This window comes from Stomoxys calcitrans, chromosome 1, assembly GCF_963082655.1.
Source record: "Stomoxys calcitrans chromosome 1, idStoCalc2.1, whole genome shotgun sequence".
Lineage (NCBI taxonomy): Eukaryota > Metazoa > Arthropoda > Insecta > Diptera > Muscidae > Stomoxys > Stomoxys calcitrans.
The window spans coordinates 5253759-5325847 of record NC_081552.1 but is presented as its reverse complement, the minus strand read 5'-3'; the positions used below and the strand labels follow the sequence as shown (position 1 = coordinate 5325847).

At 39.6% G+C, this 72089-nt stretch overlaps 2 protein-coding genes across 3 annotated transcripts; both read left to right on the top strand.

Moving 5' to 3' along the window:
- Positions 1-35315: 35315 nt before the first annotated feature.
- LOC106087066 (chitin deacetylase 1) lies at positions 35316-43167 on the top strand. 2 transcript variants are annotated; one of them, XM_013251959.2, is made up of 6 exons: positions 35316-35411; positions 35527-35623; positions 37042-37162; positions 40818-40930; positions 41436-41585; positions 41646-43167. In XM_013251959.2, exons 2-6 carry the CDS (start codon positions 35572-35574, stop codon positions 42794-42796), a joined length of 1587 nt encoding a protein of 528 aa, XP_013107413.1. In that variant the 5' UTR covers positions 35316-35411; positions 35527-35571; the 3' UTR covers positions 42797-43167. The 2 variants fall into 2 exon arrangements, with proteins under 2 accessions (XP_013107413.1, XP_013107412.1); XM_013251958.2 differs by lacking the exon at positions 40818-40930 and adding an exon at positions 39715-39845.
- Positions 43168-47051: 3884 nt separating this feature from the next.
- Positions 47052-56468, top strand: LOC106087072 (guanine nucleotide-binding protein subunit beta-2). The gene is made up of 7 exons (XM_013251976.2): positions 47052-47272; positions 55068-55283; positions 55352-55581; positions 55650-55851; positions 55912-56041; positions 56101-56187; positions 56245-56468. The coding sequence occupies exons 1-7, from the start codon at positions 47204-47206 to the stop codon at positions 56349-56351; spliced, it is 1041 nt and encodes a 346-aa protein (XP_013107430.1). The 5' UTR covers positions 47052-47203; the 3' UTR covers positions 56352-56468.
- The last annotated feature ends 15621 nt before the right edge of the window (positions 56469-72089 follow it).

Here is a 72089-nt window from a genome sequence, read left to right as displayed (position 1 = left end):
ACTGCTAAAACAACTTGCGTTGACAAAATTATAAACATGTGCTATCTACATTTAATAAGGACACTTCGGGTTTCAAACAGAAAACTGCAAAATTAGAAAAAGGAAGGCAAGTTTTCAGTTACAATTACAGCAAAATTGTGTTCCAACAGCTTTTTAGTAACTTTATGCTTATCGTTTGTGCTTAATAAGGGCTTGGATCACCCTAGGCATAGAGTTGGTTCAGTTCTGGCGAACCAAAACTGGTATAGTTACCTATGGAACTGATATGGTTAACCAAAATTCATCTCAACTGGACTGACGTATTCCCCTTATTCGAGTTTTAATGATTATCCAAAAATCTTCAGTCGAATTTAGATTCGGAGACTTTGGACCCACCCCAGCACAGATATTTTATTGCTTCTATACCAAGATTGTCTGTATTAAGAAGTGGGCTTAAAGCTCTTGTCCAGTTGGAAAATCAAACTGATTAGCTTTTAATTAACAGATAATGTAAGAATGCAATTACGTAGAATTTTAACATTATTTGTAAAATTTATGATGCCCTCTATGCTATAGACGCGGCTCACTCCATTGGAATGAAACATTCCCTAAACTCTGATATTTCCACCGACATGTTTGATGATTTATACGGTCTACTGGTGGTTCGCTGTGGCTTTAGGCGATTTCATTACACCATCTCTCCCCTATTTGGGCTATTAAAAATACTTTTTAATTTTCAGACCAAAGAATATTGCGCCGTATTTCTTTTAGCCAGATGACAATACCCAATTTGACTATATTTAATATATTAAACATTGTTGAAATATCTGCTTTGAGAACGCAGACATCGTTTTTATACATAAACTTTCAAGAATTAAGGTTTTTCGAAGTATTCAAGTTACAACTTTAGTATGTACCAAATTTTTTTTATTTAGACGCTTCGTCTCAAAATTTTCGGTTCTTCACAAAGGTTTCTGGCTTGGATATGCATTTTGCAGCATTTTCCATCAGAATTTCGAAACTGTAAGCAATTCAGTCACTTTCAGATGATAATTTGAGATGTTTAGCATATATTTTCTTGTTACAGGGTTACAGTTCCTCGATCTGCCTAGGATACAAGTAGAAAAACTTAAATTAAAAAAAAAAATATATATTTGACCCAAACTCTTGTTTTTAAATTTGTACGAAGAAATAACCGCTTTTTATTTACTTTGAGTAACAGCTTTAAATGAATTTTCTACACTTTTTAAACGAAGTGCCTTATTGTCCCTATTATTTTGCACAACCTAAAATTGGACTTTTGATAGCAATAGTGCTTTCTTGTGAAATATCAGTGCATGTTTGATATATTCGTAAGGGTAGTTGTTTTTGCAGTCTACATTCATTAAAAAAATGCTATAAAGCATCGATGTAGCTCTTATTTTACTTGCTTTACAATCCTTGAATTGTCCGTCTATCCGCTGTCTCTATTTTTTTCCACATAACTGTATATGTATAGATTATTAAAATTTTAAGATTTTCCTGGATATCGGTCTTTATCAGTTGTGATGTTCAAAGGACCAAAACTACTCTCAACTCCAAAGTTTGTCTCTATCGGCTAACACAAGAGGCTCTTATGAGTTCATGGCCTTAGATCGGGAGATCAACCTATATGATAGGTATGCGCAGATTTAAGTTTAAGTTGAATAGGTAGCCCACCCCGAACGTTGAGTTCACTCGGAGGACACATTCTTGCAAGAAGAAAAGAAAAAGTGCAGACATGGTGAAAAATCATCATGATGAGATAAACAATCTATGCACTGGTGACATTCTTGTTGACTCAAGCTTGACGCGGGTTTTTTTGTTTGTGGTATTGTAAATACGAGCATTATTTCAAATAAATACAATCGCGAACTCTCCAATACTGACTTCTGGCAGACTGGACTTTAGCCAATGAAAAAATCAACAAGTCAATGTTCAATTATGTATAACAAAATATTGGTGTTTTTAGTAGCTATATCTAAAAATAAACCGATCTGAACCATATGTCGAAAGGCCTAACATAAGTCAATGTGTCAAATTCCAAGACTTTAAATTGAGATATCGGTCTATATTGCATCTAAATATCAAATTTCAGCAAAATCGGGTAATAAAAGTGACTTTTGTGGGCCTAAGACCCTAAATCGGAGGATCGGTCTATGTGGCAGCTGTATCCAAATCTGGACCGCTCTGGGCCAAATTGACGAAGGATGTCGAGGGGCCTAACATAACTCACTGTCCCAAAATTCAGCAAAATCGGATAATAAATGTGACTTTTGTGGGCCTAAGACCCTAAATCGGAGGATCGGTCTATATGGCAGCTATATCCAAATCTGGACCGATCTGAGCCAAATTGACGAAGGATGTCGAAGGGCCTAACACAACTTACTGCCACAAATTTCAGCAAAATCGCATAATAAATGTGACTTTTGTGGGCCTAAGACCCTAAATCGAAGGATCGGTCTGTATGACAGCTGTATCCAAATCTCGACCGCTCTGGGCCAAATTGACGAAAGATGTCGAGGGGCCTAACACAACTCACTGTCCCAAAATTCAGCAAAATCGGATAATAAATGTGACTTTTGTGGGCCTAAGACCCTAAATCGGAGGATTGGTCTATATGGCAGCTATATCCAAATCTGGACCGATCTCAGCCAAATTGACGAAGGATGTCGAAGGGCCTAACACAACTCACTGCCACAAATTTCAACAAAATCGCATAATAAATGTGGCCTTTATGGGCTTAAGACCCTAAATCGGCGGATCGGTCTATATGGCAGCTATATCCAAATCTGGATCGATTAGCTTTGTCCGTCTGTCTGTCCTTCTGTCCATGTTAACTTGTGTACAAACTACAGGTCGCAATTTTCAACCAATCGTCTTCAAATTTTGTATGGCCATGTTTTTTGGCCTAGGGACGTAGCCTATTGAAATTGGGAAAAATTGGATCAGATTTGGATATAGCTCTCATATATTTGTTCGCCCGATTTGCAGTAATAATGCAATAAAATCGTCATTTGTTACCCATTTGTTTGTTATGGAAATCGGTTCAGATTTAGATATAGCTCTCATATAAATATATCGCCCGATTTTCATTGCTAGAGCCACTGCAAGCAACGCTTTCCGCGACGACTTCAACAATGTCTATAAGGTTTGCTCGAAATCGGTTCAGATTTAGACACAGCTCTCATATATATATATTCTCGTCCGATGCCCACGAACATTCCACTAAGGAACAGGGGCAATCTTCTCACATATCAATGATAAGGGACCTTCTTTTTATAGCCGAGTCCGAACGGCTTGCCGCTGTGCGACATAACAAAGTAACTTACAAATTCGCCAGCATTAGGAGGTGAAAACCACCGCTGAAAATATTTTCTGATGTTCTCACCAGGGTTCGAACCCAGAGAGCTATATGTAAATCTGGAAAGATTTTGATGAAATTTTGCACACATATTACTATTGCTAAATTTCCCCAGAACACTCCATTATGGAACAGGAGATCTCTTATATCAAAGAGTGAAGTCGGATTAAAGTTTAAGCTCAATGATAAGGGGCCTCCTTTTGAATGCCGAGTCCGAACGGTGTGCCGCATAGTGACACCACTTGGTAGAGAAGTTTTAACATGGCAGGATACCTAACAAATGCAGCCAGCATTAGTAAGGGAATAACCAGCACTGAAAAAATTTGTTTTTGATGTTCACGCCGGGATTTGAACCCAGGTGTTCGGGATCATGAGCGGACATGCTAACCTCTGCGCCACGAAGGCTTTCTCACATATTTAACGCCGAATAAAATACCCCATGCTGAATTTTCTGAAGATTGCACCGAAATTGTGCCTACAACAGCCTTAAAAGCCCATATAAACCGATGTTGATGGAATTTTGCACACATATTGAGAGGCCAAAGCAAACACCTCATGCTAAATTTTGTGAAGATCGAAACAAAATTGTGGCTTATACAGCTTCTAAAGGCCATTTCACATATGGGAACTATATCTAAAATCTGGACCGACTTTAATGAAATCTTGCACACGTATTGGGACTTAAAGTAAAATATCTCATGCAAAATTTTGTAGAGATCTGATTAAAATTGTGCCTACTAAAGGGTGATTTTTTTGAGGTTAGGATTTTCATGCATTAGTATTTGACAGATCACGTGGGATTTCAGACATGGTGTCAAAGAGAAAGATGCTCAGTATGCTTTGACATTTCATCATGAATAGACTTACTAACGAGCAACGCTTGCAAATCATTGAATTTTATTACCAAAATCAGTGTTCGGTTCGAAATGTGTTCAAATTTTGACAAATTTTGTTCAGCGATGAGGCTCATTTCTGGTTGAATGGCTACGTAAATAAGCAAAATTGCTGCATTTGGAGTGAAGAGCAACCAGAAGCCGTTCAAGAACTGCCCATGCATCCCGAAAAATGCACTGTTTGGTGTGGTTTGTACGCTGGTGGAATCATTGGACCGTATTTTTTCAAAGATGCTGTTGGACGCAACGTTACGGTGAATGAACACATTTCGAACCGAACACTGATTTTGGTAATAAAATTCAATGATTTGCAAGCGTTGCTCGTTAGTAAGTCTATTCATGATGAAATGTCAAAGCATACTGAGCATCTTTCTCTTTGACACCATGTCTGAAATCCCACGTGATCTGTCAAATACTAATGCATGAAAATCCTAACCTCAAAAAAATCACCCTTTACAATCTTAAAAGTCCATATCGGCTGAAAGATATATGTATTTCTAAATCTGGAGCCATTTTTTCAAATCAAACAGCGTTTGTCGTTGGGCCAAAAACCTGGCATGAGCAAAATTTAATGATAATCGGACAACAAATGCGACTTGTGCTTTGATTACAAGGATACATGGACAGATAGACAGAGAGACGGACATAGCTAAATCGAATCAGGAAGTAATTCTGAGCCGATCGGTAGAATTAACAATGGGTCTGGCTCGCCCCATTCTTAGCTTAGCAAACAAATGCACCACAACTGTGGTAAAAAAATCCCAATGTTTCATATATATTATCTTATTTAAGGGAATTTTGGGAATTTCGACCAATATTTTGGGAATTCAAAATAAATATTGCGGCATCGTTATTCGTTGATGTTAATAAATAATCCCTTAATGTACTCGAATATAAAAGTAACTGACATTTTTTATTTAAAATGCTATTTTCCATCCGCCAACTAAGAGCTTAACACACTTTTTTAACATATTGTACGGTAAGCCCCAAAGTTTCTTAAAATAGTTTTCAAGTTTTTTTTTCCCAAAATTCGTTGGTGGTTAAAATACGTTTCACATATGGTTTGGCTTGGCTTGGCTTGGCTTGGCTTTACATATGTAATTTTGGTTGTAAGGTTGTTGTTTATGACACACACAACTAAAATCGAAAAAAGAAACATTTTCACTTGAAAAAATGTCAGGGAACCAGTTTTGTTTTGGGGATTCAATATTGAACTAAATACCAATAGCAACTGCAGTCACCACCGCCACCTCCGCCGCCGCTGCGGCACTCAGTTAGGGAATAAATGCAAGAGTTAATGACGCGTGCTGTTGCCGCTGATGGTGGAGGCTGCTGCTGATGCTGTTGATGGTGTAGCTTACAACGTTATATCACTTTTGGGCTTTAGCTATGAAGCCGTTTTGGCTGATACAGCCTATATTTTGTTGTTGTTGCTGTTGTTTTTGTTTTCTTCTTCTCTGTCTTAACCTGAAATACTTTTTCTCTGTTTTTGGGGGGATTTTGTTTCTGTTTCCTTCACTATATAATTATGCAACTTAAAATTTTATTATTTTTTACCAAAATCCGTAAATTACAAATCAATACAGTTCACCGTAAAACGGCCAAAAATGGATGAAAGGCGAGCGAGCGAAAAAAAACACAAGCAAGCAAATTTTAGTGTACCAGTATGCAAAATTTTCATTAACTGCAACCTCAAACTTAAGTTAAGCCCAACAGACGTGTAAACATTTGCCACGGATATCTACGAAGTATGGACCATCACCATCATCATCATCATCGTGATCAGTGGACAATAATAAGCTGTAGTGTTAAGTGAATGGTGGATGATGATGATGCGGTGATGCGGTGATGCGATGATGATGCTGATAACATTATTGACAATGGGGGCTACTGCCAACAAAAGAAAGGCAGGCAGTCGTTGACGTTGTGTTAGCTGTAATTCATGGCAAAATGCATGGCATCTTTTTTCACCTCCTTAATTAATCTGCCAAAGTCAAAAGTTACATAACCACCATCCGCAAAAGGTATACAAAAGTAGTTTCGCTTGATTGGATGCAATGCAGCCATGCGCCATGCTTCGTTGATTGGCCATTTGATGGGATCCATGTGAAATGTGTTGTCTTGGAGAGCCAAATGATGAAAAATTAACGCCATACCTTCACACCACACCCCAATGTAGGGAACTAATAAAATGCCATATGAAATGTGTTTCTCTTTTTATTTAAATTACCACACAATTCAGGTGTAATCTCATATGAGTACCACACACGAGTACATCCGCGCCTGGCCATAGTGGGAGTGAAGAGATGATCTACAAGTGTTACACTTGTAAATAAATTTATTTATGCCAATAGTTAAATTTGGTAGACAACAAAAATCCATTTGTTGTAGATATGAGTCGTAGTCATTAAAACAAAATTTGTAATTATGGTGGGATGCTTAGCTGTAAAGCCACAAAGTCAAAACTATTGAAAAAAACACACACACACACAAAATCATTAGTCTGAGGCCAATTAAGGAAATAAAAACTATAAACATGTATATATTTTTTTTTTCGTTTTCAAATCATCAAGCAAACGAACTAAGTTAACAGTTTAAAATAATAATGGGATTACATGAACAGGTAAAAGCGCGTTAAGTTCGGCCGGGCCGTATCTTATAAACCCTGCACTATGGATCGCATGGTGTTGGTTGTTTGAAACTTATCCCATAAGCTTGCATATAATTGCAATTGTGTGATCGTGTAGACTGGTGTAGACATATTCTCACCCATAACATGTTTTCCTTTTATGTTTTTGGCTGAGCAAAAAGCCGCCTAAGTACAAACAAGTAAAAATGCATTGAGATCGACCAGGCCGAACTATGGATATCCACCATCTCGGGTATATATGTAAACCCCCTTTCGTCACAATCCGATAAAAATTGTATAGCTTATGCACCCGAATTCGGCACGGACATATGTCTTTAAAATTTCAACAAAATCGGGAATAAATAAAGCTTTTATGAGCATCAGACCCTTAACTGGCATATCGGTCTATATGACAGCTATATCTAAATATAGTCCGATCTGAACCATATTTGGGTCGGATGGCGGGTGGCCTAAAACTACTCACTGTTTTAAATTTCAATGAAATTGGGTAATAATTAAAGCTTTTATGGGCTTCAGACCCTTTATCGGGAGATCGGTCTATATGGCAGCTATATCTAAATATAGATCGATCTGAACCATATTTGAGTCCTATGTTAGAAGGTCTAAGACTATCCACTGCTTCAAATTTCAGTGAAATTGGATAACAAATATTGCTTTTATGGGCTTTGGACCCTTTATCGGGAGATCGGTCTATATGGCAGCTATATCTAAATATAGTCCGATCTGAACCATATTTAGGTTCAAAGTTGAGAGGCCGTAAACTACTCACGGTTTCAAATTTCAGCGAAATGGGTAAAAAAATAAAGCTTTTATGGGCTATATCTAAATATAGTCCGATCTGAACCATACCTAGGTCAGATGTCGGGAGGCTTAAAATAACCCATAGTTGTTAATTTCAGCGAAATTGGGCAATAAATAAAGCTTTTATGGGCTTCAGACCCTTTATCGGCAGATCGGTCTATATGGCAGCTATATATAAATATAGGCCGATCTGAACCATATTTGGGTCAGATGTTGCCTAAAACTACTTAAATTTCAGCAAAATCGGATGAACAATTTAGTTTTTATGGGCATTAGACCCTTTATCGGAAAATCGATCTATATAGCAGATATATCCAAATATGGTCCGATTTAGCCCGTTCAAAAACTTAACCAGCGTACATCAAAAAGACGTATCTGTGCCAAATTTCAGCTCAATATCTCAACTTTTGAAGCCTGTAGAGTGATAACAACAGAGGGACAAACAGAGGAATAGACGAACAGACACACGGACATCGTTAAATTGTCTTAGAATTTTACGAAGATCCGAAATATATATACCTTATAGGTTCGAAAATTGATATTTCGATGTGTGTTGCAAACGGAATGACTAAATGAATATACCCCCTATCCTACGGTGGTGGGTATAAAAAGGTGGGACGTCCAATGACAAAAATCATTAGAGCAACGGACAATTTGCTGCCAGGTAAACAAAAAAACAACAAGCATTTCAAAAGCGATGAAAATATCCATCCCACAGTAGTTATGTAAATGTGCGAAAACAACAACTCTTATAAATAATAATAATCTGCTCCATGCTACTATAGACATACACCTACAGCCAATAATCAGCTTGTGGTGCGCTCTAACAACTAAAAAATAACCTCGAAAAAGAAAATCTATTTTAGGAATTCCGTGCTACTAACAAAATTCTTAATGCCGCGCCGCTAAGTTGGCGTGGCAGACATGAGTATTGTGGGGACACAATACTCATGTCTGGTATTGTGTCCCCACCTAAGTGCAAACTTCTCACATATCAATGAGAGCAGTACTATTCAATTTTAAGCTCAATAATAAGGGGCCTCCTCTTTATAACCGAGTCCGAACGACGTGCCGCAGTGCGACACCTCTTTGGAGAGAGCTTTTACATAGCATAGTACCTCCCAAATGTCGGGAAAACTACCGATGAAAATTTTTTCTGCTGCTCTCGCCAGGATTCGAACCCAGGCGTTCAGCGTCATAGGCGGACATGCTAACCTCTGCGCTACGGTGGCCTCGGTGCTATCACTTGCTGCACCGATTTTACACAAATGAGCTCGTATTTCTTTGGGTCCCGTTATGATGCCGATAGCTATACTGACCTCCTTACTTTCATTCAGTAATAGCAACGTCTTCTCACGATCTGGATCCCCCCATAGGATTCGCCGTCCTGCCGACCGTTTCGCTGTTCCACAGGGTTGCGTGCACATTCGTCGCCCACGCTTTTAACTCGGGCTGCGTCAACCCGAAAGGTCTCGGGTTAACCAAGTTTATTAACGGCAGTCCTCTGGCCTCAGAACTGGTTGGTCTAAAGAAGGACTGCAGAAAACTCTTCAGTATAGCAAAAACCACAAGAGCACCACACGATTGGGACATCTATAAGACTGAGGCAAGAAAATATAAGGGCGAGCTTAGAAAGGCTCAGAACAAATCATGGGTAGAATTCTGCAGCTTCGTGGAGGATACATCTGAGGCCTCTAGGCTAAAGAAGATTCTGTCCTCGAGACCTATTACGGTGGGGTATATCCAGAAGCCAGAGAATGTATGGACAATGTCTAGTGCGGAACTAGAACTACTTGTTGATACGTATTTTCCAGGAAAATTCTGCAACGGACAACGTGGCGCCAGAAGAGGTTGTCACTGATATGCATTCGTCGGAGGCCATTAGGGAAATTGTGTCTGAGCCGAAAATCCTTAGGGCGATAAGAAGTTTCCACTCCTTTAAGCCGCCAGGCCCTGATGATGTATCACCGATTGAATTACAAGCTGTGTCTGATAGACTGGTTCCCTGGCTGAGGGAGATATACTCTGATTGTATCAGAATGTCATATATACCTGTGGGATGGAGGGATACGAAGGTCATTTTCATTCCGAAAGCAGGAAAACCCTACCACACGAAGGCGAAAGATTTTCGTCCTATTAGTCTGTCATCCTTTATGCTGATGACTCTTGAGAGGTCGATAGAAACATATCTTAGGGCAAAGATCCCTGGAGAACGCCTGTCGCGGCAGCAGCATGCATATAGTAAAGGCAAATCCACTGAAACGAAGCTCTACGTGCAACAGCAAAGTGGGCTACCGAAAGAAGTCTGGGTATAAATCCATGCAAGACAGAAGTAGTTCTTTTCAGCAGGAGATACAAGTTGCCAACAGTGAAACCTGTCTCCTTGGGTGGAGAGCTTAAAATACCTGGGTGTTTTGCTGGGTAGGAAATTGAACTTCAAATTCAACATTTTGGAAAGGACAAGAAAGGCCACTCTTGCCCTATTCACCTGCAAGAGATCCATTGGCAAAAGTTGGGGATTTAGTCCGCGTGTCATGCATTGGGTATATACTGCTGTTGTCAGACCTATTATGATATATGGTGTTGTGGTCTGGTGGACGGAGCTTCAAAAATCCACCTACTGCTCAATATTTAACCGGAGGACACCATCTGATGTACTGAATTTAATGCTACATCTTATGCCTCTGGACATTGTGGCTACCCAAATTGCAGCGACCACTGCCGTGAGGTCAAGGGAGCTTTCTCATTGGTCATGTGGCGGCTACGGACACTGTGTTATCCTTGATACAATATCCGATTTTCCAGGCAGTGTGGATAACACCCTACCTGAGCCGCATTTTATAAAAACTACTGTACCACTATTCCTGATAGAACCGATTGGAACTACTATATCCCTGGTAACAGAAGTTACATAGACTTCTATACGGATGGTTCCAAACTAAATGACCAGGTGGGCTTTAGGGTGTACTTTAAAGATCTAGAACTGGTCATATCGAAGAGGTTAGCCAACCACTGCAGTGTGTATCAAACATAGATCCTTGCAATTAAGGAAATGGTGGAATGTCTAAGATATAATGTCATTACGACGATTGGCATAAAGATCTTCTCAGGCAGCCATTAAATCCCAGAAGAACGTATTTCTGAAACCAAAAACCACAGAGATATCCCAGGGAATTTTAAAGCGAACGAGCTTGCGAGACTAGGAACTACCTTACACACCCCAGGGACACTGGAAGCTGTGGGTATGCCTCTAGCGATATATAAGCTAAGTTTTCAGGACCAGGCCCGTAGGGCAACGAATGATAGATGGTCCCAAAGAGGGGGCTGTGAGCATTCCAAAACGATGTGGCCTCATCTAGACTTGAAGAGGGTACTGCTTTGCTGTCATTGACTAGAACAGATGTCTCAGTCATTGTGTCCGTCATGATAGATCACTGTCTAATCGGAAAACATGCTGACAGACTGAAGGTTGCCAGCAACGACTTTTGCAGAAGCTGTGAGGACATCGAAGAAGAAGAGACTTTAGAACACCTTCTGTGTGTGTGTCCCGCATTAGCAGTCAGAAGGAGTTCCACTTTAGGTTCTCATTTCTCTGAGAACCTGTCCGATTTAGCGAATGTAAACATTCGCAATTTACTGGGCTTTTTAAAGCGATCTGGATAGTTCAACGGTAGGAACTAGAAGGCATCTTCCTTTTTCTGTTCATGTGGTATCACAATGGTCGAAAACGTCTAAGTGAGTCTGATGGCAGACTGCCACTTAAACCTGACCTAATAAATGGCTCAATAAAATTCGATTATAAAAAAAATTAGAAACACTTTTAAAAGTTTTTTTAAAACGAAATACATATTTTTAAGCCGAATTTTCTAAGAATTTTCTTCAAAAGATCCCAATTATTATTAATAACCATTCCCAAATATTTGAAGTGTTGTACACGTTAAATTTTCCCAGCAAAAACTCTCATTACCAAATAACCAGAAAGGTAAGCTCATTCAAAAACTAATAACTACTTATTTTTAGGCATTGTTTCTAATTACTTTTACATGGCGATGTCCTAAGAAGAAGGTCCTTCCGCACAAGCATGCCAATAGTTCAAAAATAGGTACTTATGCATAAAAGCATACAAGATGTCAAAAAATAATGACATATTATCTTAGTTGAACGTTGCTAAAAAATATATGAATAATTCAAATTATAAATGAAATTAAAACCTTACCTTCATCTCAGCCGAGAGTTAAACCAAGAACCTTTCGTTTTCAAAGCAGACGCTCTACGCATTCATCCACATTACTGTTGCTTGAATAATACACTATTTCCTCCTTACAATATTAGTTAACAACACAAAAGCAAACCTTTGGGTTTATGTTTGACATATTCTACTTATAGACACAATATTCTAAAACATGAGAGTGATTTTAGTAGTTTTGTGACACAGAGCGTACATCAGAAGATTTACAATACAAAGGTCTTGAGTTCGAACCTCGGAACAGCAAAATGATTTTTAAATTTTTTATTTCTTTAAAATTGCGCCCACAGCATGCGGAACAATCAACGGATTTGTGGGGAGGTATTTCCCTTCTAGTGCTACTAAGTGGTGTCGCTTTGCGGCAAGCCATTCGTACTCGCCAATAAATGAAGGTCCCTTTGCATTGAGCTTAACCTTGTAACGCAGTTTCTTTATAGCATTTTTATCAATACCAAGGTTATAATAATGATTTTGTTTCTATTAGTACAAATAAGTGTTTATTCTTGAGCTTCATCGAATGTTGTGTGTAATGACATTTGTACTACCGGTAACACAGATGGTATTCCTATTGATAACTCGTTATATTTTAGCAGCTAGTATATCTAAGGATAATGAGTTATCCATTATTTTACATGCCAAAAATAATGACAAGTACTTACCAAGTTTTTTGCTGGGTCTGTGTTATTAATATTCAAAGTTACGTTGTTGTGGGAGTAGTGTTTACATATGACAATGTGATGTTAAAACACCAACGTAACGACAGACCAAAAGCTTTGATGGGAATCGGATCCGAGTTCCGTACAAACAAATCTAACCGGGCGATTAATAATTTTAGAATGGTTTTGCAATTTCCAAATTAGAATTAATTCAACTTTTTACCTTACTTATGTAACGTGTCTTCCGTGCTTTTAGTCCCTCTTTTATGACCATCTTCGTTTTTCGTTATAAAAATTTGTAAACTCCTCCAACATTATGTGTATACTATAATCATTCTACATAAGTCTACGCACAATCGCACATTGAGAGAGGTTGCAGAGGTACAAGGCTATATAAAACAAATTGTCCCCTCCGGGCGACAATTAGAAAAATCCAAATAATTTAAATGTGAGTTTAGCTACAAAATACTCCCAGTATTCCACTTGTACCATTAAAATAAAATAAAAAACAGTAAGGAAAGGCAAAAGTCGGGCGGGTCGACTATATAATACCCTACACCACCTAGTATACGTGCTACTTTTAATATATAACCGAATTGTATGAAATTTTGGGAACATATGTGGACATCAAACACCCCATGGAAAATATTGGATTTAAATTGTGGCTTCTACAGCCTGAAAATTCCATATCGAATGAAAGATATATATGGGAGCTATATCTAAATCTGGACAAATTTTGACGAAATTTTTCACACATATGACAACATCAAACACAACACCTCGTACTAAATTTTTTTAACATCGGACCAAAATTGTAGCTTCTTCAGGCTTAAAACTCCATATCGGAGGAAAGATATCTATGGGGGCTATATTTTAATCTGGATCGATTTTTATGAAATTGTGTACACATATGTAGATGTCGAATAAAACACCCCATGCCAAAATTTGTACAGATCGGAGAAAAATGATGGCTTTTACAGCCCTGAAAGGCCATATCGGATGAAAGATATATATGGGAGCTATATCTAAATTTGGACCTATTTTTATAAGTTTTCGCACACATATGTAGACCTTAAATAAAACACTCCGTGCCAAATGTTGTAAAGATCGGAACAAAATTATGGCTTCTACAGCCTTAAAAAGCCATATCGGATGAAAGATATATATGGGAGCTATATCTAAACCTGAACCGATCAAAATCAATAACGTTCGTCATTGGACCAAAGAAATGACATGTGCAACATTTCAAGACAATCAAACAATAAATGCGACCTGTACCTTGGTCACAAGAATACATGGACAGACGGACAGGCGGACAGACAGACAGACAGACGGACATAGCTAAATCGAATCAGGTAGTGATTCTAAGCCTAACAATATACTTATCCAGGTCTAGGTCTAGCTCTTCTCCTTCTTAGCGTTGCAAACAAATGAACAAACTTATAATACAATGTAGCACAGTGGTGGCGTAGGGTATAAAACTTAACAATCACTACACATATACCTCCAACATTGTTGAACCCAAGCTTTGTATACTCAAGCAAATGTCCTGAGTCATGATTCCCATAGTTCATGTTAGCAATAATGATGTTGACGGTGATGCTAAAGTGTAGGAAGACTTCATAAACTTGACGCAATCAACGCCTCTTGATGAAAGATTATGATAATTGTTTGCAATGTATTTTTGAATAAAAATTAGAAACATTGAAAGAAATGCCCTCCCTCAAGGCATAAATTGTATACCTTATTTTTTAAGCTCCCACACAACTTCCGAGATAAGGTAAAAATAGTTAAGTAAAGTCATAAGAATGAATCAATCATTCACATGTCAAAGGCGGTAAGTATAGAGAAGTACAGAAAAAATTGGACGAATGTGGCACTAGACTATGTACCATTACATACATCAAGATTATCTTATATATAAAAATCAATTTGTGTGTGTTTGTAGGTTTGTTTGTTTGTGTGTACCTCATAGATTCAGAAACTGCTGAACCGATTTTCTCGAAATTTTCACAGATGGTGCATAATGACCCCGTGGTGAAAATAGGGTGCTACATTTTTTGATATCTGAAGGGAGGCGGACCCTCCCCCTTACCCTAATGTTCAGAAACGCCAGATCTCGGAGATGGGTGGTGCGGATTTTGTGTGCTCTCATATAGCACCCTAAAAATAAAAATTTGGTATCAAAATTTCGGATGGGGTACCTAGGGGGGCTGCCCCACCCTAAAACCCATATATTTAGACCAATCACTACAATATGGGACTTAAATGAAAGGTATTTAGGATAAGAAAACGTATCTGATATCCAATTGCCGGACCATGTGCTAGGGGGACCACCCCAACCCCCAAAACACCCCTAAATCGGACATATTTACCGACCATGGCAATATGGGACTCAAATGAAAGGTATTTGCGAGTAGAATACGAATCTGATATCCAAATGTGGGACCACGTTTCTGGGGGTCCACCCCTTCCCCAAAACACCCCCCAAACAGGACTTATTTACTGACCATGGGAATATTAGGCTTAAATAAAAGGTATTTGAATGTAGAATATGAATTTGATATCATAATATGGGACCAAGTATTTGGGGGCCGCCTTTCACCAAAAACATCCCCCAAAGGGGACAATTTTACGACCATAGCAATATGGGGCTCAAATGAAAGGTCTTTGGGAGTAAAGCACGAATTTGATATCAATATTCGGAAAAATTGTCTATGGGGCCACCTCACCCCCATAACATCACCCAAATAGTAAGTATTTGCTGACCATTGCAATATGAGGCTCAAATAAGAGGGTTTTTAGAGTACAATAGAACACGAATCCGATATATATTTTCAAGGCCAACTCACTGAGTGGCCGGCCATTCCCAAAACCACCTCCCAAGCCGGTCATGTGTGCCGACTATGGAAATATGGGGCTCAAATTAAAGGTATGTGGGAGTAGACCACGTATCTGATATCAACATTAGGGGTCAACTGTCTAGCGGACGTCCCACCACCATAACAACTCCCAAATAGGATGTATTTGCTCACCAAGACAATTTGGGTCTTAAAGAGAGTGGAACTAAATGTATAAAGTTCTTAGGGCCAATACCCCAAATTGGACACATTTGCTGACTTTTGCAATAAGAAGAATTTGATATCCAATTTTAAGGCCAATGGCCATATGGGGTTCAAATAAATGATATATAGTTATATGAGAATAGAGCACGTTGCTGATATATTTTCAGGGCTTAGTGATTGGGGGACCACCCCATTCCGGCTTTGTGATTGGGGGACCACCCCATTCCTCAAAACACTTAAATGGGGCTTAAATGAAAGGAACTTCGGGACCAATTTTCTGGGGGTCTACCCCTTTCCCAAAATACCCCGCAAAGAGCAATTTTTTACTGACCATGACAATATGTGGCTCAAACGAAAGGTATTTGAGATTAGAAAACAAATTTGATAACCTATTTCGGGGCCATGTATTTGGGGGACGCCTTATCGTGCAAACTCCCGTAAACCAATGGCAATATGGGGTTTAAATAAATGGTATTTGAAAGAAGAAGGTGTCTGGGGGACCACCTCACCCCCGAAAACACCCCTAACTCAGATATCATGAGAATATCGGGCTGAAATAAAGTATTTAAAGAATGGGGAACACCTTACATTAAATTCGTAGAGCAATATCATATGGAATTTAGATAGAGGCACTTATATTGTTAAACTGTTTGTCAAGCGATATACTATTTTTGTAGCATGGTATTTCACTAAAAGCTCTTTAATCGCTCGGAGGGTTTATGGTCATTTAAGTTTAGATGTTAAAGATGTTTGGTTGTTAAGTTAGCTTAAAAGACTTTATTGGAGCCCGGTATTCTCATATGGATTTTGGTAGTGGGAAGTGCCCCAGGGTGGTGATGGGTGGGTTAAGGGGGTGGAGTGGACCCCCTGAAACGTGGTCCCGTAAGTGGGTATGAATTTCGTACCCTACTCCCAAATACCTTTCATTTGAGCCCCAAATTGCCAAGATCGGTAGATATGTATGTCCAATTTAGGTATGTTTTGTGGGGTGAGGTGGTCCCCCAGACACTTAGCCCTGAAAATATATTAGCATTACATAAGTGAGCTCGTAGTCATACAAATAGCTGTACGGACTTCATCTTTTCACGATCTGGTTCCCCCTATAGGTTTTTCGCCGTCCTACCGACCTTTTCGCTGTTCCACAGAGTTGCGTGCCCATTCGTCGCTCACGCTCTTAACTCGGACTGACGGGTTAACTAAGATTATTGACGGCAGTCCTCTGGCCTTCACCGCCAAATCATCTGCCCTTTTTATGGCCCGGCACCCAATCGATGCGAATTTTGACATCCTTAGAGAAGGCGTTAATCTGCTTCTTACACTGCAAGTCTGTTCGTGACATTACCGTCCTGGTTGTTATTGCCACCATGGCCATTTTACTGTTCGTAAAGATGTTCACACTCGACGTCCTAGCGTTAGCACCACACCATCTCACGCATTTCGTGATCGCCCGAATCTCCGCCTGCAGGACAGTATTATGGTCGCCTGAGTCTAAAATAGATCTCAGTCCCTGGGTTATCAATGTAGACCTCCAGGCCCACTCTGTCCCCTAGTTTTGATCCGTTCGTATAACATGACCTTGCAGATGGGAATACTAGGGTTTCGTCAGTCCAAGACTGTGCTGCCGGTAACAGTCTTTCGCACTCGACCTCAAGATTCACCTCAGGTTTTCGATCGGAAACCTCTTCCCTTCCTTCCAGGTTCCCTATCGTCGTCTCGATTATACCGCGATGGTATGAGCTACTCCCATCCTCAATCCATTCTCCCATCGTCTTAAGTAAGTCTCATAGCCGCAGTGGCTGCCTCACACTTAAGCTGTATGTCAATGGGTCAGATATCTAGAATATCTGACCAGTGCCCCAGTGGGCGTGGTTCTCATCGCTCCGCCTTTGCCATGGTCCTTATGTTGCACTTTTTCTCCACAGCAGTCCACCAGAATACTGAGGCGTAAGTAAGTATTGGTCTAATCACGCTCCTGTGGAGCCAGTGGACTATCCTCGGATTCAGGCCCCATTTCGAACCTACGGCATGTCTACACAGTATCCAACATCTGTGAGCCTTTTCAGTACGCTCCTGAATGTGATACTTCCAATTAAGTTTCCTATCCAAGATCACACCTAAGTATTTGACCTTGTCAGATATCGAAATCTTCTTATTGAGGAAACGTCGTGCATCAAATTGGCCCACCTTCGTCTTCCTCGTGAACAGGCATATTTCAATCTTCTCTGGGTTAACATTGAGACCTCTGGGTCTAGCCCAGTCATATGCCATATGCAAGACCCTTTCGGCCCTTCTGCATAGCTCGTTCGGATCCTTACCCCTTAGAAGTATTATAACATCAAATCCCTCCTCAGTCTGCATCCGTAATAGATCATTTATGGTGGTAGGAGTGCCCTGTGCTACTTTCTCCCTTATATTTATAGGGCATTTATGGTGGTCACCTATAGGAATGGTGATAAAATGCCCTCCTGTGACGTGCCCTGTGCCACTTTCTCCCTTATATTTATGCCATGGGACACAAAATTTATCCACCTATACCTTAGCATATGGTTTATCCAGTCTCTAAAGAACGGGTCCACCCGGTACTGGTCTAAAGATTGGATCAGTGTGTCGGTCCGCACATTGTTAAAAGCCCCCTCGATGTCAATGCATACCGCCAGGGTGTACGTTTTGGCATCGATGGATTCTTCTATTTTATGCACAACCTCGTGCAGGGCAGTCTCCACCGACCTTCCCTTGACATAGGCATGCTGTTTGAGCAGTTCGCTGGATGTCCTACTCTTTATCATGGTGTCCACAATACGTTCCATGGTTTTGAGTAGAAAGGACGTAAGCTTTGGTGTGCCATAACTTGCCTCGCCGGGCTTGGGCATAAATACCACCCATGCCTCCTGCCAGGCTTTCTGAGTATATGCAAGTCCTAGGCGCGCTGTGGTGCCAGATGTGGCACCAGAAAGTCTGCCTCTTTCTGTAGTAACGCCGGAGATATTCCATCAGGTCCGGGTGACTTAATAGATAGGTGAAGGGTGTATAATACGGTCGGCACCGCCCGACTTTTGCCTTGTCTCTCTGGTTTCAATATAAATTAGTAACATATAGCCATTACATACATGTAAATGTTCGCCAAATCACTGATGCGTAAACGCAACACCTGTCTAAAATGGATTAGGCATTTTTGGGCAAATCGCCAAATCACTGATGCGAAAACGCAACACCTGTCTAAAATGGGTTAGGCATTTTTGGGCAAGTATTGAGGGATAGCCTCACCTACAAAACGCTCTAAACACAGTTTAACGTTTCGGGTCAGAGATAGTTTGTTTAAAAAACTAAAATTTCGACAATAATTACGAAAAAATATCAAAATTTCTTCAATTCTTTTCGTTAAATATCACATTTCCACAACTTATTTTTATAAAATACCAAATTTAGTTCCATTATATACTGCAAAAATCAAATTTCATAAAGTTTTCTAAAAACTCAAAAATTTTAAGAATTTATTTTTCATACAACAAGTTGGTTAAATTTGCTAAATGACTTCGTCACAGTTTGTATAAAAAAAAGTGAAAGCGTGCTAAGTTCGGCCGGCCGAATCTTAAATACCCTCCACCATGAATCGCATTTTTCGAGTTCTTTTCCCGGCATCTCTTCTTAGGCAAAAAAGGAGAAAAGAAAAGATTTACTCTGCTATTAGAGCGATATCTACATATGGTCCGGTTCGGACCACAGTTAAATTATATGTTGGAGACCTGTGTCGAATAAGAATTGCGCCCTTGGGGGCTCAATAAGTAAAATAGAGAGATCGATTTATATGGGAGCTGTATCAGGCTATAGACCGATTCAGACCATAACAAACACGTATGTTAATGGTCTTGCGAGGATCCGCCGTACAAAATTTCAGGCAAATCGGATAATAATTGCGACCTCTAGAGGCTCAAGAAGTCAAGTCCCAGATCGGTTTATATGGCAGCTATATCAGGTTATGAACCGATTTGAACCTTATCTGTCACAATTATTGAAAGTCATAATAAAATACGTCATGCAAAATTTCAGCCAAATCGGATAGGAATTGCGCCCTCTAGGAGCTCAAAATTTTATTCCATTCGATTAAGAATTGCGCCCTATAGAGGCTCAAGAAATCAAGACCCAAGATCGATTTATATGGCAGCTATATCAAAATATGGACCGATATGGCCCATTTACAATCCCAACCGAGTTACACTAATAGGAAGTATTTGTGCAAAATTTCAAGCGGCTAGCTTTACTGCTTCGAAAGTTAGCGTGCTTTCGACAGACAGGCGGACAGACGGACGGACGGACAGACGGACGGACGGACAGACGGACGGACGGACAGACGGACGGACGGACAGACGGACGGACGGACGGACAGACGGACGGACGAACAGACGGACGGACGGACAGACGAACGGACGGACAGACGAACGGACAGACGGACGGACGAACAGACGGACGGACGGACAGACGGACGGACGGACGGACAGACGGACGGACGGACAGACGGACGAACGTCGACATAAAATGTCACGACGATCAAGAATATACATACTTTATGGGGTCTCAGACGAATATTTCGAGTATTTACAAACAGAATGACGAAATTAGTATACCCCCATCCTATGGCGGAGGGTATAAAAATATTGAACAAATTTGATTGGTATCATGTAATATGTCTGCTTAAGTTAAGGCTTTAATTCATAAAAAAGCAAACAAATCATCTTTCGGCAGAAATGAAAAGGCAAAAAAAACTGAATCCAATCAGAACAACAGACATATGTATTTAAAAAAAACTGTTGTGAGTATTGATTAAAATTATTACCAAATTGAGTTCTATTTTTTTTCTTTTCATGACTACTAGTTGGTTATGGTGGTAACACCACCCAATAATATTCTTAGAATGCCAGCCTGAACTCGTACATTTAAATACCACACAGTTACCAAACTCACGTTTGGATTTGAGATTTCTTCTTTTTTCCAGTTGATTTGAATATTTTTGTTTTTGAAACCTGTCTCTAAGGGAAAACAAGATTTTATTGATGTGTTTGCTATTGCAAAATGAAGAGAAATAGAAATAGAATAGACAGAATTAACCGCAATATTTCTTCTGTGAGTAGAAGCCAAGTTAGGCAGGTTATGAAGGCCCATAGAGATACGCCTTTGATAACCATGAAGGGGAAGAAACACAAAATTCATTAAATTATTGATAAATAAATCGGTGCAGAGCAACGTGATACTATAACATGATCAAATTCTACGATAGCAATAACAACGACATGGCGTTATTTATGGCAAATTTAATTAAGAGCAAAATAAAACAAAAGACTGACTTTGTTGTTGTTCAATGCATGGAATTACATCACACCATGGCCATAGAATAATGCAAAATCAGGAAGAATTAATGATAATAGTCCACAAATTAGTCGAGACAAAAACCAGTTTGAAATTGAATCGAAACTAACGGTTCACTTAGAAAAATTATAAGGAATGCAAACATTTGACCGTTAATGAGGCAACTGAAATGGTTTACGATTGTTCCCTCATATTGTAAGTGAAACGGTGTGTGATTTAGAAATATTTGCTCATTTTAAATAACAAAAAATATATTCTTGTTTATTTTTTTTTTTTTTTTTTCATTTATTTATATCGTCCTTGAGATGGAAGACGTCAACGAAAACACCCCAAACATTCATGAAGACCGATTGTGAGAGTATAGTTCAACTAGCTGTGATCACATAGGCTGAAACTCTGAGCTTCGGCTTGTGTAGTGTCAATCTAATGGTAGCCGGTTGTACGTAACGCATTGACTATTTATAAGGAATGCTCTCAGAAACAAAAGAATAGTAAAAACAAATTACCCTAATGTAGACAACCCACGCACCTGGAATGCCCGGACTCTTTATTGAGAAGGTTTGTTAGCAAAAACAGCTAAAATGTTTGCTGTAACAGCAGAAAGTCTTCTGAAAATGGGACAGCAATAATTTGTTGCTAAAACAGCAAACAGTTTTTTCTATTTTCCAATTTTGAAAAGTTTTAGCTTCAACTTAAAGCTCAAAAACTTCAAAACTATTTAAAAAATTTTTATATTTCATCACATCTTTTAATTTTTTCAAGCAAAAAACATATTTTTTTTTTTAAATTTTCTACAACTTGCTAATTTTTTAACGAATTTAAATAAAAGAAGATAAAATAACTACTACTTGTACATATATGCTTTTACACAAGAAATTGGGAATTTTTATACCCTCCACCATAGAATGGGGGTTATACTAATTTCGTCATTCCGTTTGTGAAACATCGAAATATGTGTCTAAGACCCCATAAAGTATATATGTGATCGTCATGACATGCCATGTCTGTCCGTCCGTCTGTCGTAAACACGCTAACTTTCGAAGGAGTAAAGATAGCCGCTTGAAAATTTGCACAAATACTTGTTAATAATGTAGGTCGGTTGGGATTATGAATTGGGCATATCGGTCCATGTTTTGATATAGCTGCCATATATATATATATATATATATATATATATATATATTTGTGCTTCTAGAGGGCGCAATTTATCTCCGATTTGGTTGAAATTTTGTTTTGGGGTGTTCCGTTACGATTTCTAACAACCGTGCCAAGTATGGTCAAAATTGGTTTATAACCTAATATAGCTGCCATATAAACCGATCTCGGATCTTGATCTCTTAATCCTCTAGAGTGCACAATTCGAATAGAATATGGCTGACATTTTACACGAAGTGTTTTATTTTGACTGCCAACAATTGTGCCAAGTATGGCCTGAATCAGTCTATATCCTGATATAACCGCCATATAAACCGATCTCCCGATTAGACTTCTAGGGATTCTACAGGGCGCAATTCTTATCCAATATAGTTCAAATTTTGCATATATCGTTTTGTATGACTTACAAAAACTGTTCCAAGTGGGGTCTTGACTTCTTGAGCCTCTAGAGGTCGCAATTATTATCCGATTTGCGCGAAATTTTGTACGACGGATTCTCTCATGACCATCAACATTTATTATGGTCTGAATCGGTCTATAGCCCGATACAACTCCCATATAAATCGATATATCCTGCAATGGAATCTCAATACGATTTTAAGACCAAAAAAAGAAGGTGCAAACAGACAAAAGAAAAAACTAATATTAGGAAATGGAAATGGAAGGAATGGAGGCCACCGTAGCGCAGTCCGCCTATGACGTTGAACGCCAGGGTTCGAATCCCGGCGGAACCATCAGAAAAAAACAATTTTCAGCGGTTGTTTTCCCCTCCTAATGCTGGCAACATTTGTGAGGTACTATGCCATGTAAAACTTCTCTCCAAAGAGGTGTCGCACTGCGGCACGCCGTTCGGACTCGGCTATAAAAAGGAGGCCCCTTATCGAGCTTAAACTTCAATCGGACTGCACCCATTGATATGAGAGATGTTTGCCCCTGTTCCTTAGTGGAATGTTCATGGACAAAATTTGCAATTTGCAATTTTAGGAAATTTATCCTATGAATTGTAACAACAATTATTTCATGATTTTAAGTATCTCAGGATAGAAAGATAGAAAAGTTTCCTAATTGCTATTCTCTTTGCTGTAAAAAATTTCAAATTCTTTAATTTTTACAGCACATACTTGCTCACAATACGATGGTTGGGAGAAGCAAGAAATTATTTCCTAAGTTACAATGTCCGCATTTGGGGTGAAATAAGCGCGGATGAGGGTGTGCATGAGGCGATGGCTTGTTTTGAAACAGAAAAGATTTATTGTTTCATATATGCGAAAAACCATGAAGACCTGTTACCAACGGGGCCACCACTACCTCAATCTACAACTTCTCTTGCAAGCAATCACAAAAACAACAATGTTTTATTTGAGGGGGCAAAAGCAGGGCAGCCTCCTGCTTTATCTCCTCCCCAGCCTATTCCTCTGGGTTAAATGTTTTCTAGTTTCTTGTTATTTTTGCTTTTTCTTTCCTAATATCAAACTATTTGCCAGTATCTATTGATGTCTATTTGTTTTTGCAATTTCAACTGAGTTTTTCCACATCTTGCATAGCAAAAATTTCAAAGTACAACAACGGAGCGGTGGAGCATGCTGGTGGCATGGGCTGGGGCTGGGGCCGAGATACCGTCCGTGTCGTGGTGTCGTGCACTCTGCAGTTTAGTCCAGACTCGTTTCTCGTAGAGTTGTATTGCCAAGCCGCTCACCTTGAGCGGTGATAAAAGTTATTCAGACACAAGCAGACCTACCTACAAACTCACTTGCGAACATACATACCTACATTCAGATGAGTGTGCGATTGCGCGGCGTACCAACCGACATTTTTGATACGCTTCGCGAAAAAACTCAACAACAATAAAAAAAACACTGAAATAAATGAATTAACAGCCGAAATATTAAAAAAAAAATGGTAATATTTGCTGCGGTTAAATATACCAAACAAAACCCTAAGTGGGGAGGACAAAGAAATATCGCCACAGATGATAAATAAAAGAAAAAAACGAAAACAGCACTCAAAGATGCTGTAATAAATTTTGTTATTGCCTCGACTTGGATGGGTAATTCCATTACTCCACTTCAAATAGCCACAGTCACACACAGGAAAGAAGAAACCAGTCGTTGAAATCAGGCTCAGTATCACCACAACCATTTTAAATAAAAAAAATAAATAAACAAAATCTTATATACAGGCATATGCATTAAATTATTTTTAATATGTTTTCATTAATTTTTATTGAGAAATTCAATTTTCATTGAATTTTCCTTGTTCCGCTACCTTTTAACACTTGCTGTTAGTGCCTTCAAGAATATAAGGCATTAAGGTCGGTCGGGCCGAACTTTGGATACCCAGCAACTCGTCACAATGCGGTGAAAATTGAATAACTTATGCACCCAAATTCGGCATGGACATTGAGTAGTCGATTAAATATAAGTCACCGTTGAATTTTGTATTTCAAATTTCAACAAAATCGGGTTATAAAGCTTCAGACCCTTAACCGGCATATCGGTCTATATGACAGCTATATCTAAATACAGTCCTATTTTTACCATATTCGGGTCCTAAAACAACTCACTGTTTCAAATTTCAGTGAAATTGGATAAAAAATAATGCTTTAACGGACTCCAGACCCTTTATCGGTCGATCGGTGTATATGGCAGCCACATCTAAATATAGTCCGATCTTAACCATATTTGGATCAGATGTTGGGAGGCCTAAAACTACTCACTATTTTAAATTTCAGCGATATCAGATAAAAAATAAAGCTTTTATGGGCTTCAGACCCTTTATCGGCAGATCGGTCTATATAGCAGCTATATCTAAATATAGTCCGATCTTAACCATACTTAGGTCAGATGTCTGGAGGATTAAAATATTCCGCCTTTTTAAATTTCAGCGAAATCGGGTGATAAATAAAGCTTTTATCGGCTTCAGACCCTTTATCGGCAGATCGGTCTATATGAAAGCTATATCTAAATATAGTCCGATCTGAGCCATATTTAGGTTCGAAGTTGAGAGGCCATATTTAGGTTTAAAGTTAAGAGGCCACTGTTTCAGATTTCAGAGAAATCGTTTAAAAAATAAAGCTTTTATGGGCTTCAGACCATTTATCGGCAGATCGGTCTATATGGCAGCTATATCTAAATATAGTCCGATCTTAACCATACTTAGGTCAGATGTCGGGAGGCTTAAAGTAACTCACTGCCTGAAATTTCAGCGAAATTGGATAGTAAATAAAGCTTTTATGGGCTTCAGACCCTTTATGGGCAGATCGGTCTATATGGCAGCTATATCTAAATATAGACCGATCTAATCAATGTCGGGAGGCCTAAAACTAATCACTGTTTCAAATATCAGCGAAATCGGGAAATAAATAAAGCTGTTATAGTCTTCAGACCCTTTATCGGGAGATAGGTCTATATGGCAGCTATACCTAAATATAGTGCGATCAGAACCATAGTTGGGTCAGATGCCGGGAGTCCTTAAACTACTCACTGTCTAAAATGTCAGCAAAATCGGATGAAAAATAAAGCATTTATGGGCATTAGACCCTTTATCGGAAAATCGGTCTATATAGCAGCCATATACAAATATGGTCCGATTTGTCCCCTTCAAGAACTTAACCAGTGTGCATCAAAAAGACGTATCTGTGCCAAATTTCAGCTCAATAACTCAATTTTTGAAGCCTGTAGAGTGATTACAACATACGGACGGACGGATAGACGGACAGACACACGGACATCGTTAAATCGTCTTGGAATTTTACGACGATCCGAAATATATATACCTTGTAGGGAGGGAGGGTCGGAAATTGATATTTCGATGTGTTGCAAGCGGAATGACTAAATGAATATACCCCCTGTCCTACGATGGTGGGTATAAAAATTTAATGGTCTTATTGCATAGAACTTCCTTTCTTGATCCAATATCCAATTTTAATCGCCTTACTGACATATACCCCACCTAGAACATTTCATTCAAATTTAGAATTTCAAAATTGAAATTCACTAAATGAATATTTAACAAATTGGTGATAATACAAAATTATTTATTAGCCCACAATTATAATAGGAAACCGAGAACCGTTAAGCAAGCTACCAATCAGGAAGTCTTTTTTACGCTTTTGTTCTTTGTTTGTCTCTCTACAACACTTTCTAGCCAACGTCAAACGTTTGTTTAGACGTCAAAAGCTGCCAGAGCCAGCAGTTATGGCTTAAGCGCTGTTAAAAGGGAAAGTAATTTGCAAAAGTTAGATTTTTTGCCATTAAGAAGTCAAAGTCGTCGACTTCCTAATGTGACTTAAGACAAATTTGTCAACTTTCATTGTCGAAGGGTATTTTATGCTAAACATGAACAAGGAACTGCATTACCTTCAAGGCTTTTAGTGTGTAGAAAGTTGTAAATGACTGTTTGCATGACAAGGAATGGAAAAAGTAGGTGTTGTCCAGTTTTTATATCATCGTCCAGGAAATAATTACTGTCGTAAAGCTTTTTTTTTATTCCCGCCACCATTGAATAGGGGGTATATTCATTTAGTCATTCCGTTCCGTAGATATCTGCATTTCCAACCCAACAAAGTATATATTGGGATGCCCAAAAAGTGATTGCGGATTTTTTAAAAGAAAGTAAATGCATTTTTAATAGAACTTAGAATGAACTTTAATCAAATATACTTTTTTTCTAAAGCAATCTAAAAATAACAGCTGATAACTGACAGAAGAAAGAATGGAATTACAGAGTCACAAGCTGTGAAAAAATTTGTCAACGCCGACTATATGAAAAATCCGCAATTACTTTTTGGGCAACCCAATATATTCTTAAACGTCGTAAAATTCCAAACGATTTAAAGATGAGCGTGTGTCTGTTGTTATCACGATAAAGCCTTCGAATTGAGATATTGAGCTCAAATTTGCGCACAGATCCGTATTTTTTTATACACGCAGGCTAAGTTCTTGAATGGGCCAAATTGGACCACATTTGAATAGCTGCCAAATAGGACGATCTGCCGATTTAGGTTCTTTTATTACCTGAATTCGCTGAAATGTGAAACAGTGAGTTGTTTTAAGTCATCCGACATTTGACTAGAATATATTTCAAATCGGCCCATATTTAGATATAGCTGGCATATAAACCGATCTTCCAATTTAGGGTTATAATCTCATAAAAAACGGATTTATTGCCCGATTTTGATGAACCTGTGACTTTTATAAGAGCTCTCGGGACCTGAGTCAAATATGACCAACACCAGCCCACGTTGGGATATGACTAAGGATATGGTAGTGGAGTTGTAGAAAAAAATAAAAACTGGGATGAATAACATATCCATGGTGGTGGATATCAAAAGTCCGACAAGACCGAACTCAACATGTTTTTATTAAGTGTGATAAACACAGGGCAGCAGAGTCGAGCAATTTTGAATAGATTTGATTTGACTGAAAATTAGGGTAAGTAGATTCGATCAAATTTTCTCTAAAGAATAAAATCTCGATCAAATTTTCTCCGAAGACGAAATTTTAGTGAATTTGTTTCTAAAGTTTAAATTGCAATAAAATGTTTCCAAAGACAAAATCTTAACAACATTTTTTTTAAAGACAAAACTTTAATCAAAATTTTTCTGAAAACAAAATTTATAAGAATTTTTTTTTAAACAATGAAAAAAAAAATTAAACAATGATAGGCCACCATAGCGCAGAGGTTAGCATGTCCGCCTATGACGCTGAACGCCTGCATGCGCTTCATCAGGTTGAGGAGTAGGGCTTAGCTCCATTCTATAGTTTTGATATTTTTCTTCTTAACTATCGATAGTATCGACAATATTGTTAAATATATTATGAAATATGCATGTTTTCAAAAAAAAAAACACCTTTAATTTGAGTATGAATTTGTACCCACTACATACTCCCATATAACTCCATAATGGAGCTATATTTGTGAGATGAGTTGACCTTCTGGAGGCCACCATAGCGCAAAGGTTAGCAGCATTTGAATCCTGGCGAAACCATCAGAAAAACTTCTCTCCATAGGTGTCGCACAGCGGATGCCGTACGAACTCGACTATAAAAAGGCGGCTTAAACTCGGAATTGGACTGCACTCAATGATATGTGAGAAGTTAGCCCCTGTACCTTAGTAGAATGTTCATGGGCACAATTTGCATTTGGTATACTCTTATCATTGAGCTTAAACTTTAATCGGACTGCACTCATTGATATCAGAGAAGTATCCCCTGTTCATTAATGAAATTTTTATCGGAAATTTAGTAGTTTAGTACTTAAAGGCTGGGGACGAACTTTGCATCCGTCTGGTTTACCCGTCTCTTCCTCATTTGTTAGTCTGATGACAGGTTATGTGCTTGAAGCATTACTCTCAATTACAGGTGCCAAGGCACCCACACCTGTAGGTAGGGTTTGCATTACGATCAAGGTTATTAAAAGTGCCTTACACATTTTTAGCCTGAGAACTGTTAACCCTTTTTGGACTAAGTTTAAATGATGAAGGTAAATTGGATACCGCAGAACCAATCCCTGATGATGGTATAGAATGTTTACCTCCTAGTCAGAATGAGGTCCAAGTAGCAGTGACTCGACTAAAGAACAACAAGGCAGCAGGAGCCGACGGGTTACCGCTGAACTATTTAAGACCGGAGGCGACACGCTGATAAGGCGTATGCGCAATCTGGCTAGAAGAACGCATACCCGCACACAAGAAAGGAGGCAAGACGGAATGTGCCAACTACAGAGGAATAAGTCTCCTCCCCATCGCATACAAGATACTTTCGAGCGTACTGTGAGATAATTGGGCCCTATCAATGCGGCTTTAGACCTGGTAAATCCACCCTAGACCAGATATTCACACTGCGCCAAATCCTGGAAAAGACCCGAGAAGGACAAATCAATTGACTACTTTCGATACTCCTTTACGTTCAAAGGTATTTCAAGCCATGTCTGAGTTCGGTATCCCTGCAAAATTAATAAGACTCTGCAGGATGACACTTGCTGATACGCGTTCCTCAGTAAGAATAGGAAAGAATCTCTCCCAACCATTTAATACCAAACGAGGTTTCAGACAAGGAGACAGCCTATCGTATGATCTCTTTAATATCCTGCTGGAGAAGATTATACGAGATGCAGATGTGAATAGATATGGCACACTAATCCCAAGAGAACACAGGCTACTGGCCTATGCCGACGACATTGATATCATAGGTCGGTCACCTATGATATCGATTCTTGCCAAGGCTGCAGTAGTAACTGTAGCCTTTGAAAGAATCAAAAGAGAGTCAGTGAAAATGGGTCTGGCAGTAAATGGAGATAAGACAAAAAGGCTCCCAAAAAGCCTTGCACAACCGAGCAGATTAAGAAAATGGAGAAAGTTGGGAATCACAACTTTGAGACAGTCAGTAACTTTATCTACCTCGGCAACGCCGTTACCGAAACGAATGACACCAGTTTTGAGATTAAGCGTAGAATAATACTGGCAAACAGATGCTACTTTGGACTAAGTAAGCAGTTTAGAAACAACTCCACCTCTCGACAGACGAAGATTACACTATACAAGGCACTGATACTACCCGTGCTGTTATATGGTTCTGAAGCATGGGTACTTGTAAAAGCAGATGAGGCAGTGATTGGAGTATTTGAGAGAAAGATTCTTCGTAAAATATATGGACCAGTTTGCGTTAATAGAGAATATAGGCGACGTATGAACCACGAGCTGTATGGGGAAGGCAAACACGGTGGTACACGCAAACCGGGAAGACCAAAAGCCCGATGGAAAGATCAAGTTGTGGGAGACACCTCGAAACTTGGTGTCAGAGATTTTAGAATGAGCGCAGAAGATCGGGGCGCTTGGAACGCTATTCTACGTTCGGCTAGTGGAACAAATATTTTGTCATAGCCAATTAAAGTAAGTAAGTAAATTGGTCAATGATTGCAGCAAGAAGAAAAAACTAAATTTGCAACGAGGAGGTGGCCACCGTGGCGCAGAGGTTAGCATGTTCGCCTTTGACGCCGGTCGCCTGGGTTCAAACCCCGGCGTGAAAATCAGAAAAAAATTTAGCGATGCTTACTAATGCTGGCTACATTTGTGAGGTATGCTGACAGGTTTAAACTTTCTTACCAATTGGTGTCGCTATGCGGCACGCCGTTCGGACTCGGCAATAAAAAGGAGGCCCCTTATCACAGGGATATGTTAATGGAACAGATGCAAAAGTTGGGGCCCCCTGAGGGGACTTTAGCGAACGCAAGGGAACTTGAAGCGTCAGTTGGTCTTGTCACGGAATGCCTGAACGAGGCCCTTCTGAAGGCATGTCCAAAGCTAATATCGCCGCGTAAAACCAGCCAGCCCTACTGGACAGTAGAACTAAAGACACTAAGGGGGGAGAGCAGTCGGCTTTTAAATAAGGCCAAGAGAGAAAGAGAGAGAACGCGGCAGAGGGCTGTGACGAATTTATTGAGGCCCTGGGCAAGTTCAAAAAGAAGGAGAATTGGAAAACAGGTAGGTAGCGCTATATCTCGATCAACGACCTAAGTTCCGTCCTCCCTACTCAGATAGCTAGGCATGCTCCCGATGGATCCTAACATGCCTAGCTCCTTGAGAAGGCAGGACGGAACTCACACCGAGAGGGCTCAGAATACAGTAAATCTTCTGATCAATAATAAATAATACCTACCGAAGCGTCCTAGGCGGATAACTTTATCAGGCATATCGTTAACAAGCGGAAAATAGTGTGGGCAGTCCAAACTTTTCGGCCATTTAAATCATCTGGACCGAAGGGTGTTATCCGGGCACTGCTGCACAAGTCCCTCGGAGATACCCTGTCCTGGCTAGAACGAAAATGGTCCTGTCAAGCCTGGCTTGGTCTTACATATCGAGGACATGAAGGAAGTTCAGTGTGGTCTTTATCTCCAATGCGGGAAAAATAAACCACAGCACGACGAAAGATTACAGGCCCATTAGTCTAACATCGTGTTTGCTCAAAACGTTGGATAGACTGTAAGATCTGATGTTGAGGGAGGGGCTGACACCGGAGAACTTAAGTGGGGCACAACACGCATGCCTCAGAGGCAGGTTGGTGGGGACAGTACAAGAGGTCAAGACGTCCCTTTGGCGAAAGGAGCACACTATGGCTGCCTTCATGGGGGGCCTTTAATAACGTGGAAATAGGATCAATGGTGGCAGCCCTGGACTACACGGGGATTTCCCTATTATCCCCTAATGAACTCATAATATGTGGTTAGAAATGGGACTGTTCACACCGATTCTGTGGAACTTCGTGATAAAGGAAGTCTTGTTGGAACTTGGCGAATATGGCAAAAAAGACGTCATGCGGCTGGTCCGAGGCAGGTTTTTATCGACGATCAGCAAGATCATAAAAGGGTCACCGAAGAAACTGTCGCGATGAGCCTCTAGAAAGGGTTTAAGGACCAACTCAAGAAAGACAGAACTGGTGCTCTTCACTCGAAGATACAACATATCGGAGTTTAGACTCTAGTCCTTGGACGGGAAGTCCTTGGCATAGTCCTCTATTCGAAGCTTTTCTGGAGGAGGAAGGAAGCCATAAGGCACAGTTCGATTCTTACTACTGTAAGAAAATTTTGGGTAGGAATTGGGGGGTTACCCCTACCATGACTTATTGGATGTATACGGCCATTGTAAAACCAGTACTATCGTATGGGACACTGGTTTGGTGGAGGGGCGTGGAACATAGTAGATGAAATAGCCAGTGCGAGATCGGTGGCGAGATGGGACTCCGTGGATGGTTGTCAGACCGCTAGGGCAGTCTGGCCTGAGTGACCGAAGGAGTTACTGGCGTTCGGTAGGAGGCCGGTGAGCACCTTGACAGGAGTCACAGTACCATAGGCCACATGGTGGCGCGCTTGCTAATACCGCACAATGACTTCTGCAGAAGTTGCAGATGATGAGGCTAAGCAGGAGACTATGTAGCACTTGCAATTTTTCTAACATGTGGGTGATCTTGCTCTCTCTCTCCTGAGATTCGTGGACCTCCCGATTCATCAACAGGAGGTGCGATACAATCTGGCAAAGGCACATACGTGCTCTCACGAAACGTTCACAGCCGCTCTAGTTTTCCATTATTGCTGTTTTTTTATCGTCTATAACCATTCATCCGAGGTCTCACAACTTCTCTTTTCGTTATCTCTATGGTATAACCATGGGCTTAACTGGCCTCCAAATGAACTTAGCAAAGGTAGTTCACCCATTCAACCCAACCTAACCTATACCACAACTGTGAAACATTTGTTTGGAACGCTAAGAAGGAGAAAAGCTTAATCCATTGTTATGCATACCAATCGGCTCAAAATTACTTCCTGATTCGATTTAGCTGTGTCCGTCTGTCATGTTACTTTCCTGGCCGAAGGAAAACCGATTCAGAGTTAGAAAAACATAGCTGCCGTATGCATCTTTCATACGATATGGCCTACCATGGCTATAGGTAGCCACAATTTTGGTCCCACAATTCTAAAATTTTGCATGAGGCGTGTTAATTAACGTTCCAATACGTGGTCAAAATTTGACTAAAATCGGTTCAGATTTAGAAAATGCTTCCATGCATATTTTTCATCCGATTAGACCTTTCATGGTTATAAAAGCCACAACTTTAGTTCTACCAAAACAAAATTTTCTATAATGGGTTCAATTGACGTGTGCAAAATTTCATCAAAATCGATTTTAGATATAGCTACGATATAGATATTTCATCCGATGGATTCTTTTATGCCAGTTTTTGCCACAATTTGTGTCCATTCTTTATACTTGGGTTTATATTTGATATCTCAATAAGCAAGTATGCAAAATTTAGGAGTAGCCCCCAAGTAGGCAGCCATATTTAACCGACCGATCTTCTGAATGAACTTTTCAAGCTCATAAAAAGAGTATTTTGTTCCAGTCCGCAGTTATTCGGATATAACAAGCACACACACTTCTCCAATTGCACTGTTCGAGCTTATGGTCTTCACAATCTTGACATTGTGGGACATATTTCAGGAAAAGACGAAAAAACATACATGTTGACATGATAATATAAAATCCGGAGGTAATTCTAAGCCAATAATCGATAGGGTTACAGAAACTTCGCCTTCGGGTGTTCCAAAGGCGAATGTACAAAGTAAGTGATGTGTGTAGGGGTAATTTTTATTTTGTTGAAGAAGAAAATGTTAAACAATCTTTTAAACAAAAAACACAAAAAGTATGTAGTTATCTTTATTGTCAAAAAGTGAAAAAGAAATTTCCCAGAACCCACACATATATAATCCAATACAACAGATCTACTAGGAGAGGTTGCCCAGCTCAAATTGAAACAATTTAATCACTTATTTTGTAATAGAAAAAAAGAAGCCCAATAGGGGAGTTGAATAACCTTTTAATTGAGGCCTATAAAAATATCTATGGATTTCAATCGAAAACCGTTCGAAGAAACAAAAGAACTCTTTGCTTGCTCACAAACAATGCCACAAAGAAATCAGTATACAAATAATTGATGTTACTATTATTATTCTTAAATGCACGAGTAGCCTGATGATGGGTTGCGTGATTGGATGATTCGTGGCCACAACCTCTGCCTGGTCTAGAAAAATATAGACTCTGATGGCAGACGAGGAGGGGAAATAACCAAACAACTCTGCCACGTTATGAGAACTAAAAACGTGAACTGAATGCAAAATCATTGTTCCTTATCGACAAGTGTTTGTTCGTTGTTCTGTGGTTTTCTAAAATTTGCTGGAAAAGAACTCACTGGCGGCGAATGGTGGTAGACCATTCTGGTACCGCGTAGCGAAATAAAAATTTCGTTGTACGCTAATTAGTATTCACCTCAGGCTGAGGTGAAAACAACAGCCAGCAATAGCAGAAAAGTTGTTTGAAAAACAAATGAACCAGAAAAAAATGCCGGCTTTGTTTTCAAAACCATGGTTATTATATAAAATACGTCTCTCTGTGCAGCAGTAGCCGATAACGGCAAACAAAGTAATTTTTGAATTGAATATACGAGAGCTTGGGAGTTTTTTTCTTTATTTGTTGACATTTAAGCATGATGTACATGTTTGTAAATATTTTGCATCTTTTTTATTCGTTTAACTTTGCAACGCCTGCACGAGTTTAAATGTCAATTTCATCATTACTTGTTCAAATAAAAATTTGTTGGGAGTGAGTTTCGCTTGGATAAACACACTCCACTCCTTAGTTGCATAGAGAGGCCATCCCATTTTGCCTTGGTGTTTAGAAAGAACAAAAAAAAACAAATAATTATTTTTATGTGTGCGATACGGTGTGGCTTCTTGCTTGCTGTTACTAAATTCGTCTTGAAGCCCATCATTTATTTGCTGAAACCAACACTGGACCAGTCAGCTTGCGCAATTTTGCTATAAGAAGAGGCAGCAGTAAAAATAAAAATAAAAACAAGATTTCTTGGTTTGATATAAAATATTCAAATTTAAACAAAAGACTTAAGCAACAAACTTAACGTTGAGTTCACCATGGTAGAGGTGGACTCTTCAAAGCAAAATGTTGCCCCTTTTTCTCTCGTTTCAGACAAAATATTGAAATTAAAACAAAAGACTTAAGCAACAAACCCTAACAGTGAGGTGGAGGTGTACTCTCAGCGGTGGTAGCGCAAATGTTACCCCCGCCAACAGCGCATGCATCCAACAAAGTTGGTTTTTAGGAATGTTCCAACAACCCCGATATACAGGCTGTTATATAAACTGATTTTCTTAATTTGAGCCATTCATGATGAGCTCCTTCAAAAACTGGCTTTTTATTCAAATATTCCAAATGCATTAACAATTTTTTTGGGGTGCATATTAATCGCATTCGACTGGAAAAAGCTTCCCCTGTATTTTTGACTCTTTCGACGAAACGACCAACTCTGAGAGTAAAGCTTAAACCAGTTATACCCCTACTTGACAAAGGTAAAGGAGAAATTCACCTCCACTGGGGAGAGGCCAGGCAAGAGAGCAAAAACTCAGCTTTTTTTAAACAATCTGGTAGTGGAGAGGTGGGTTCGCTTAGTGGTGTTAGGGTTTGGTTGGTTTTTGGGTTTGGACACTTTTATTCACCATTCTGCAAAATTTCGTTTTAAAAACTTTCAAGACATTTGTGCATCTTAATAAATAGAACTTGCTGCTGTCAGGCTACACCTAGTGTAATCGTGGCTGTGTATTGAGCAAGTACGCCAGCTAACGTTTATAGTTTATAACCATAAACTACAAACAAAGAAGTTAGTATTAAAGTTTTCTATTTTTTTTTTTTTTACCAAAAATATATTTTTGCGTTTCATTGGTGACAAAAGTGTGCTTACATTGGAATTTCTTTCAAATTTCTTTCCTTTAAAGGTCTCCCCAGCAAATCGAGAAAACAAAGACAAGCACATACGCAAGATGGCGCGTGTGTTGCCCGTTTTAGGCTTAATAGTGCTGTGCTGTGCTTTGGGTAAGTTGACATTTTCAAAAGAATATTCAAAAAAAAGTTCAATACACAAAAACAATGTAAAGGAGGAAATTAAATTGTAGTTAAAGTGCTAATCTCAAAATGGCCGCCGTTTTTATTTTGAAACAAAGGAAGTGTGTAAAAGCGCCATTTTAAATATGGAAATGAGAAAACAGTGATGCCACGTCTGCCGAAAAAAAAGCAAAAATAGAAGCGAGGGCTGTAGTTTAAAGTGTAGCACTTTCAGCAATCTCATAAATGCCCACAATTCAATGTCTCAACTCACGTGACCTTTGAATGCATTTGGAAGGCTGACTTATAAGGTGCTTTGGAGTTCTGAGAATTGCTTATATTAACAATTGCCAATAATTAATGGTGATTAGTAAAAGTCAAGTCAAGCCAAGCCAAGCCAAGCCAAGGTTAACCACTTAAGCCCAGTAGCAGCCAAAGAAAAACAACAGACACTAGACTTCAACTAAAACAAACATCAGCTCAGCAAAGAGCCATACTCTCCCCTATAGATCACAAAAGATCATAGATCGCGGTAAATGCCGACAACAACAACCAGACTACTCCATAAAAGCACCCAACAAGCAGCATCAATGAGTTTCATAGAGAAAAACAACTTTTTTTTTTATAAAAAAAAGCGACATTTGGCTAAGCTCCATAACAGACCAGGCCAAGCCGGGCTAAGCTGTGCTTAAAGATGCTGTAGTCTTTAGTTACAGTTCTTGTTGTAAATTAATAGTCACCCCGCATACCTCATATAAGACTTCAGTACCCATACTTGGGCACGAGCTTTGAAGTTGCTGGTTTATATTTACATAACATTGTTGCTGTCGTTGTTGTTTTCTTTGTCTTTTATAAGAAAGAAAAAAATCCACTCAAATCTGTCATAATATCCTCGATTGTTTATGCAATGCTTAAAATATTTTTTCTGGTTTTTTTCTTCACTTGTTTTTTTTTTTTTTTTGTTATAAACCCAACAAAACTGGTTGGGCCACTCGATCGTTCGACTGACTGACTGCATTTGCTGATGGCTTAAAGGCAAAGAGTTTACAAATTTTCTACATTACTTTTACTCTTTATGGCTGAGGAATGGTTGGCTAGTAGATCGGATCGGGTCGTCTTAGTTGGTATACGGAAACTGGTTAAACGCCTGACTGTAATCCGACACCAAGGCAGCCACTCATCTAGCCATTGGCTAGTTATAGACCTCTTATGGAGCGTGATTGCCTTTCGTTTTCGTTTATAGGCAAAATAAAAAAAAAACTAATTATGTAAAAATAAGCCGGCTCAAAACACGTTCGCGCAACACATTCCCCGATTGTATTAAAATAATGATTTAATTAGAATTTTAAATTTGTTGACTTTTGACTTTTGTGACTTAATTTTTATAAATTTAAATTTTTGGTTTTTAGCTGCCAGCCAAGATTCCAATGACAAACTCGAAGGAGTTGATGTCGAAGAGGTTTGTAATGACAGACCCGGAGATGAGTATTTCCGTTTAGACGCCGAAGCCGATTGCCGTGAAGTATACAGGTAAGAATAAATATCATGAACTATTTTGTACTCACAGTATTTAAATTTGGCTACAACTTAAAAAATCTTGAAAAATCTTTTCTGGTCACTTTTGATGAAAAAAACACAAAAATTGTTTACAAAAGGCTCACATCATTGAAGGTATTTTCGAAAATTAAAAAAAAAAAATCATAAAGAACTTTTCCAAAAATTAAATAAATTTGATATATGTAATAAACAAAACAAAAATATTTGTTAATAGTCACACATAGATTAAAGTGAAATTTTCATAAAAATTATTTTGCATTCAAATTGAATAGATTAAAAATTTGTTAAGAAACAAAACTTTTTTTATTCAATTTAAGTTTTAACAGATAATATTCAAATTCAAAATATATTAGGTCCGTTAAGATTTTTAATTCTTAATAGATTTCAACTCCGTATCATTGTGTGGCGTAGGTGGTACTTTTGGCACTTTTTTGCATTTTTAATGGCAGCTAATCAACGACAGCGATAAAATACTCTTTCAGAGTCGTGTTTTATGCCGACAACTACTTCAATAGTCCAAGCCTGCAGAGGGAATTATGTGGTATGCGTTACCACCCCAATATGCTACATAGTTCGTCTTTCTGGTGGGTAATGGGTTTTCTGCAAACCACAGCCACCACATAGAAAGAGCCTCATTACAGTATTGGAAACCAAAGTCTCCGGAATATTTTACTCTAATGCGACCTCCTAATCGATACAAGTAACATTGGCATCCCAAATATGTTGTCCAATTAATGATTATGTCATTACATCCGCAATTCACAGTTGCTTCAAAACATCCGATCTTGTTATTATGTGCCCATCATTTGAACAAAAAGAAATCGATAACAGGACATGTATAGAAATGCAGAGAGCGACCGGGAAATACGATATAACTAAAGAGTTGCCCTTTCCAGGCCCTTTACCTGTTACCCATCCGTCTATGTCCATTTCTGTAATCATTAAAAAAAAGTTCGTTCTAGCAATAATTATTCACCTAGATAAATTAGCTCGTCTCTCTCTCTGCTTTAGAAGAGTGATAAAAATCGATGACGTTTTGGGAAATCGATAACGTTTTCACCGCACCAAACTATGGTTTCTCTATACACCACTTTAAGAAGTGTGTGAGTAAATAGCAAATGATAACCTATACAGCCGAAATGTTCTTAATACAATTATGATGTCTTGTGGGTGAGAGATTTTGGCGTTGCCAATCGCTAATTTACGTTGAAAACTGATTAGCGGGAAAATCTTTCTCACATTCATTTACCGAAAAAAATAGCGGTGTTGCAACCAGGGCTGCCAGATATGACAATTTATGGCGGCATTTTGCCGATTTGAACCTTCCAAAATTGCAAAAAAAATGCCGATTTTTTTTAAAATTTTTATTTTTAAAGAGGTAGTTCTTGATCTTGATATCAACCAATCTCCAGATTTAACTGCCTCAGTTACCACTTTCGACTAAAATTAAGTACAGTGAGTTATAAGGGTACATTTATATATAATTGCCATAAATACAGGTCCTGATGAAATTTCTTTTGATCTTTTAAAGACCATTTCTGACCTTTTCTATACTTCAAATCTAAAGTAATTTGGACATAGCTGCTACTAAAATCGATCGTTTTGACTTATTGAGTTCGTTGGGAACGTATTTTGCCTTAACTTGCGAAAATTCGGTAAATAGAGTGGTATTAAACCACTTAGCATTAACGCCAAATCCGGTCTAAATCTCGAAATAGATAGAAATCGAAATAGAATCAAATTTTCGAAATTAGATATGACATGTCTGATTACATAATAGCAGCTTTAGACCCCCTGCTTTATCACGCGAATGACGCATTTTTTCTGATTTCGGCAAAAAAAATTATAAAATTGGGCTGTATAGGACCCCTCTGTATCCGTGGTAAATATGGACATAGTTGAAAATCGCATACGGTGTATTTTTTACCCGGGTTAAAATTTATCCATTATGGTTAGTTCATACCCAACCTCAACCAAACTTAAGACCTTTTTACTTATTTTTTTATTAAAACTGTGCGCTTCACTGTTAAAACAAATGTTTCGATTTTTAAAACGCCAATTTTCTTCTTGACACGCGCTGTTTTTCTTTTAAATTAATCTGGCAGCCCTGGTTACAACAAAACAACATCTATTTCTTAAAATAGCCATACTGGCTACTCTATTATTATGCCAGAACATTTTGACACATCCTTATGATAACGGTTAACTGTTAAATTTGTCAAAACGGATAACGAATCAAAGTTATTTCGAATTAGCCCACTTAGGTTGTTTATTGTTATCTCTTTTATGAAAATTTCATTTTAAACTAATTCTTTGCAGCATAATAAGCATCAAGATTTTTTGTTTTCATTTTTATTGCATCCTTTTTTTATACTCAAAACATGGTGCATTTGTTTGGAGTTTTAAAAATTCAAAATGTTTTTTTTTTGTACTCATTAATCTTTTTCATACCTCCCAATTTGTAACTTAATATAATTCAATATATATATATAAACGAAAATTTTAATTTTTAACAAAACGTCAAGATGTGATAGCGCCGGTGAAAATGGAGCTCCACGTTTAGCCTCTATAAAATGTGCCGGCGGTTTGGCATTTGATATAACAAGACAAACATGTGATTGGAAAACAAATGTTAAAAACTGCGATGAAACTGAGAGTAAGTGAAGATATGCCAGTACAGCAAAAATTAAAAAAAAACAAATCCTTAAACCACCACAACAACAACAAAATCCAAAATATGTATTTCCTCTTTCCCCCAAAATATATATTCCTTCAAAACAAAAATAAGCTCCTCAAAACATAATTTCCTGTTTCCACATCCGTTTCTTGTGTTTTTACGTTTTAACTCTTTTTTCGTCTTGGCTACATTTGGTCTGACATGATAAAATGGTCAAATGGTTAAAAAGGATTCCAAATTTTCTTCTCTAAACACCTGTCTTAACCGCTCTGTTTTGTGTGTGTGTGTGTGTGCGTGCGTATATGTATGCGTTTTCCAACAACAAAATATAAAAACATATCTCATTCTGTGGACAATCTTTACTTCTCTGTCGTTCTGGTGATTTGTGTGAACTCAAAAATTATCATTTTTCATAATTATAACATTATATCAATCATCATTCTCTCTCTCTCTCTCTGTCTTTCTGTATTTGTGTGTGTCTCTCTCTCCCCTTAATATCACTCTGCCTATATGTCGCTGTGCTAAACAAAGGACTTCCCATGCGTTTTGAGAATATTCAATGTTATATAATTTCCATGATAAATTCCACCACAAGAACTCTAAAATACATAGATTTTAAATATGTGTTGCTAACTCTTTTTACCTGTGTTAATATTGTGTCTATGTGTGTTAACTTAACGACTGATATCCTGCCAACAGCCAACCACAAATGTTTGTCTCTAAACCAAAGTTCTACATCAACGTAAAATTCAACGAAAGTTATAGATTTTAAAGATTTTTCCGTTGAAGCCTCTTAACATATTCGAATGATGTGTGTGTGTGTGTGTGTGTGTGAGAGTGAATGAATGTGCTGAGTATGAGAGCAAATGATGAATGATGATATGAAACACATGGTCCCTCCAAAAACAAAAAAACATACCCACGAAATTTCCCATTTTTTGTGTGTTTTAGATGTACAAGATCAGGTTTGAAAGAAATCATATGTCCCTCCGGTCTGGCCTTCGACATTATGAAACAAACTTGTGACTGGAAGGCTAAAGTAACTAACTGCAATGAGAAAGAAAGTAAGTCGACCAACAACTTTTGGGATAATAAAATTACAATAAAGAAAACAACCAAACCAAACTACAAAAAAACACACACAATCTGGCAGGGGACACAAGGACCTTAACTTCACAGCTAAAAAAAAAATCAAAAATGACAAACATCAAGTTTAGTTAGTTAACAGCCACAAGAGTATAAGAACACCCAACACCCCGCCCGCCCCTCTAATGTAAAATAAAAACTGCTCATGAACTTTGGTTTTGGCTAATTTCCCCTTCATTCGATCATACTTGCATCCAGTCATTACTAATCCTTACCTCTTCAACACCTAAATCATATCCTTACCTCAAAAAACACCCCACGAAAACAAAACTTCCAATCCCAAAACTTTTGTAACTAATGCTTTACCACTGAGAACTTTGTTTGACTAACTCAAGTAGAACCACCCCTTCTTCTTTTAAGTTTCTACCACCAAGTCTTGTTTTGGCATCTTCTAACTTTCCCTTTATCTCCGTTTTTGTTTAGAGCCTCGCAAGGCCAAACCCATTTTCAAAACCGATGAGCCCATTTGCCCCGAAGGCAAATTGTCTTGCGGTGATGGCGAATGTTTGGACAAAGAGCTTTTCTGTAACGGCAAGCCCGATTGTAAGGATGAATCCGATGAAAATGCATGCTGTAAGTAAACACCCTGCCAATAGGCAATGAATTTCGCAATGACTTCTCTTTTTTTTTTAGCTGTTGATGACGATCCAAACCGCGCTCCGGAATGCGACCCCACCCAGTGTGCCTTGCCTGATTGCTTCTGCTCAGCTGATGGCACTCGCATCCCTGGTGGCATTGAACCCCAACAAGTACCCCAAATGATCACCATTACCTTCAATGGTGCCGTCAATGTGGACAACATTGATTTGTATGAGGAAGTCTTTAACGGCAACCGCCAGAACCCCAATGGCTGCTCCATCAAGGGTACCTTCTTCGTTTCCCACAAATACACCAACTATTCCGCTGTTCAAGATTTGCATCGCAAGGGCCACGAAATTTCCGTCTTCTCTTTGACCCATAAAGATGATCCCAACTACTGGACCTCTGGCACCTATGACGATTGGTTGGCTGAGATGGCCGGTGCCCGTTTGATCATTGAACGTTTCGCCAACATCACCGATGGCTCCATCATTGGTATGCGTGCTCCTTACTTGCGTGTCGGTGGCAACAAACAATTCGAAATGATGTCCGATCAATTCTTTGTCTATGATGCCTCCATTACCGCCTCTTTGGGCCGTGTGCCCATCTGGCCCTACACCTTGTACTTCCGCATGCCCCACAAGTGCAATGGCAACGCCCACAACTGCCCCTCTCGCAGCCACCCCGTCTGGGAAATGGTCATGAACGAATTGGATCGTCGTGATGACCCAACCTTCGACGAGTCTTTGCCCGGTTGTCATATGGTGGACTCCTGCTCCAACATTGCCAGCGGCGATCAATTCGGTAGACTTCTGCGTCACAACTTCAACCGTCACTACAATAGCAACCGTGCTCCTTTGGGCCTCCACTTCCACGCCTCCTGGTTGAAATCCAAGAAGGAATACAAGGATGAATTGATTAAATTCATTGAAGAAATGTTGGGTCGCAACGATGTCTTCTTCGTCACCAACTTGCAGGTCATCCAATGGATGCAAAATCCCGTCGAATTGAACGCCTTGCGCGACTTCCAAGAATGGAAGGAGAAATGTGACGTCAAGGGTCAGCCCTACTGCTCGCTACCCAACGCCTGCCCCTTGACCACCCGCGAATTGCCCGGTGAGACATTGCGTCTATTCACCTGCATGGAGTGCCCCAACAACTACCCCTGGATCTTGGATCCCACTGGTGATGGATTCTCAGTCTAAGTCGCCTGACATCCGAGGGGAGCTAATTTATATAATTTTTAAGTTTTTGTTAGGATTCTGTTTTCTTTGTGGAGACTTTGCTTCTACAAGAGTTTCTGCAAAAATCTTTAAATTCTAAAAACCAAGCAGAGAATTACGTTACTGAAGTAGTTCTTACTAGAGTCTGATTAAAAAAAAAAACAAAACAAATCATATATGAAACCAATTCTCAAATGTACGCTAGAAGATGATACTCCATCTTAATCTTCGGAGTCTAGACCTAAAACCTAAAAACAAAACAAATACTCATCTGTCACTATTTCTACAAACTGTAGTTTTGTATTTCTCAAACCTATTCTTCAACTGTCTTTCTTTCTCTCTCTCTCTCTCTCTCTCTCTCTCTCTCTGTGTACCATTCAACAATTAAGCCTCTACCATTTTACCAAAGTTCCATGCCTTTACGTTTTCCTTCTTTTGTTTGTCTCCATTTTTCCCTTCAACCTGTACAAATTCCGTTTTTATTGTGAAAAAAAAAACTTTCCCACACCTTTCATTAACTTTTCTTTCACTTCTCGCTCTCTCGCTCCCTCTCTTAATTAAGTCTCCTGTTTTTGATCTTTTAAACAGAATAGCTGCCATCCTTTGTTTTATATGTATACATTTATATATATTTTTAAAGACCAAAAAAACCTTTTCCAATCGCAGCTGAAAGACCATTTTTAATTATTTTAGTATTTTTTAAGAGGAATACACAAAAGATTACACATTTGTAAAATAGAATTAATTAAAAGAAAAAAGTATAAAAAATTAAAAAAAAAATCAAAATTAAACAAAGACGGTTTTTTTATTTAGTTGGGATTTAAAAACCACACAAGAAAACGTGAATTCGCCACTCACTACCCACACACAGATGGCGCTAGTTTGTTGTAATTCACCTCACGATGACTTCGTAATGTTTTACCAGGAATTCGTCGTTGAGGAATGCTGATACTATGTTCGCTTTTCGCAACCTTTTTTCATGATTACTTTGTTTAGATAATAGACTTGCAAGCAAAAACAAGTAAAAGCGTGCTAAGTTCGGCCGGGCCGAATCTTATTTACCATCCACCATGGATCGCATTTGCCGAGTTCTCTTCCCGGCATCCCTTTTAAGGTAACAAAGGATAAAGAAAAGAAAAAAAGAATTGCTATGCTATTGGAGCTATATCAAGTTACGGTCCGATTCGGACCACAAAGAATTGAATATTGGACACCATTGTGTAAAATTTCAGCCAAATCGAATAAGAATTGCGCCCTTTATGGGCTCAAGAAGTAAAATAGGGAGATCGGCTTATAGGGGAGCTGTATTAGGCTATAATCCGATTGGGACCATATTTGATACGTATATTGAAGATCTTGGGAGAAGCCGTTGTACAACATTTCAGCCAAATCGGATAACAATTGCGCCCTCCTGTGACGTGTCCTGTGCCACTTTCTCCCTTATATTTATGCCGTGGGACACACAATTTATCCACCTGTACCTTAGCATATGGTTTATCCTGTCTCTAAGGAACGGGTCCACCCGGTACTGGTCTAAGGATTGGATCAGTGTGTCGCTTCGCACATTATTAAACGCCCTCTCGATATCAATGCAAACCCCCAATGTGTACGTCTTGGCATCGAAGGATTCTTCTATTTTATGCACAACCTCGTGCAGGGCAATCCGCACCGAACTTCCCTTGACATAGGCATGCTTTTTTTATTTAATCAGTTCGCTGATGTCCTACTCTTTACCATGGTGTCCACAATGCGTTCCATGGTTTTGAGTAGAATGGACGTAAGACTTATAGGCCTGTAGGCCTATGGTGTCTCAAAACTTGCCTTGCCGGGCTTGGGTATAAACACCACCTTTGCCTCCTGCCAGGCTTTCGGAGTATATGCAAGTCCTAGGCACGCTGTGAAAATAATGGCCAGATGAGGCGCCAAATAGTCGGCCTCCTTGTGTAGTAACGCCGGAAATATTCCATCAGGTCCGGGTGACTTAAATGGCTTGAAGCTCCTCAAAGCTTCCTTGACCATAAATTCCGTTATGATAAGCCTTCGATCGACCTCATTATTCCAAGATTCCGGTGTCTCCGTGAGTGCCATCATATCCTGGGAAAAATGCGTTTTCATCAAAAGCCTCCACATGTCCTCCGTTGTTTCTGCTCTCACTCCCATGTCGTCTACTAACGTTTCAATTTGGACATGGGTTTTTGAGAAAAACTTTTTCATCTTGGCGGCGTCATTCTTTGCTATGCTATGAAAGGATTTGAATATGTGGCGGCAAATCCTTATTGCCAGCCTATGCGCCTTTCATTCTGTTTTAGCTCACTGTATCTAGACACTCAGTAGATGTGTATGCCACCAGGTCCTTATAGCCATCCCTGAACATCTTCACAAGAAGGCCAGTGTTTTCACTACATGAGTTTATGTACACCGACTACAGGGCCGTGTTGTGAGCTAGGTCTCTGGTTCTTCAATATAGACGACAAGACCTGTTTCTTCTCTAGCTTTGAGCCATCTGTGTGGCAAAAGCGACCAGGTGACATTTGTGGAAAGGTCTCTCATCTTCATTTCTGCATGTTGTGAAATATTATTTATTTATTTGTGATTCGATTTTCAAAATTGCTCGATAGTGCTCAAAAACTCTACAATCCCTATATTCTAAGAAAAAAACGAAAGGGGATATCTTATCTCTTTGAATTTTGTCCTTAAAAACCAAAAATAAATTCTGCCCGAATATTTTTACAAAAATCTTAAAATACCCATTTCGGGCAAAGATGATATCAAAATCGGCATTTTTTATTAAAGTTGTTGTAAAGGCTACAAAAATAGATTGGTGGGAAAAAAATGTTTCTATATGTTTCGAGGACATATGAAATAAAAAAAAAAACATAAGCCCGTATGAGGGATTTGAGAGCAAGAGGGCTTCTTTTTTAAATTGCCTATCTTGTTCAAACTTCACCTAAAGCCCAATATGTGCAATATGTCCTCTTTACAAAAGCAGAAGAAGAAGTAAAGGTATTTAAGCAACTTTTTTTTAAATAAAGACTAATCAATGAAACTCACATTTTTTGATCTCCAAAGCGTATAATTTTTTAGTGAAATGTCCGAAAATGAAAATGCTTAACGCAGCAAAATCATTGTAAATTTTGTCAAACTCATAGAAAAAATATGCTGAAAATAGCAAACACTGTCTGCTGATTAGTAGTAGTTAATTTTGCTGCTATTATAACAGTAGTTCTGCTCTTACAGCAGTAGTACTGCAATTTCAGAGTAGCAGGCTTACTGCTGACACGTCTATTTTTTGTTGAAAATGAGTGCTGCTTAATTATGACGGGGATGTTAGAAGAGATAATAGAACACATATGAAAATGTGATTCTCAGTGGATGTTTATAATCACCACTGAACATATACTATAGGTTATGGCTAGGTAATGTTATAGGTTATGGAACCTTTTTTCTTTAAATTTAGTGGCGGTGTTTTTGCAAATAGTCGGCAGACAGTGTTTGCTATTTTTAGCAAACTTTTTTCTATGTCTGTGAAGATATTGAATACCTCAAGCGGATTTTTGAGCACTCTCCAGCGAAAAGGAAAATCGGTTAACAAATGAAGATTTGGCAGCCCGAACAGTTTTTCGAATTGCCGAGGTGACCAACATTAGGGTCCTGCCAAGAGGCACCCGGACCGCCAGGGCCTAGAAATTTTAGACGTGATCTCGATAATAAAATAAATTTTTTTGAATTTTTTCTGACAGTTTTGAGCTGTTTTGAAACTTTATACTATTTGAAAACAGCAGAAAAGTGTTGCTGTCTTAGCAAGAAATTACTGCTGTCCCATTTTCAGCAGTCTTTCTGCTGTTACAGCAAACGTTTTTCTTAGGAAGCACAGTTAATATGCATACTTTACTTGACAGTTGACCCTAAAAAAATGCGAATATCAGCAAAAACCTGCTATTCTCATGACCATCATAGGAAATTATGTAGAGCTATAAAAAATACGTTTCAATACCATGAACATTTGGTGGACATATTTGCAGTTAACTAAAGACCTACCATATTTTCCCTTTTTCCCCTATTTTTCTATTCCATTTGCTTAAAGTAAACTTGCGAACACTAACTATTAGTTTCCGTTTTGTCTTCACTTTCATAGGTTTTCTGTCATAAGAGTACGGCACAAATCCAATTAAAAGACACAGCTAATGCAATTAACAATTGACCGACCGCCAGCGCAGACAACTATCAACAATGTCAAACAAGAAGCCTCTGCACTTGGCCATTTAGTTGAGAACGGTCTTTTTAGGTGAATACTAGTACTACTAACACTACTACTCGAAACGATATTGACACATAAGTGTGTTGTAGAAAATTTTGTATTGAAGTTTCAAATTTAAAGAAAAATTCGAAATGCCTAAGGTTGATCCGGAAATTCAAAAGCTTTACGATGAAATCAATGGAATGATAGATAAATTTAAGGTGAAGAATTATAAAAGTTTTCCAACATAAATTATAACTGTTTTGCCTAACAGATTTGTTTAGTATATGAAGGTGAAAAAAGTGGAAACCTTATAGAAGCTGTGCTTGAATACGAAACGAAAAAAAAAATTAAAAAAATTCAATTAACAATTTTTATTTTAAAATATGTATATCGATAAATCACTTTTGCGAAACTAAGTTGTACACCTGGTAATGCTGGCGACATTTGTGAGTTACTATGTCATGTGAAAACTTCTCCCCAAAAAGGTGTCGGCACTCCATTCGGACTAGGCTATAAAAAGGAGGCCCCTTATCATTGAGCCTAAAACTCGAATTCGACAGCACTCATTAATATGTGAGAAGTTTGCCCCTGTTCCTAAATGGAATGTTCATGGTCAAATTTGCATTTGCAAGTTGTATACCAGACTCGCATACAGTGCATTATGAATACATTTTGAAATTAATAACGTTTAATTGAATTAAAGTAGTGAAAACAGAGAAAACTTTAAAATTAATAAAACCAACAAAATCGGGAGAAAAACAAGGTGACATATTAATGGAAACTAAAAAAAAAAAGATTTATTAAAAACCCAGCCAGCAGGGCAAAAGTGTTCAGCTTAGTTAGTGTTGTATACATTTCATAGAGTTACTTTCGGAATTTCTTCGAGGTTAATTCTACCTACTAATGTACGACACTTGAAGCCCTCACACCTAAAGATTTCTGTGATGTAGAAGTTTGGATGGCTCCAATTTTTGATAATCCCTCGTAACGTCAAGAAATGCAATCGTTCCACCAAAAGTGTAAAAGCTGTTACATCCAAATATGAACAGATTTGATGCGTCTAATAAAAATTTTTGGTGAAATCGAGAGAGAGACAGTTCTTTACGATGTGAGAACCGAAACACAAATCCAATTGTAAGACCAATTCTGATCTAGTATTTATACCCTATGCCACTACTGTGGTACAGGGGTGTTACAAACAGTGAATTTGTTTGTAACACCCAAAAGGAAAAGAGATAGACCCATTGATAAGTATACAGATCGATTCAGAATCACTTTCTGATTCGATTTAGCTATGTCTGTCTGTCTGTCTGTCCGTCTGCCCATGTTAATTTGTGTACAAAGTACAGGTCGCAGTTTTCGTCCGATCGGGTTAAAATTTGGTACAGGCGTGTTTTTCGGCCTAGAGACGAAGCCTATTGAAATTGGAAAAAAATCGGTTCAGATTTGGATATAGCTCCCATATATATTTTCGTCCGATTTTTAGTAATAATGCAATACAATTGTCATTTGTCAACCGATTCTCTCGAAATTTCTTATGATTCTCGACAATACTGGAGAATTTCATGGAAATCGGTTCAGATTTAGATATAGCTCTCATATATATATATATATATATCGCCCGATTTTCACTCCTAGTGCAACTGCAAGCGCATTTTTTGACTAAACTTCCCAAGACTTCGTACAACGCTTTCCTTGACGTTTGTCACAGCATGTGAGAAATTTGCTCGAAATCAGTTCAGATTTAGATATAGCTCCCATATATATGTTCGTCCGATTTGTTGCAATAAAATTGGCTTTTGTGAACCGATTCTCCGAAAATTTGGCAGGAAGGATTTTCTTATGACTCTCGACAAAACTGGTAATTTTCATGGAAATCGGTTCAGATTTAGATATAGCTCTCATATATATATATATATCGCCCGATTTTCACTCCTATTGCCACTGCAAGCGCAATTTTGACTAATCTTCCCAAGACTTCGTACCTTGACGTTTGTCACAGCATGTGAGAAATTTGCTCGAAATCAGTTCAGATTTAGATATAGCTCCCATATATATGTTCGTCTGATTTGCAGTAATATTGCAATAAAATGACTCTCGACATTACTGGTGAATTTCATGAAAATCGGTTCAGATTTATATATAGCTCTCATATATATATATATATATATATATATATATATATATATATATAGCCCGATTTTAACTTTTGGAGTCACAGCAAGCGCATTTATTGACCCATCTTGCCAAAATTTTGCAAAACGCTTTCCTCGGCGACTGCCGACGAAGTTTGCTCAAAATCGGTTCAGATTTAGGTATAGCTCCCATATATATGTTCGTCCGACTTTCTGAAATTTTGCAAGAAAGTGCTCAGTTTTAAACGGATTCTTTCGAAATTTTGCAGGAAGGATTTTCTTATTACTCTCGACATTATGGTGAATTTCATGGAAATCGGTTTAGATTTATATATAGCTCTCATATATATATATATATATATATATATATATATATATATCGCCCGATTTTAACTACTGGAGTCACAGCAGGCGCATTTATTGACCCATCTTGCCAAAATTTTGCAAAACGCTTTCCTCGACTTCTCAGATACTGTGGCAGTATCTGAGAAGTTTGCTCGAAATCGGTTCAGAACTAGATATAGCACCTATATATATGTTCGTCAGATTTTGGGCAATTTGCAATAATGTTGTCATTTGTCAACCGTAGTTATTACAGTTTAAACATATTTGATTGCCGAGGTCCATCAAAATTGGCTCAGAATAGCTACCACATTAAACTTATAGGGTAGGTGTAGGGTATTATACAGTTGGCACCGTCCGTCTTTTGCCCTTCCTTACTGGTTTTACTATAAAAAGATACCGGGCAAAGAACTTAACGAATGCGATCCATGGTGAAGGGTATATTCGGCCGCGCCGAATCTATTTTAGATACAAAAAAATCACATGCTGTGAGTTGCGTTACTTTAAAACAATCGTAGTAGCGTGTACTCCACACCATAATTATTTGCCCACTATGGATTCAACTGAAGAGGAATTCATACAAGTGATGGGAACACTTACACAAAAACACTTCATTTCCAAGCATATATTGGACTATTGGCTTGTGTATGCACACAGTAATGTGCAATAGAGTGTGTGTGTGTGTGTATTTGGCCAACGCTGATTTAAACCCATCTGCTAGGTTGACAATGTTATAATACTTCTAAGGGGCAATAATCTAATTAAGCTCTGTAGAAAGACCGAGATGGACTTGGAGATGGCATACTGCTGGGCTAGACCGATGCACGGTGGGGTATATGGCTCTCAAAATAACGCAAATTTAATGTTTTAGATTTCCGTCATTGAAAACGATTTTTGATCCATGATAAGGTGAAGAAGAAGAAGACATATTCGATAACGATATACGAAACACTAATATTTATCGATAACTTTAGTATTTTTTTAATTTTTTAAAGTGAAAATTCGGGTAAACTAAATTAAAACAGAATTGTGTAAGTCAAGAAAATGTTTTGTCATAAAATGGAACCTCTATCTTCAGGCATTAAAGGCCCTAAACATGAGGATCAGTTGACAAATGACCATATTATGGTTAGCTATACCCATAAGAACTAATTTTTTCCAATTTTATTATACCCTCCATCATAGGATGGGGGGTATACTAATTTCCTCTTTCTGTTTGTAACTGTTCGAAATATTTGTCTGAGACCCCATAAAGTATATATATTCTTGATCGTCGCGATATTTTATGTCGAACTAGCCATGTCCGTCCGTCTGCCCGTCCGTCCGTCTGTCTGTCGAAAGCACGCTAACTTCCGAAGGAGTAAAGCTAGCCGCTTGAAATTTTGCACAAATTTTTCTTATTAGTGTAGGTCGGTTGGTATTGCAAATGGGCCATATCGGCCCATGTTTTGATATAGCTGCCATATAAACCGATCTTGGGTCTTGACTTCTTGAGCCTCTAGAGTGCGCAATTCTTATCCGATTGGGATAAAATTTTGCACGACGTGTTTTGTTTTGATATCCAACAACTGTGCCAAGTATGGTTCAAATTGGTCTATAACCTGATATAGCTGCCATATAAACCGATCTTAGGTCTTGACTTCTTGAGCCTCTAGAGGGCGCAATTCTCATCCGATTTGACTGAAATTTTGCACATAGTGTTTTAGTATCACTTCTAACAACTGTGCTAAGTATGGTTCAATTCGGTCCATTACCTGGTATAGCTGTCATATAAACCGATCTTGGGTCATGACTTCTTGAGCCACTAGAGTGCGCAATTCTTACCCGATTAGAATGAAATTTTGCACCACGTGTTGTGTTATGATATCCAACAACTGTGCCAAGTATGGTTCAAACCTGATGTAGCTGCCATATAAACCGATCTTGGGTCTTGACTTCTTGGGCCTCTAGAGAGCGCAATTCTTATCCGATTTGCCTGAAATTTTGTACGACGGATCCTCTTATGGCCATTAACATACGTGTTTATTATGGTCTGAATCGGTCTATAGACCGATACAGCTCCCATATAAATCGAACTCTCTATTTTACTTCTTGAGCCCCCAAACGGCACAATTCTTATTCGAATTTGCTGACATTTTACGCAGGTCTCCAACATATAATTTAACTGTGGTCTAAACAGGATATTATCTTGATATCGCTCTAATACCAGAGTAAATCTTTTCTTATATCATCTTTTTCCTTAGAAGAGATGCCGGGAAAAGAACTGACATGTGTGCTCCATGGTGGAGGGTATATAAGATTCGGCCCGGCCGAACTTAGCACGCTTTTACTTTTTATTATTCATTTCTCGGCAATAACAATAAAAAATTTCTTATAGTTTCAGTTTAAAGGATCACTTCTTAAAATGAATTCTATTTTGAATGCTAAAATCAGAGATTCGGAGCGGAGTGGAGCGAAGTAGGCCTATTTTGCCGGAGCGTGAGCGAAATTTTTTTTAAGCCGGAGCGCACTTCTATCTCAAAATCCGCTCCGCTCAAACAAAATAAAAATATTTTAATTACACATTTTTCGGTTTAAGAATTTTTTATTTTGGGCGAATTAAAACAAAAATTTTAAATTCTTAAATTAACATGAGATAACTTTACAGTTATCTTTCGTTGAATCTTTATCGAAAACATATTTTAACCAATCTTAAAAAGTTTCGTCCTAAAGTCAAAACAAGATAAATTCGGTAGGGCCGAATCCCATTTGTCCTTTGCACGGTTTCTTTTTATAGGCAGAAACTAAAAAGGATCAAGCGACAAAATCCATGGATTTTTATACCCACCAACATAAGATAGGAGGTATATTCATTTAGTCATTCCATTTGCAACAAATCGAAATACCCATTTCCAACCCTACAAACTATATATATTCTGGATCGTCGTAGAATTCTAAGATGATTTAACAATGTCTGTGTGTCTGTTCGCCTGTGCGTCCGCATGTTGTAATCACGTTATAGCCCTCAAAGCTGAAGTTTGGCACAGATTCGTTTTTTGACTATACGCGGGTTAAGTTCTTGAACGAGCAAAATCGAATCATAGTTAGTTATAGCTGGCATAAAGACTGATCTCTTGGTTTAGGGTCTGATTTCGTTGAAATTTTAAACAGCGTGTTATACTAAGGCTCCCGATGTCCGAACCGAAAATGGTCCATATCGGCCCATGATTAGATATAGCTGGCATCAAGTTATTATTAGCACCAGAAAAGTTTTAGCACCGAACTATATTTAGATATAGCTGCAATATAGACAATCTGCCGATTAAGGTCTTAAAAGCCCCATTTGTTACCCGATTTCGCTGAAATTTGGAACAGTGAGTAACACTAGATCTCTCGTTGTCCGATCTGACCATGTCCGAATCGGACCATATTTAAATATGGTCCTGTCTTATATAGGGTTTTAAGCCCATAAAAGCCCCATTTGTTACCCAATTACGCTAAAATTTTAAATATTGAGTTGCACTAGGCTTTTCACTGTCCAAACTGAACACAGTCAAGACCGGATCAAATTGGGATTTATCTGCCATATACACCGATCTTCCGATTTCGGGTCTTAAACCATAAAAAGCCTTATTTTCTTATTTTGCTGAAATTTAGAGCGGTGAGTTGGACTAGATTCTCCGTTTTCCGAATCAAATTTGGTCCAAATCGGACCATATTTTGATTAAAATTTGGAACACGGAGTTGCACTAGGCCACCCGATGTCCACCACCAGATATGGGGAAGTTCGGATGTCAACGAAAGGGGTGAGCTGCTTATTGAATATATTATAAGTTGCAATCTGACGATTTGTAATAAAGGGGATAAACCGACCTTTATTACCAGCAACAGACAGGAGGTGCTAGATATTACCTTTGTATCGGAAGATATTAGTGGAAGAATTGCGACTGGGAAGTGTTGGATGACCACAGCTTCTCTGATCATCTTTATATTAGTTGTAGCCTTGGAGAAAATACTGGAGTAGTGATCCCTGAATGACTCGCTTGTGTCAGCATGCCCTAGTGCCAAGCCAAGGGGCAAACAGCCACGGTGGACCCCAGAGCTGGTTGGTCTAAGGAAAGACTGCAGAAAACTCTTCAACAGAGCAAAAGCCACAAGAGCACCACACGATTGGGACATCTATAAGGCTGAGCTAAGAAAATATAAGGGCGAGCTTAGAAAGGCTCAGAACAAATCCTGGGTAGAATTCTGCAGCTCTGTGGAGGATACATCTGAGCCCTCTGTCCTCGAGACCTACTACTGTGGGGTCAGAGAATGTATGGACAATGTCTAGTGAGGAACTACTCGTTGATACACATTTCCCAGGGAAATTCTGCAACGGACAATGTGGCGCCAGAAGAGGTTGTCACTGATATGCATTCATTGGAGGCCATTAGAGAAATTGTGTCTGAGCCGAAAATCGTTTGGGCTATAAGAAGTTTCGACTCCTTTAAGCCTCCAGGCCCTGATGATGTATCACCGATAGAATTACAAGCTGTGTTTGATAGACTGGTTCCCTGGCTGAGGGAGATATACTCTGATTGTATCAGAATGTCATATATACCTGTGGGATGGAGGGATACGAAGGTCATTTTCATTCCGAAAGCAGGAAAACTCTACCACACGAAGGCGAAAGATTTTCGTCCTATTAGTCTGTCATCCTTTATGCTGAAGACTCTTGGGAGGTTGATAGAAACATATCTTAGGTTGAGGTTGATAGAAACATATCAAAGGCAAATCCACTGAAACAGCCCTTCACGACCTAGTCGGCTACATAAAGGGTTCTCTCGCTGTCAAGGAATATGCAATGGTAGCATTTCTTGACATTGAAGGTGCTTTCAATAATGTAAAACCGACGTCAATCATGAAGGAGTTGGAGTTTCCAGGCATCAACTCTACCGTAAGAAAGTTTATTAATAACTTACTTATTAAAAAATGCATTACGGCAGGGTTGGGATCTGTGGATCTAAGCAGAGGAACACCTCAAGGTGGTCAGCAGAGGAACACCTCAAGGAGGTATTAGGGGAAATTTTCTTGGGTTAGTGGGGCCCATCCAACGAATCACGCTCGTCTGCGAGTACCACTGCCTGCGTCAGGAATGTGGGCCGCATTTTGGGTATTCGACTGGCTGGTATAAAGCGAGCAGCTGCTGCCTTAATGATGTCTCGGCAACGTTCGTCTCGACAACTAGCCACTTATATTGGTATTCGGATGCAAAACCGCATATTTATGAGTATACCGCAAATCAGACAAAAAAATACCGCCGCTTAAAGTTCTCTGTGTGGTATCACAATGAACTTCAAATTGTTAAAGTGAGTTGAAAAAGGACTTCCTCTACCACCATACTTAACAAAGACATGGTCATGAAAATGTCCATACCCAGAGGTTATATTTACACATTTTGTCAAAGTATGACTTTTTCTCCAAGAATATATCAATCTAATGTCTCTGTTTTTTTTTAAGCATAAAAATACTATCTTCTACAATGCTTCTCAAAAATGTTATTTATCATTTGCAGGAGGATCAAAAGGCCAAGGCCGATTGCACACTCCAGGAGAAATGTGGCGACATGGCGGATATACCCAAAATACGCTTAGCGCCCAAAAAAGTTTTAAAGGGTCACATCAACAAAGTGAACTCGGTACATTTTGCAGGAGATTCCCGACACTGTGTTACTGGCTCACTGGATGGCAAATTAATTATATGGGACACATGGACAGCAAATAAAGTACAAGTAAGTTAAAGAAGTTTTTACTACAACATCTACATGGACTACTGTTTTTTATTTTTATTTTTTCAAAGATTATTCCCCTCAGATCAGCTTGGGTTATGACAGTGGCTTTCTCTCCTTCGGGTAATTTTGTTGCCTGCGGCGGTATGGATAACCAATGTACAGTCTATGATGTCAACAATCGCGATGCCTCGGGAGTGGCTAAATTGACCAGAGAATTATTGGGCTATGAAGGTTTTCTTAGCTCTTGCAGATTTCTAGATGACACCCATTTGATAACCGGTTCAGGCGACATGAAAATGTAAATTAAGTCTACATACATTACTCATAATACCGCCTGTAATGTTCTTTACTTGTTTTCGCCTCTAGATGTCATTGGGATTTGGAAAAGGGCGTCAAGACCATGGATTTCAATGGCCATGCTGGTGATATTGCCGGTTTGTCGCTATCGCCTGACATGAAAACCTATATAACAGGCTCCGTAGATAAAACAGCAAAACTTTGGGATGTACGCGAGGAGGTACACAAACAGATGTTCTTTGGCCATGAAATGGATGTCAATTCAGTTTGTGTAAGCGACAATAAAGAGAGTGATTTGGCTTAGTGAAACGAAAACGTTTTCTCTTTACAGTATCATCCGAATGGTGTATCTTTTGCTTCAGCCTCTGAGGATCAAACAGCTCGCATGTACGACATACGGGCCGATCAACAAATCGCCTTGTATGAGCCACCTCAAAAGAATACCGGTTTTACTTCTTGTGGTAAAAGACCATTAAAATGGATTTCTGACACATATAGGCACTAAGAATGTTTCTTTTAGCTCTTTCCACCAGTGGACGTTATCTGCTCTGCTCTGGCATTGAGGGCAATATTCATTCTTTTGATACCATGAAAGTAGCCCATAATGGTAAGTACCTATTCCCTAGCAAACTTCAATCTCAACGAGTTTTTTATTATGTCCTAGGTATGATGGCTGGCCATGAAAATCGAATAACTTGCATAAGTTTGTCACCCAATGGCATGTGCTTGGCCTCTACCAGCTGGGATCAACAAGTACGCCTATGGCTATAAATTATGGTGGTTTGGTTTTGACAAACTCTTTGATCTCTTTATAACTTGTGAACATTATAATATTTGTTAAACAAAAAAAAAAATAAATATAAACATAAAACTTTAAAAATTAAATAACTTACCCAGGTCCTAATTTACTCCGTAGCGCCAACTTAGTAGAAACAAGTAAGAGCGTGCTAAGTTCGGCCGGGCCGAATCCTCCGAATACCCTCCACCATGGATCGCATCTATTGAGTTCTTTGCGCAGTTTATCTTTTTAGGCAAACAAAGAATAAGGACGAAGGAGGAGGAGCTAATCAAGTTATAGTTCGACTCGGGGCTCAAGAAGCAAAATCGGGAGATGAGTTTATATGGGAGCTGTATCAAGCTATAGATCGATTCAGACCATATTGCACACGCATGTTGAAGGCCATGGGAGAAGCCGTTGTACAAAATTTGTGCCAAATCGGATGAGAATTGCGCTCTCTAGAGGCTCAAGAAATCAAGATCCCAGATCGCTTTATATAGCAGCTATATCAGGTTATGAACCGATTTGAACCATACTTAGCACAGTTATTGGAAGTGATATCAAAACACTACGAGCAAAATTTCAGTCCAATCGGACGAGAATTGCGAGATTCAAGAAGTCAAGACCCAAGATCGGTTTATATGACAGTTATATCAAAACATGGACCGATTTGGCCTATTTACAATCCCAACTGAACTACACTAATAAAAAGTATTTGGGCAAAATTTCAAGCGGCTCGCTTTACTCCTTCAAAAGTTAGCGTGCTTTCGACACACAGAAGGACGGACGGACGGGCAGACGGACGGGCAGACGGACGGGCAGACGGACGGGCAGACGGACGGGCAGACGGACGGGCAGACGGACGGGCAGACGGACGGGCAGACGGACGGGCAGACGGACGGGCAGACGGACGGGCAGACGGACGGGCAGACGGACGGGCAGACGGACGGGCAGACGGACGGAAATGGCTAGTTCGACTTAACATGTCACGACGATCAAGAATATATATACTTTATGCGGTTTTAGACGCATATTTCGAGGTGTTGCAAACAGAATGACGAAATTAGTATACCCCCATGATATGATGGAGGGTATAAAATACACAAAAATAAAGCTATCTTAAGAATCCAGCATAGGTAATTTTTTTGTGAAAATTGGCTAAGAAAAAATGTTTGTGTCTTGTAGTAAACGATTTTTGTTCGCAGTGATACCACTGTAGTAACAATCGAAAACGAACCCACGACCAGTGTTGCCACTCAAGAAAATTATTTCCTACCTAAATTTAAGAAAAATGCTACCAAACCCGACCAAAACCTACCAAATGTTGTGCAAGGCAAAATTGTGTGTATTTTTACCCACCACCGAACAGTTGGCCATTTTTCCATTCCGTTTGGAACACATTAAATTACATTATATACAATTTCAACGCTACAAATACTAGATCGTCGTTATTCATACAGGATCTAGATACGCCTTTCCGTCCATTTAATAAAATCACTCTACAGCCTTATACCTTTATACTGATCTCACAATAAGAAATCTTGAGTTCATAAAGACTTATTCTTGACCCCATTTCATTTAACAACCGTGACGAGTTCGGTTAAAGCGGTCCCCCAATTTAAGCGTTTGAGCCCAGAAACGCGCTTTTAGTACCAATTTTCGCCGTTAAGCCTAGTACTGCCTTCATTCACAGCGAAAATGTCTATTAAATTTTTGCAAAATCCGACGGACTCTTTTCTTTGTCAGAACACAAACAAAAGTCAAACAACAGCAACGACAACAGTATTGAAGCAGAGGTGATTCGGCCCATTTCGCAGAATTTAATTACATTCGCAATTAAAATTGTGCGATATTGATCCTGATGCAGCGACATGTCGCTACGAGAATTACGTATCCTTCCCATCGCATACAAGAAACTCTCGAGCTTGCTGTGGAAGATTAAACCCTAAAGTCAATGAAATAATTGGGCTTTCAATGCGGCTTTAGACTGTTGCGTGGGCGGTGGGTGATACCCTAATGGGCGTATCAACTGGGAAACGGAGGACAGCGTTTGAGCCTCGTGGCCCTGCGAACAGATGATTCCGGCGGTTGGCAGTTGTAGGCCGGGCTATATTGCTCTATATGCGGCACGGGCTGGACCGGATTGATGGGCGATAAGGTGGAAAGTCGGGCGGCAGGGCATTGGGAGACATGGGGGCCTAATGGGGGTGATGCTTATTGAGAAGTCGTCGAATGTGCGGAGACCTATACAGACCGTGTAGGTCTGTGACTGACGATGGCATTCCTGGCCCTGCGGCCATTGGACACACACACACGCATAAGGGGACTGCGTGCTTTCTTATGCATGTATTGCGGAGGCGTGCTAGCTGGCGACTTTTTGCCGTTGTTTTTTTTTTTGGCCACAGTTTCCATGCGACCCTTTGCTAGGAACTTGGCCGTCATCCCCTCTCCAGCCTATCCTTGTGGGCTGGCGTCTGATTTTTCGAGGAAGGGGGCCTGACCCAGTTTTGATGGGGTATTAAGATCTGTGCCTGGGATTATACCCAATGACAGATTGATTGCTGTGTTTCTTGTTTTTGTACACACAATTGCCATATTAGTGCCAGAGGAACATTTTGATATTATTTTTTGATATGTAGTTTCTCGACTGGGCAATTGTGTGTATTCTTTTTCGATGGCAATTGGCGGAAATGAAGTGTGGTCTGTGACAGCTGTGCGTGTGGCTTGCCACCCAATTCGAGACAGATGTTTTTAGTACAGCGGAGATGCCACCTAGTTAGGGTTACCATGACCTACTAGATTTTCCACCGCTGCGTTTTTGGACAGAATGGCGGCGATAGTTGTTGCTGTAATGATTTGCGAATAAATGGGAGAAATGGGAATTTATGGATGGAGGGAGAGATTGCAAAGGATGGGGAAGAGTGAGAGCGTCACTCGCAATGGGTTATAAAGGCTGCGACCGCAGCAGTGACCAACATTTTTGCTGAAGTGTTGAGTGTGCGCGAATCAGATCCAGGAAGGCAGACAGTTGAAGTTATTTTTTTTTTTTAAAGAAAAGCGTTACCGTGTTAAACGTGTTACGGACAAAGACATTTTTTTTAACGAGAATAAAGACCCCATTGAAGTAAGGAGAAATAAATCAGTGTTCGGTCTATATTTATTATTTTGGGGAATTACCCTTTAATTGTCCCAACAAAACCTATACTGGTTATTCCTGGGCTCCAACAGGCTCAGACGAGCGGAGGCCAGGGTGGTTTTTTTTTGTTTCTCCCCGGATCCGATTCTTGGTCAAATCTGGATAAGTCCACCTTAAGAAGTAACCTATTTGTGAGAGAATCCAAATTAATGAGGCTGCCTGTGAGGTAATAAGATATAAGTGTAACTTACTGTCCAGGCTGGTGATCATAAGCTCTTTGCTGGAGCATAACCGCCTAGGATCGGGTTGCCAGAATTACCCTCAGGCTCCACTGGGTACGTTATCGCGCCAACACTATAAGAAAAAGAAAAATAATTTTAATTATAATTGATAAAACAGAAGTTCATAAAAATAACTAGGTTAAGTTTTTTTTTTGTGTATGTTGTTTTGTGCCATCAACGTGTCTTGTATACGAGGTTTCTTTTTTGTGTTAATATATATATATTGTAAGGGTTATTAATACCAGGTCTTTTATTAATTTTTTTTTGTGAGTGTAGGATTTGGGTGTAGTTTTGCTAAATATCCTAGATTCAGAAGTAAAATTTTTGGTTCTGTTTGGATCGGAAAAACGTACGATTCCCACGACTGTTAAGAGAGCTCTTTTAGGTAGTCTATTAGAAACCATTTGCGAGCCATTAAAGGGCTGGATAATCGATCTAGGTTATTGTGTGCAGAAAAGCAGCAAATCTGAGTCAGTGGCTCACATCTAATTATTACCCCTCATCTGGTGTTAGTGACTTAGTTTTTGCGTCTTGTCCAGATATTTTTAGAGAAAATTAGACGAAAATTTGTAGGTTAAGGATTATATATGTAACTCGTTTATTTTTATCTTTTCTTCTATTATAATAAATGTGAATATGTTTATATAATTGTTTTTAAAACCAAAAATGATGTGCTAATACTTTTTCGTGAGTGGGGAAACTGAATGCGATAGGTATGTGAAGTGATTATGTGGATTTTGGGGTCCTTATAACATTACTGTCACAGGAATTTAAGGACCATGGTAGGGAGGGCGAAGTGTGGGAGCGGAACACCAAGCTCCTGCCGTAGAAGAGTGTGTGAAGTGTGTTTATGATCGTTCTTTTTTGTTTTATATGTCGAGATCAGAAAACATTATTGTTCGTCCCTTGGACTAGAGTTGGCGGGTTGGAATCCTCCCCGAGAGTGAACCGAGAGCTGCGGGCGGCCACTTTAGTGCCGAACAAACAGGGCCGTAACAGTATGGCGCCCAAACTTAAATGAACGCCCAAACCATTGAGAATGGAAGGATAAAATGCCGCGAGCAATGGCGTCAGTAAATGGCGCACTTTAGTGACGTGTTCACTTCAATGGCGGCTGGTCAATGGCATAGGCGGCGATATAATGAAGTGTAGTAACAACGAGACACTTGACAATAGCCTATAGGGTTCAATAGATACAAGAGGGTTATCGCATTTTCAATTATCTTGCTGATATTGCTGCCACAATTTGGATTTGAATTGGGATTGAGTGCAATATTAGGTATAGGTAGGTTGTAAATTAGGATAATTCTCTCCAGATTACCTAGGGTCAGTGCAATAGCTTGTTTCGTCTATTTTGTAACAAAGATTTGTATTGTGTATGACCTGTGTAGTATGTCCATAGTTTTGTTTTGCAGTGTCCATAGTGACGGAATGTTAAGTGTAGGGAAAAGTGCAATAGCTGACGTAATTCTGATACGAGATATGTTGTGGATTGCGAGTTACCTACAATCGCGAGATCTTTTGGCTTAATAAGATATTGAGCAAGACTGCCGCGGTAACAGTTCCAATAGTTTGTATTTGAATTTTAGTGATTAACGTCCAATCTATCAACACACTCTTTTAGGCCCAATCTGGGGCACTTAAGGAACATAGAGAGAGAGAGAAGACCATTCCACCACACAACCTTGAAAATATGCATTCAGTAAACCTCCTCGAATATTTTATATTAATCAAAAAAAAAAAAAAAAAAAAAAAAAAAAAAAAAAGTTTTAGTTATTTGCTGGTTTTATTTTTCTATTTTAGTGTTTTACTTATATTAACCATCACATTTTATATATATATATATATCTTTATTTTTTTTATTTTTTTTTTGTTTTTGTATTTATTAATTTATTATTTTTTTTTACAGACTTTTTTTTAATTTATTTTTTTTATATTTATTTTTTTTATATTTGTTTTCTTATATTTATGTTTTTGTATTTATTCATTTTTTTATATTTATATTTGTACTAACACCGTTCTTTATCATTGATATTAATAATATTTTTTTTATTTTAGTATAAGACAACTAGTAAATATTTCATTTTTTGTGTTTTCATTATATTTATGTTTAGAGAATAATTGAGTGATTTTTTTTTCTCAATTTTTTTTACTTGACCGATTCTTTTATAGAGCAATACTTTCGTTCCCAAAAGCTGTATTTCCTGCTGATGAGTGAATACACAGAGGGGAAAAGAATAAGCAAAAGAAATCGACTTTTGGCATTCGATAGGAGTAGGGTATCACTTCAGAAAGAACCCAAATACGTGAAAGGTATTGACGGCGGGAGGATGCCTGGCCCACAGGACGTAGACCCGTCAATAATAGATATGTCGCATAGTATTAATATTCCATTTCAACCCGCAGGCAGGTCAGCAGGTGTTGTTCCTATGGACGTTGCTGGAAATCCTCAGGGAGCGGCAGCTATGGGGGGCCATTCGGAGGATATAGCTCAGATGATTCGCGGGATGGTGATTGAAACTGTGAAAGACTCACAGCACGATTTGAGAGGCCTGGTACAAGAGGGCATAAGTAGAGAGATGGAAAAGGTTAATGCGGCTATAGGCAAACTTGGGGATGCGGTCAACAATTTGACCACTGTAAGAGCAAACATAGGGCTTCATGAGGCTAATGGGAGGGATGCATCGGGAAAGTGCCCGGGTCGTCAACTGCCTTCGCCCCCGAACTATCAAAGTGATAGCGCGCCTGGTAGTGCACAAAATCATGTGGTACCGAACATCTGTCAAACGGGGCCTAACAGGGGCATCAAGGTGGAGCGTTTTGGCTTGAACTTTACAGGCAACCCTAATGGAATGTCAGTGGACGATTTTATCTACAGACTAGAGTATTTCCAAAAGCATTACAAGCTGGCATGGGAGGAAATTATGGATGAGGTGCATATTCTCTTATCAGGACCAGCTCTAGACTGGTTCTGGTTACAGCAGCGGAACAATGCAGTTACCGACTGGCCATCATTGAGGCACGCCCTAACTGAAAGGTACAGAACTAGGCGTTCTTGCTTCGAGGAAATGCGAGATATTTTAGAGAGAAAACAAATGCCAGGGGAGAGTATAGACGCATTTTTCCATGATATAAACCTGATGCGATCTAAACTGGAACGACCCGTATCGGAATACGAGATGATTGGACTGGCAAAAAGGAATTTAAGGAAATCTCTTTCTAGCATCGTATATTCGATGCCGGTGTCTTCTTTAGAACAGCTTCGAATAGAGTGCTTAGAAATTGAGAAGACCTTCTTTAAAAAGGACCATGGTTTTGTCCCTCAGCCAATAAATAGACAAGTGCGAGTTAGCGAGGTTTTGGAAGTTAACGACCACTACGAGGAGCAAAATCCACAGGAGATGATCGAGGAAGTCGCAGCCGTAGGCTCTGCAATAGTCTGCTGGAACTGTCAAACCCCAGGCCACACGTTTAGGGATTGCCCGGCAACACAACGCAACCTCTTCTGCTTTAGATGCGGTAAACCGAACACCATAAGTCCAAAATGCGCGAATTGCCGGGCGGGAAACGCGAAGAAGAACCTGATTGCAGCGGGGAACCAACGTTCCGTGGAACAGCCCGCAATACCCCAAGCGAAATAGAGTGCGGCGCACCCGGATATCAGTCGGCCCGCCACTATCTACCACTAGAAGTAAGACGACGCAACTACGAAGTCGTGAGAAACAGGATTTTTGGAAATGAGACTTGGGAAAGCCCCATGTCGATAGTAAAAGAAAATGATGAAATTGTAGAAAATCGGAAGAAATTAAGTAAGAGAATCATAAAACTAAGAGAACGCCAAAAGGAAAATAAAAAGGTTAAAAGATCGATCTGTGAGGCCCTATCCAGATTCGTTAGTAAATCGGACCCAAGACCCTACGCCATTGTGGCCATAGGAAATAGAGAGATAAGGGGGCTACTAGATTCTGGAGCCTCAGTAAGCCTATTAGGTTATGGATGCCGGGAGTTAGTCCAAGACTTAGGAATGAAATTAACGAGTTATTACTCAAACATAAGAACGGCGTCTGGACAACCCCACCGGATTCTGGGGAAAGTTTTCGTTAATATGAAATACAAAGGAGACGAGAGAGAAATCTGTCTATACTTGTGTCCAGATCTAGAACAGCCATTGTACCTGGGGGTAGATTTCTGGAGAGCTTTTGAATTAGCTCCAGAAATTTTTGGCCTAGAGGAAATCAGTATAGAACTGCAGAGCAAGATTCGTGGGCAGTCGAGCCAAGAGAACACAGATATGCATGAGCTGTCCTCAGAGCAGCAGAAAAAACTAGAAGAGGTCGTGCGAAAGTTTCCGACCTTCGAGGAGAACGGACTGGGGTGTACCACACTGGAAAAACATGCAATCAAATTGATAGAAGGTGCAACTCCAGTTAAGGACAAGCATTATCCTTTGTCGCCGGCGGTCCAGGAAATTGTCTACAAAGAGATAGACAACATGCTTGCGTTGAAAGTAATAGAGGAAAGCGACGGGCCGTGGAGCAATAGAACGACTGTAGTCCGGAAACCCGGGAAAAACAGGTTCTGTCTGGACGCCCGTAAGCTTAACGCACTCACGATCAAGGACGCATATCCTTTGCAGAACATTGACGGCATTCTAAGCAGGATAGATCAAACCTATTTTATAAGTAGCGTCGACCTGAAGTACGCATTTTGGCAAATTGAGTTAGAAGAAGAGGCCAAGCCATATACTGCCTTCACCGTACCAGGTCGACCACTTTATCAATTTAGGGTAATGCCGTTCGGATTATGCAACGCGGCTCAACGCCTTTGCCGATTAATGGACCAAGTCATACCCGCTCGTCTCAAGTCCAACGTTTTTATATACCTCGATGACTTATTGATTATAGCCGATGATTTCAACACTCATATACGCATACTGGGGGACGTGGCAGATTGTCTACAAAAAGCTAATCTCACCATAGGGCTAAAGAAATCTCGATTTTGCTTTCGAGAGTTAAAGTATCTAGGATTCATAATAGGTGGGGGAATGTTGAAGACAGACCCGGAAAAGGTCAAAGCTATACAAGATATACGCCTACCCAGATCGCCCAGAGAAGTGCGCAGTTTTCTGGGTACAGCCGGCTGGTATAGACGATTCATCAAAGATTTCGCATCTATATCAGCCGCGCTGACGGATACGCTGAAGAAGGGTCAGAAATTCTCATTGACTCCAAGATCGGTAGAGGCATTCGAAACACTGAAACGGGCGTTGATCTCGGCTCCCGTGCTGAAACATCCCGATTTTGGGAAGGAATTTTTCATTCAATGCGATGCCTCTGACAGCGGCATCGGAGCAGTATTGTTTCAAAGGAATGAGAACGGAGAAGAAAATCCGATCGCCTTCTATTCACAAAAGCTTAATTCCTGTCAAAAGAATTATTCAGTGACAGAAAAAGAGTGTCTCGCGGCAGTTTTAGCGGTTAAAAGATTCCGTCCCTATGTTGAGTTAATGAAATTCACTGTCATCACCGACCACGCCAGCCTGAAGTGGCTAATGTCACTTAAAGATTTAAGTGGGAGATTGGCTAGGTGGTCCTTGCAGCTGCAAGCCTATGATTTTTCAATCGAGCATCGAAAGGGCGCGGACAATGTAGTTGCCGACACTCTTTCAAGGATGCCAATAAACGGCAAGTTGGAAATAGAAGAGGTGGATGTCGAAGACTGCCTTGACTTCGAAACTAATGCCTTTGAAAGCGAGGGATATAAGGAAATCCGGGAAACAATTGCAAACAACTTGGAAAGACTCCCCGATCTGAAGGTAGATGGCCAGAAAATTTATAAACGGATTAAGAGCAATGATGACGGCGTCGGAGAATTTGAATGGAAGCTGTGGATACCCGACGATATTACCTATGTACTTATAGAAAAGGCGCATGATAACTTAACTTCAGGGCATGGAGGCATAGCCAAGACCTTAAGTAGGTTGAGAACATTATATTATTGGCCTAAAATGGCAAGTCAAGTTCGCCAGTACATACGAAACTGCCAAACATGTAAAGAGACGAAACCAACAAATCAAATTCTACATCCCGAAATCGGAAACGAAGTGGTGACGGAAAGACCTTTCCAGAAACTATATATAGATTTTCTGGGGAAGTACCCAAGATCAAAGAAGGGAAACGCATATATTTTCATAGTCGTAGACCATTTCACCAAATTCACATTTCTCTGTGCCATGAAGGAGGCCACGACTCAGAATGTGATTCAGTTCATGGTCCACGAGATCTTCCACAAATTTGGCGTACCTGAAACTCTTCATAGTGATAATGGGAAGCAGTTTACAGCCAAGGCATTCGAGGAGATGATCGCAGCTTACAAGATAAACCATATAAAGACCGCGGTGTACTCACCTCAATCTAATGCGGCTGAACGGGTTAATCAGTCAGTTTTGGCCGCTATTAGGACTTATGTTGAGAAGGACCACCGAGATTGGGATTTATACCTCTCGGAAATTGAATGTGCCCTTCGAACGGCAGTCCATTCCGCTACAGGTGTGAACCCGTTTTTTGCTCTCTTCGGCTTTAATATGTTCACCAGTGGGTCAGACTATAAACTTGCCCGGAAATTACAGTCCCTAGCCGACCACCAGATTGTGCAGTTGCAGAAAGGAGATAAGCTGTCTCTCCTGAGAGAGTCTATAAGAGAAAATATGCATAAGGCCTACGAAACAAGTGCGAAGAGGTATAACAAAAAGGCACGAGTCGTGAAGTTTACTCCAGGGCAAGAGGTATATCGCCGCAACCATGCCTTGTCCGATTTCAGGAATAACATAAATGCGAAATTTTCCAAGAAATTTCTTAGATGCCGAATAAGGAAGCCAGTGGGCAATAATATGTATGAGCTAGAGACCCTACAGGGCAGACCTTTGGGTTGCCATCACGCCAAAGACATAAAGATTTAAGATAAGTGCAATAAGACTGTGATAACGATCCCGAAGTGCAATATAGGTTTAGTGGAAGTTTTCGTCCTATATGTGTGAAAGTGATTGTTATTAAATGTCTTGTGAGGATACGACGTTTGCCAATGCGGAGATAGGTTCAGACATTGCGAGAAAGTTACCATATTTTGTGAGATATTTGTGATATTCGATAATGGGCTTCTATATTACATTAACGGAGATGAGATGGAAGTAAACTCACTGGATTCAGACTGCTTGTGGCCGTAGAGTTGGACGCGACTGCACATGGAGTCTTGAGACATTACCAGCATCGGTGGTGCAACCCGGACCCGTAAATGGTGCTTTGACCTACGGAGGTTACTTTAGGCCACAGGGTACTGTTCAGATGTCAACCGATTAGCGAAGCAAACTGAATCAGTGAATTACCGAATAGACTTGAGCCCGGCTTGCGAGATCTCAGGGTGTGGGAATTCCCCACGTTGAGAGAGCATAACACGCAAGCAGTAATGATAGAAGAGGACAGGAGGGGAAACGACTATGGCCGCAGCGGGCAAACGGGACAAGGAAAAAGGTTAATTATAGTGTTAGTGAGGCCATTGCGAATAGATTGGGGGTTATGATATTACGTTTGTCTTACCCTTATATATTACCATTTGGATTGGGTGTTTTTGATCACTATCTTCTGGGTGTTTGTTTTTGTGTTGATAGTGTTTCTGGGTATGAATTCAGCCCACTTATGTCGGGAATTGCTTGGCAAGATTTCGCAGAAAGTCTGTGTAGGTGTATGTGTCATTTGCCATCCCAATGAATGGTGGAGTGCACATGAGGGATATGGGTCGACTATGGATGGCCACCGAACTTCGGTTGCGTTGCCAACGGCCGAATGTGTTATAGAGATTTTCATTTCTATATTGTATGGAATACTTTTTTACAGTTTTTAGTAGTGGAAATACTTTGATTGAATGAGATTATCAAAAATTACCGACTTTTTGCTTCACTTTTATACCGTCTGGCAAGCAGCCATAGGAGTTGCAGTTTGCCCATTGTTTTGCACAACGAATTTAACCGACGAGTGTAGTTGTCCCATTTATCAGTTGGGTTCAAGGTAGAAGATTAAGGTTGAGCAGTCAATTATTTTTGCATGTGCCATGACCGGTGTGGCAACAGAGAGCGCTGACTTAGTACACTCCAGGTTTTTTTTTCACTGGAAAGGTATGCGACAGACCTGAAGTTTTATGGCAAGTGGTGGCTTGATGGCTCATGTATTCTATCTTGGTATTTTCTTTTAAGGATGCTTCATTCTGACTAAGATCTCGTTTTGTGATTGTTATATATGTATATTTACCAGTTACCGGGAATTACATGACTGTAAATACTAGCATTTATCCCGGCCCACTTCGCTACCCCTTCTTTAGTAGTACTTTCGTTTTAGTGTTAGACTTTCGAAAGACCATGTGGTCACCCTATTTATAAAATTATGAAGTCTTGTCGTATTTTGAGCATGAGATTTCAGAAATCTATCCACTTCCGTAAGGAACTTACCAAATAGTACTAAGAACAAGGATATTTTCATTAACCACTTTGGTATTACTTTCCAGGATGTTTTGACAGCTTTTTTTTTCGGTCGGGGAAGGAAATGAAGATGTGAATATAGCCCAGTTTTGGGTGGCTCTAGGTCGATCAGGAAAAAAAAAAAAAAAAAAAAAAAAAAAAAAAAGAAAGGAATGTACCAGTTGTAAGAGAGTCCTTTAGGCATCAAACACATATTTCCTGGTTGTGCCTACATGTCAAATTTCAGGACTTGCTCAATCCGCTGGAAGGTACGAGAGGGGGGTAAACTTTCTCCAGTTTCCGATAATATTTTTCATATTTTTTCTATCTACCACCTGTATTTCACGACAACGATCATTTGAGCCAAATTTCGGAGTTCTAGCCCTAACCGATCGCACTATGCAGAGCTCACATGATTCTTACCCTTTTGGTACTTTTCAGTACCCCATTTACTCTTTCAATTGATGCTGCTAGGGTGTGCCTAGGTATCGAAATTCAAAGCTCTGGCTCATTTGACGAAGAAGGGGCAAGAGTACAAGCTGCGGTGGTTGACGTTCTATTCCTCCCGCTTCCGGTACGATTTTTTTTGATCGGATGCTATGTTTTTTTTTAAGACGTCTTTAATTTTAGCCCGGAACCATGATTCTGGCCAAGACATACTTACTCAGGTAGTGTGACGCGGACAGTTGAGTACGATTTTTTCTCGTTGAGTACACTATCTATCAACGAGCTTTCATGTCGGTTGGCTGTGTGTGTGTGGTATAGTGATGGGCCATGACACACGGGCTGGACTACGCCCTGTTGGGGGACTGGGCCTTGGTAGGGATATCGAGGGAGGACTTACCTGTGAATGGGTACTGTTGACCGGGATGGGAGATCATATATGCGGGGGGGCGATGGATAGGATGGCTAGTGAGATTCCCATGTTCTGCTGGAAGGGAATGAATCCAGATTAGGGGGAGTTTTGACAGATGAATGAGACCAGACTCACCTAGGTTGACTCACGGGTGGCTTTGGCCCGCATACGTTTATCCTGTCTAGCCGTGTATTGCACTAACCCGCACATCGCCGTTTCCATCATACAATATGAGGAAGCGTCGAAGTTTTGTTGCGTGGGCGGTGGGTGATACCCTAATGGGCGTATCAACTGGGAAACGGAGGACAGCGTTTGAGCCTCGTGGCCCTGCGAACAGATGATTCCGGCGGTTGGCAGTTGTAGGCCGGGCTATATTGCTCTATATGCGGCACGGGCTGGACCGGATTGATGGGCGATAAGGTGGAAAGTCGGGCGGCAGGGCATTGGGAGACATGGGGGCCTAATGGGGGTGATGCTTATTGAGAAGTCGTCGAATGTGCGGAGACCTATACAGACCGTGTAGGTCTGTGACTGACGATGGCATTCCTGGCCCTGCGGCCATTGGACACACACACACGCATAAGGGGACTGCGTGCTTTCTTATGCATGTATTGCGGAGGCGTGCTAGCTGGCGACTTTTTGCCGTTGTTTTTTTTTTTGGCCACAGTTTCCATGCGACCCTTTGCTAGGAACTTGGCCGTCATCCCCTCTCCAGCCTATCCTTGTGGGCTGGCGTCTGATTTTTCGAGGAAGGGGGCCTGACCCAGTTTTGATGGGGTATTAAGATCTGTGCCTGGGATTATACCCAATGACAGATTGATTGCTGTGTTTCTTGTTTTTGTACACACAATTGCCATATTAGTGCCAGAGGAACATTTTGATATTATTTTTTGATATGTAGTTTCTCGACTGGGCAATTGTGTGTATTCTTTTTCGATGGCAATTGGCGGAAATGAAGTGTGGTCTGTGACAGCTGTGCGTGTGGCTTGCCACCCAATTCGAGACAGATGTTTTTAGTACAGCGGAGATGCCACCTAGTTAGGGTTACCATGACCTACTAGATTTTCCACCGCTGCGTTTTTGGACAGAATGGCGGCGATAGTTGTTGCTGTAATGATTTGCGAATAAATGGGAGAAATGGGAATTTATGGATGGAGGGAGAGATTGCAAAGGATGGGGAAGAGTGAGAGCGTCACTCGCAATGGGTTATAAAGGCTGCGACCGCAGCAGTGACCAACATTTTTGCTGAAGTGTTGAGTGTGCGCGAATCAGATCCAGGAAGGCAGACAGTTGAAGTTATTTTTTTTTTTTAAAGAAAAGCGTTACCGTGTTAAACGTGTTACGGACAAAGACATTTTTTTTAACGAGAATAAAGACCCCATTGAAGTAAGGAGAAATAAATCAGTGTTCGGTCTATATTTATTATTTTGGGGAATTACCCTTTAATTGTCCCAACAAAACCTATACTGGTTATTCCTGGGCTCCAACAGGCTCAGACGAGCGGAGGCCAGGGTGGTTTTTTTTTGTTTCTCCCCGGATCCGATTCTTGGTCAAATCTGGATAAGTCCACCTTAAGAAGTAACCTATTTGTGAGAGAATCCAAATTAATGAGGCTGCCTGTGAGGTAATAAGATATAAGTGTAACTTACTGTCCAGGCTGGTGATCATAAGCTCTTTGCTGGAGCATAACCGCCTAGGATCGGGTTGCCAGAATTACCCTCAGGCTCCACTGGGTACGTTATCGCGCCAACACTATAAGAAAAAGAAAAATAATTTTAATTATAATTGATAAAACAGAAGTTCATAAAAATAACTAGGTTAAGTTTTTTTTTTGTGTATGTTGTTTTGTGCCATCAACGTGTCTTGTATACGAGGTTTCTTTTTTGTGTTAATATATATATATTGTAAGGGTTATTAATACCAGGTCTTTTATTAATTTTTTTTTGTGAGTGTAGGATTTGGGTGTAGTTTTGCTAAATATCCTAGATTCAGAAGTAAAATTTTTGGTTCTGTTTGGATCGGAAAAACGTACGATTCCCACGACTGTTAAGAGAGCTCTTTTAGGTAGTCTATTAGAAACCATTTGCGAGCCATTAAAGGGCTGGATAATCGATCTAGGTTATTGTGTGCAGAAAAGCAGCAAATCTGAGTCAGTGGCTCACATCTAATTATTACCCCTCATCTGGTGTTAGTGACTTAGTTTTTGCGTCTTGTCCAGATATTTTTAGAGAAAATTAGACGAAAATTTGTAGGTTAAGGATTATATATGTAACTCGTTTATTTTTATCTTTTCTTCTATTATAATAAATGTGAATATGTTTATATAATTGTTTTTAAAACCAAAAATGATGTGCTAATACTTTTTCGTGAGTGGGGAAACTGAATGCGATAGGTATGTGAAGTGATTATGTGGATTTTGGGGTCCTTATAACATTACTGTCACAGGAATTTAAGGACCATGGTAGGGAGGGCGAAGTGTGGGAGCGGAACACCAAGCTCCTGCCGTAGAAGAGTGTGTGAAGTGTGTTTATGATCGTTCTTTTTTGTTTTATATGTCGAGATCAGAAAACATTATTGTTCGTCCCTTGGACTAGAGTTGGCGGGTTGGAATCCTCCCCGAGAGTGAACCGAGAGCTGCGGGCGGCCACTTTAGTGCCGAACAAACAGGGCCGTAACAAGACCTGGTTAGACATTGACTAGATATTCATACTGCACCAAATGCTGGAAATTAACTGAGAAGGACAGATCAACACTTACGATCTCTTCTTAGAGGGCCCTATACATCTAAAGATATTTCAAGCTATACTCCTGTAAAATAAATAAAAAAATTACACGATAACACTTGCTGATACACGTTCTTCAGTAAGAATAGTAAAGAACCTCTCCGAACCATTGAATACCCAACGAGGTTTAGGCAATGAGGCAGCTTATTGTGGAAACTGTTTAATATAC

Excerpts from the sequence above, each read along its gene's own strand:
- LOC106087072 (XM_013251976.2), top strand. The coding sequence starts at position 47,204 with ATGCCTAAGGTTGATCCGGAAATTCAAAAGCTTTACGATGAAATCAAT. Across the intron at positions 55,284-55,351 it reads GGACAGCAAATAAAGTACAA|ATTATTCCCCTCAGATCAGC; the intron begins GTAAGTTAAAGA and ends ATTTTTTCAAAG. Across the intron at positions 56,188-56,244 it reads CATGAAAGTAGCCCATAATG|GTATGATGGCTGGCCATGAA; the intron begins GTAAGTACCTAT and ends ATTATGTCCTAG.
- LOC106087066 (XM_013251958.2), top strand. The coding sequence starts at position 35,572 with ATGGCGCGTGTGTTGCCCGTTTTAGGCTTAATAGTGCTGTGCTGTGCT. Across the intron at positions 37,163-39,714 it reads GATTGCCGTGAAGTATACAG|ATGTGATAGCGCCGGTGAAA; the intron begins GTAAGAATAAAT and ends CAAAACGTCAAG. Across the intron at positions 39,846-41,435 it reads AAACTGCGATGAAACTGAGA|AGCCTCGCAAGGCCAAACCC; the intron begins GTAAGTGAAGAT and ends GTTTTTGTTTAG.